At 55.7% G+C, this 69,413-nt stretch overlaps 1 protein-coding gene across 2 annotated transcripts; it reads right to left on the reverse strand.

Annotated features, from left to right (window-relative positions):
• Nucleotides 1-1,461: 1,461 nt before the first annotated feature.
• ITGA11 (integrin subunit alpha 11) lies at nucleotides 1,462-42,811 on the reverse strand. Of its 2 annotated transcripts, XM_035569419.2 has the most exons (30): nucleotides 42,616-42,811; nucleotides 36,813-36,924; nucleotides 25,866-25,975; nucleotides 23,941-24,032; nucleotides 23,536-23,650; nucleotides 22,494-22,621; nucleotides 21,251-21,399; nucleotides 20,401-20,545; nucleotides 19,983-20,148; nucleotides 19,221-19,291; nucleotides 18,442-18,586; nucleotides 16,707-16,855; nucleotides 16,378-16,518; nucleotides 15,436-15,639; nucleotides 14,764-14,894; nucleotides 13,943-14,109; nucleotides 12,667-12,809; nucleotides 11,669-11,779; nucleotides 10,989-11,074; nucleotides 9,805-10,012; nucleotides 8,519-8,617; nucleotides 7,558-7,634; nucleotides 6,622-6,711; nucleotides 5,392-5,482; nucleotides 5,196-5,309; nucleotides 4,169-4,255; nucleotides 3,875-3,985; nucleotides 3,384-3,479; nucleotides 3,030-3,143; nucleotides 1,469-2,669 (listed from the first exon to the last, which is right to left on the reverse strand). In XM_035569419.2, the coding sequence occupies exons 1-30, from the start codon at nucleotides 42,665-42,667 to the stop codon at nucleotides 2,598-2,600; spliced, it is 3,576 nt and encodes a 1,191-aa protein (XP_035425312.1). In that variant the 5' UTR covers nucleotides 42,668-42,811; the 3' UTR covers nucleotides 1,469-2,597. The 2 variants fall into 2 exon arrangements, with proteins under 2 accessions (XP_035425311.1, XP_035425312.1); XM_035569418.2 differs by having other exon boundaries at nucleotides 1,462-2,669; nucleotides 19,983-20,545; nucleotides 42,616-42,802.
• Nucleotides 42,812-69,413: the final 26,602 nt, after the last annotated feature.

Raw genomic sequence — 69,413 nt, forward strand, 5'->3', positions numbered from 1 at the left:
TCCAGCTCTGGGAAGTCTTGTTCACGGGGGAGACTGTGTTCCATATTGAAGATGATGTGGGTGTGGGTGTGTATCTGTGTGTGTGTATCCCACAGCTTTATTTATGTGTGTATATAAATAAATATATATATATATAAGTAAAATACACTCTCATATATATATATATATATAAAAAATACACTCAGACTTCTGCAGATACACGCTCTCTCTCCCCCCCCCCCCCCCCCCCCCCCCCCGCCCTTGGGATGCACAGTCTTTCCTGTGATCACGGCGCCCCACGGCTGGAGGGGTGTCCGTGTATTTATGTACACGTGTGTGCCCCCCAATGTGCACGTACACCCCTGCCCTCCCCAGAGCCCCCACATGCTCACCCTTGCTGCTGGGTGGCCGTGTGCGGGGCAGCAGGGCCGTGGGCAGGGCAAGGGCTGGGCCCTGCTTTTTCTAGCCCTGAGAGGAAATCCCTGCTGCTGCCACGCTTATTTTGTGGCATTGCAGAGCCACCCTGGTGTAAGACATCTTTAAAAACAATCCAGGAATAGCTACTCTGAGCTGAACATGCAGGCCATGTGGATGAAGCTTAACATTATAGTTCAGTGTTGACAAGGTTAACGGAACTATCTGAGCACATTTGCACGCTCTGTGCACAAACACACAGCTTGCACGTCAGCCGCATGCCCTGGACTAACACCCACAACTCACCACCCGTCCCATCACAGGGCACCCATGGGTGCCATGAGCTTGGGTTTCATGTCGTGGGAGCTTTCCTTGCCCATTGCCTGCTGAAAGATACGGCCCTGCCACTGCTGACCTTGAGGTTTTTTTTGTTTTTTGTTTTTTTTTTTTACAACCTGCATTGCGATTAATGTGGCTGCTAGTTTCATAGCACCAAGGCCTGGGATGCTTTTGGGCAAAGCCTTGAAAAGCAGTGAGACTTTTTCCCCAGGAATAAAGCTCTAGACTGATTTCAGTAGCTCCCATGTACCCAATGGATGATGGTGCTTTCTACAGCATTAAGGAAAACTGGATGATCCTAAGAAAGGAGAAAAAAATAAGCTGCAAAATTAAAGCACTTTGGTGAAGGCAACTGGTGCCAGCGCCACACCAGATTTTGGCTCTCCAGGGCAGCCCTGCACCCCCGCCGGTCCCAGGGACAGCCAGCAGCTGTGACATTTAGGATTTCCACCCCAGGTGACGATGCCAGCAATTAAAACCTTATCCCTCCCCATTTTATACTGTCAGTGGGGCTGATTCTGCAACACGCTGGGCCCAGACCCGCAACTCCTGGCCGCTCGTCCCACCTGGCAGCGTCCCTTTAGAAGAAGGCTGCAAACCCCTTGCAGCCCATAATAAATCAGTGGCGAACCTCAGCCCCGTGGTCCTCATCCCAGGGGTAGGAGCAACACCCCGAGTGCGTCGGGGTAGCACAGAATGGGAGCAGAGCTCTTTGTTTTTTTTTTTTTAAAATACCGTATTTTTAATCCTTAAAAAATACTAGGACAGTATTTAACAAACTTCATTACACATCAGGTGGACATATGCTTTCTTTTCCTTCATAAAATTAATATTAGCATAAATAATTCTGTTATGCAAAAAGAAAGATTTTTGTCAAACAGCACTGACCCTCTGGCTTGGCGTGACACCAAATATATACAGTTATAGTACACGTGCGGACCCTTGCTGGACGCAAGCTCTTCGAAACTGCTCAGTTTGTAGAAAACACTTTGAACTGGTTTGTTATTGTTCTTTTTTTTTCCTTTTTTTTTTTGATTTTTTAAAAAGATTTAAAAAAAGATTTCTTGATTTTTTTTTCTCCTTTGCTTAAACAGGCAAATATTTCTAGAATAAGTATGTACAGCTGGATGCTGGAGATATGCATTAAGGTGCTTTAATTTGCTATTATTCGTATTCAGTGCATCAAGAAGGCAAATTAAAACCTCCAGCTGATAGCTCATTTAGCTGGTGCAGAGCAGTCCGAGAGCTGCAGCTTCGCTGCGCCCCGCGGGAGCCCCCCAGACCCTGCAGCCCCTCGGGACGGTTTCAGTATTTCCATCCAAGTTTGCTCTTTTTCCCCCCAACCGAGAGATTCCCCTTCCTTGGGGCAGGTGAGCCCCGGGGTTTGATACAGTCCCACTATGGCAATTTAAAAAAAAAAAAAAAATCATTAAAAAATGGAAATTGCTAAAGATTGTTCCCCTCGGGATGCTGCACCTGGTTCACCCCAGGTTATGGGGTGCGCGCTTGCCCCGTCCCTTCTGCACCACTGCCGGCCCCGGTAGGGCAGGGCTGTCCTAAAAGCAGTTTGAACCCACGGCATAGGGCCACCAAACAGGGGCTGGGTTTGTCTGCTTCTTTTTTTTTTTTTTTTTTTGGTATGTGTTTTTTTTTCGTGTCATTGGTCGTTGTTTTTCTTTTTTTTTGGTGTTTGTCTGTTTTGGACCTGTTTAGGCGATTTCACACAAAGGGGTGCGTTCTCGTCTCGATGCAGCCCGAGCTCAGCACCCAAGTCCCTCGGCATCGAGACGAGCATCTACCGGTGAGCAGCGAGCGCCGAGGAGGGCGGCGAGAGGGGGCCGAGCCCCCCGGCCCCACCGGGAGCATCACTCCAGCACCTTGGCGCTCTGCTCCTCCTCCGCCTCTCTCCTGCGGCTGCCGCTTTTAAAAAATCCGAGCTGTAGGGATCAAAGAGAAGACAAGAGAAAACCCCGCCGTTACTTCAGCTGGCTGCGTGGCGGTGCCTTGCTTTTAGAGGGGTGTTGTCAGGCAGTTCAGGCCCTAGATATAAATACAGGGGAGGTGGAAAGAGGCTGGAGAAGCTTTTGCGATGCCCAATGGAGCATCCCCGGAGCTGGGATTGGAGGGTCCAAAGCTGCGTTTGCTTCCCAGGACCCCCGTGAAAGGAGGACGAGGTGGTGCTGGGGGGCTGTGGGTATGGAGCTGGGGGCCAGGGGTCCCTCCGGCGTGGTACACTGCAGCTGGGGTCGCTGCCAAGCCGCAGCCACCCAAAATACAAGGTCCAAGGGGCTGCTCACCTTCCAGAGCGCGAGCACGAGCAGCGCCAGGAGCAGGAGCCCCCCTAACGTGCTCCCCAGGATGATCCAGATGGGGATCTGCGACTCCTCCGGCTTGGAGATTTCAAATGTTACCTGCAAAGAGCACAGAAACGTGATGGTGGGGATGCTGAGGGTGCCCTAAATTGTGGGGGGGATGCTGAAGGTGCTGGAGCTGCTGGTGCCCGGCTCCAGCCCTTCTGCCATCCACGGGGCTTTGCCCAGCGGGGTCAGGGCACGGTGCTGCAGCCTCCCCAGAGCTGCTGGGTCCGTGTGGCACCGTCCTGCCCCGTGGTTTTTGTGGGTTTCCCAGCCCGGGGGCTGGCCCTGGCTCACCTGGCGGCTGGGGTCCTCCTCGCGGAAGACGAAGGGGCTCCCGAAGCGTCGCTGGAGGGCGGCGTTCGTGGTGAGCTTCAGTGACTTGAACTTCAGCTGCACAAAGAGAGGCTGGAGCTGAGCACCAGGCCTGGCAGAGGGCCCAGCACCCCGGCTGGGTGCCCCCTGCTGCCCCCATGGCTTTGCCCCACAGTTCCCACGCCAGGGATGCTGCGTGGTGGAAGGATCGTGCAGGTCAGTTAGTGAGGGTGGTTAATTGCAGCAAGAAGGATTGCTTGGGATTAAATTCCCTGTGATGAGGTGCTGTGCAGGATGCACGCACCGATGGAATAAATAAGATTTGAAAGCAGAAGTCACCCCACACATACCCAGACTTCCTGGGAGGGAGAGCAATAGCAGGAGAGGAAAAAAAAACCACACACGTTTGCACCAAGTGAGGGCTCCTTTGGGGTATTTCTCAAAAGCCATGCATCTGCTTTTGGAGGACTTACTGCTTTCAGTGACTTCATCCACAGATTGCCACGCAAGTGCAAGTTCATCTCCTCGTTGGGGGCTAATTTCACATTGCAGTCGATGGAAACGACGTCGGAGTTGCTGTGGTTCTGCAAGGGGGGAAGTTGGTGAGGTTGGAGCATCACCCCAGGGGGCTCCATGCAGTCCCCACGCCCCAACTGTGCCACCGAGAAGGGGACAACCCGTGGGGCACCCCTTTCATGGGGTTTCTCTCTGGTTTGGGGAGGCAGGGCTCAGCACGGGGCCAGGATCAGGCCCATGAGGACACGTACCAGGAGCGGGGTGCGGGACAGGTCCTCCTCGGCAGGTGTGCTGCGGTAGTCGGTGGTGTTCCCCCAGACGTTGCAGGTCGCGTTCTCCTGCGGGAGGAGCAGACGGGGATAGGGACGGGGACACGCTGGTGCTACCGCCCCGTGTCCCGCACCCATCCTGGTGGGATGCGGGGACCTGGTCCTCCCGGGGCTTTGCTGATGTTTGGGAGTCTCACCAATGCACCGCGGCCCCGTGGTGGGGACATGGGGGTGACCACGATGTAGGGAAACACACGGGGCTCTCCCAACTGCTCTCATCAGACTGCAGTACTGCTGTCACCGGAGGACGCATTGTCTGGGCTCCTGAGAGCCTCCTCCCAGCGCCACAGGGCACAGACCACCCCTGCTTCTGCATTCACACTGCCTGCTGCAGAGTGCTCATGGGCTGCTTTTGCCTTTTCTCCAGAATACCGCCCCAAAGGTGCCGGCCAGCCTCCTAGTTGAATTAATTCCTGTGTTTTGTGCCTCTCCACAGCACAACTGAGCCTGGCCGACAGCCCTGCCCTGCACCTTGACCAGACGCTGGGGCATTACAGGTGGCACGGGGCCTTTGCCAGGGCTGGGGGCACAAAACACCTCAATGGAGGCTGGGCTGCCCTCGATGCCCGTCCCTTGCACAGCTCTCCTCCTCGGGGTCTGCTCCGAGCTCTGTCGCAGCTTCTGCAGCCGCTCAAGCCTCCGGTGCGCCCCAGGCACAGCCGACTCCTTCAAGACCCTCAAGAATTCATCCCATACCGGAGGGAGGTCCAGCAGGGAGAGCTACTTGGACCAAACCCTTTGGCTGCTGCCATTTTCCACGTCTCCAGCCAAGTGAACGCAGAGTGGAGAAGCACAGGGCACGAGCCAAGATTTTAATACAGGCGTCCACACCGGTGTGAGCACGGGAGGGGAGCTTGCAGCAGAACGGGGCATCTCCATCCCCACCTCCACACCCGCTGCCGAGGGACCCAGCCGGCTTTATGGGGACCAAACCCCCCCCCTTTCCTACCTGGTCCACCATGAATTGGGTCAGGAGCAGGAGGCGGTTGCCCGCCCTGGTGGCCACGGGGACGGTGAGCTTGATGGTCACCCCCTCCACGGGGAAGAAGCCCAGGTTCTGCAGCTGCGAGGACAAAGGACGGGGATGGGGGACAGGGGACGGGCAGGGTGACCACGTCCCACCCCGGGACATCGCCCTGCTTTACCTTGAAGGAGCAGTGGAAAGGGGGGCCGATGCTGTCGTATCTCTCCAGGGAGCTGTTGGACTTGATTTCGTAGTAGTCCAGGCTGGACGCCCTGTCGTGACCGAGGAGGACAAGTCATGATGGGGACTCGGAGCAAGCAGAGAACAAGGCAGCCCCTCTGCACCACCCCACAGCTCCAGCACCTTGATAAGAGCACCAAAACCACCCGGAGCAGGGCCACCCCAGGCCAAAGACCCAAGGAGAGGGCCTTGGGTCCGTCTGGCTGCTTCTGGGATGGAAACCATTGCCTGCCTTTGCCTCACGTAAAAAAGACGGAGGATTTTCACGCTCTTCTGCTTCTGCAGTATTTTCCCCTTCTTTGTAGATTTTTTTTTTTTTTTTATTATAACAGAGACATCCAAGGCCCTGCTCGGTGCTTTGAATCTCACATAAATCTGAGGAGGCAAATCGCATTTATATCTGGAGGCTGGAGAGCCGGGAGAGGAGCCAGGAGCACCCGATGGGCGAGCTGCCCCGGCACAGGGCCCCAAACCTCCTTGAAACAATTCCCCCTTTTCCTCCCCAGGATGCCCAAACTTGAGGCTTTTGTGCTGTTACCCTTCCTCCAAGTTCTCCCTTCTCCCATAAAGGTGATTTTGGCATTTGTTAAATTGAGAATCCCTCCCCCCTGGAAAATTTATGTAGTGAAGTGGCTTTATTTTCTGTGCCCCGCTGCCTCTCGCATTAAAAAAAGAGTGGCTGAAGGTCTCCAAAACCTGCTAAGAATTACAGCGAGCAGTGCCAGGGAATGTGCTGCTTGGGCCCGTATTTTTTCTTGTAATCGGGTTAATAAATTATCATCTGTGCCTGAGCTCCCTTCTTGCTTCGGACAGCAGACAGACACTGCTCTAGTTGATGCCGACGCCCAAACCCCTTCCATGCACACCCTTTCTGTGTCCTTTTGGTGGGATAATTTTAAGTGGCATGGCTACCGGCCCAGACGCAGCTTTACAGCCCCGGCACTGGCTGCTAACACATGTTATGAACATTATTACCTACAAAAAGTAGATTTTCCCCCTTAAAATAAAATTGCACTCGCACCTTATTTAATAACACCCCTGCATTTAAGTGTCGTGAAATGCGCAGCACCTCCCTGCTTCTGGCTGTCGGTTTTTCTTTTTTTTGCCCCCAATTTTGTGCTTCCTTCGCCCCCCCCCCCCCCCCCCCCCCGCGCCCTGTCCCCCCACACACCTGGTGAAGAGCAGGTCAGCTTCGTACTTGAGGTGGAAATTGAGGTGGGCGACGTTGTCCTCCTTGGTGCTCTCCTTCTCCTCGCTGTCACTGAAACACCAGCAGAGCACGGGGTGAGCACCTCCTGGAGGTTTATTTTTTTTGGGGGGTGTGGGAAGCGCACGGGGAAGGGCTCAACTTCTGCTTTATGGCCAAGGCTCAAAGAGAAGCAATTTTACTCCCTAACTTTTATTAGCCCAAGGCCGTAAAAGCAAAGCATTTGGTGGAAGGTTTCACACGCAGCAGCAGCAGCAAAGCGGTCCCGCGCGCACCAGCCCCGGCAGAGAAAACCCTTGGCTGCTCTCTGCCACGGTGATTGATGGAAACGAAAAACAAACCCTAACGAGGTTTCACTTGGCTGTCAGAAAAATTTACCTGTGCAGGGCAAGTGAGCGAGGAGGGTTTGGCAAGACTGCTAGGAGAGGTTTTTTTTTCCTGGGAATATTTGCAGCTGAGCAAGTGGCTGCAGGGAGCAGCGGTGGCCAGAGACCCCTTCTGCTCAGCACAGGACCTGGCAACGACTGCCCGGCCCTCCCATAGAGGGGAAAATGAGGGTTATAATATATAGGTAAATAAAAATAGCCTAAAATAAAAACGCAGGGCTCTGCAATAACCTATAGAAATTGGGTTTCCATGTGGTTACTCCCTGAGGACGGTTTCTGGGTGCCTCCAGCACCACCTACAGCTATGGAAGCAGCAAGCTCAGCACCAAGCAAAGCACCATAGGGTCTGCCCCCCCCCCCCCCGCCAGCAAAACAGCTCCGGCTGCAAATGGAGAGGGGGGGAAGGCAGCAGCGGCTTGGCTGCAGTGGGAAAGGTGGCAGGATCAGGGCAGGTGACGTCCTGCCAGCGTTGCAGACCCGTGCGAAGGCAGCAGAAGGAAGAAGAAGCATTAACCTGTTGGCAGTCAGGTAGATCTCCATGCTCTGCAGGAAAATTGACTTGCTGAATTCAAAATCCAGGCGAAAAGCTACCTGCGGGGGTTGGAAACAGATGGGAGAAAATATTAAGGGGGAAAAACCCCCAGCGCCGGCCGGGGGATGCTGCTGGGCTTTGGGCAGCCTTGCCTCCCCCACGGGAAGTGAGGCCGAACTGGGGATTTGCAGGATTTGCTCTCTGCCTACGACGTGCTGCATTTTTTGCTCTGAGGCTGGAGAACAAAAAAAGCATCCCCTTAAAAGAGGAAAATCTCCGGGGAACCAGCAGCGAGGGGCCGGCACCGCACATCTGCAGCACGGGGTCCGCTGGCGGGGGACGGAGGCCAACAACAATAAAATGTGATAAATGTCACATCTGCGCGAGCCGTGGCAATGACCTCAAACTGTCTGGGACGGCACAGCTGATTATAATATTAACGCTCCTGCTGCTCGCCGGCCAAATTTCCATTTCCAGCTTGTCTTTGTCTTGGCAGGACCTGGCCTACCTGATGCCACGCAGATGCATTCCCAGCCCCCGTAGGTCATGGGGAGTCGGGCTGCTCCCTCCTCGCTTACGGCCACAGGCATCCAAGAGGGCTTTTTTTTTTTTTTTGGGGAGCTTTAAAGCCCAGAGAGGTGCCTGGAGCTCGTCTGTCATTTTTGAGCTCCTGACAGGCGAAGGCTCCGGCCGGACATGGTGGTTGGAAAGATTTCGTCAGGAGCGGCTTCGTCGGATGCCTGCAGGCACGTGGGGCGGGCAGGTGGCGTTTCACGGGGGCGCGCGGTGCCTTTGTGTTTGTTAATTCGAGTCAGGAAAAGGTGCAGTGGAAAGGCAGAGTGGAAAATTTGGATCCCGCTCTCGAAAATGAAGTGGTTCCCCCCCTCACCCTGCACACCTGGGGCTCCCAAAAGCAAGCTGGTTTTGGGGGGAACTGCCTTACCTTGGCTTTAGCTCGGAAGAAGGGGTAGCTCACGTTGCAGACTCTCTTGTTGGGGTGCTTCTCGTCGCTCATGCAGTCGATGTTGATGTCCGTGTCATCCTAAAACAGGATGCGGAGTGTTTGAGACACGGGTCTTGGCCACGGGCACCAGCCCCGCGGTCGCAACTTCATGAATCCAGCAAACGTGCCTCGGGAGAGGGGCAGTAACTTTTGGGGAACACAAACAAGCAAGCAAAAGCCTCCCCGTGCTTGCTGGCAGGGCCATTCCTGGAGAGCAGCACTTCTAACCCGCACCTTCCAGCTTCCCCAGTTAAATCCTCTGTCAAAATTCAGCTACGGAGATGAATGTATAAAACTGATTATTCTTGGCACGGTGGTCAGGAAGACGATTTTTCTGTGATCACGGGTCACAGGGAAGCCTGAGATAACTACAGATATTATTCTGCAGGGCCACCAGCTAAGGAGTAAAAATTAATTAGCTCGTCTCAATAATTGGGTGCCTGCTGCTGGAACGCCCTCCAGCTCGCCAGCGGGGCTGGGAAGCTTTTGCCCATTGCTCCCGGCCGTCTCCCTCTGCTTGGCGAGCTGCTTGTTTGGCAGCACAAGGCTTCTGTAACCAGATGAAAATGTTTTCTGTAACCGCTCCTGCATTGCGCTCTCCGTTACCTAGCATCATAGGTTTTTCTTCCTCTGTTAATTTGGAGGAACCTATCACAAAACGCACTTCTCTCAGTTTGCGGGCGGCGTGCCCCACAATTTTCTGTTGGCACAGGGCTTAAGAAAACAAAACGAGGGCCACGCCATCCGCCGGCGGGTATGAAGTCACTGGGGGGACGAGCGGGGGCTCAGCACCATCAGCAGCATTCCCAGACCGCAATGGGAGAGGCGAGGGTCTGCATAGGGCTGGGAGAGGGGCAGGAGCGGTGCCTGGGCAGGGTGCCTATGGCACGGAGCAGCGCTGGCCATGTGGCTACTGGCCCCTGTATGCAGGAGGTGGACCTCAGCTGCAGCAATGCATCCCTGACGGGAACTTGGCCACGTGCAGTAAGAATTTTTAAACCTTTAGAGTAGGAAAATAAAGAGGGGAAAATCGGTTCATCTGCATCTGACCTTATTTCAGGCTCGGAAGACGAAAACGTTTCTGTGTTTCCAAAATAAAGAGGCCGCGGATGCTTAGGAGCCAAGCCTGTAGGCATGCCAAATTTACGAGGGGCGGAGAGGTTTTGGGCTCTGGTTTTGGGCTCCCCAGCCGAGCAGGGGCTCCCCGCACAGCCCCGGCGCCGCACCTTGGGGATCAGGCTGGCGAACTGGAGGTTCCTGGAGAAGGAGATGTTGAGCACGGTGCTGTAGGCGTTCTCGCCGCGGTTCTCCAGCGTCGCCTCCACGGCCACCCTCCTCCTGGTGCTCTCGATGACGAAGACGGAGGCGTCGAAGGAGAGGCTGAAGGTGGAGCAGGCGGGGGCAGCCCGGCGCAGAGCCCTCCTGCAGTACTCCCTGCGGGAGGAGGGCGGCCGTGAATCCCACGGGACTCGGGCACGGACCCTGCCCCTGCCCTGGGGGGCTTTAGGAATCACAGCTTCCTCATGTAGACCAGAGAGGAACGCTATTTTCCTTCTGATTTTTCGAATAATGGTGTCTAGCTGTCTGGGACCCAGTTATCCACCCTTAACACAGCTGAGGTGTAAAAATAAAATAGATCTGATGCCACTGACAAAGGGTAAGGAGGGCATTTAGCTCCAGCCAGGCTGAGATCGCCGTCCAGCGAAGTTCACCAACACTGCTTGGTTTTGCAGACTTGATGGGTGTTTGGGCCTTAATTTTCTTTATAAAAAATATGGGGAAAGGAAATTATAAAAGGTTTCACATCAGGGCCGCCTGCTCCCTTTAACAGCAGAGCAGCCAGGGTGCCGTTTTGAGGGAACATGTCTATTCCAACAAGTAACCCCAAAAGTGATTTTCTCAGCAGAAATCACCCTTGTATCAGCTCTCAGTTTGGTCCAGAGCCCACTGCCATCAGCGTGAGCAGAGATTTGGGCTCCTGTGCTCCTCAGGGATGACCTTTAAAAGCTCTTTAAGGGATCAGACACAGCGTGTAATTATTTCTGCTGCGTGAGTCAAGCCTGCGACTGCCAGGCGGGTAACGCCAGCCTCGCATTTAGTCCCCTGTTATTTACTGATTTGTCTTTGGGGCCCATCACCATGGCACCAGATATCGGTAGTTTTGCGGGCTCCCTGAACAAACACCAGTTTGTTCCATGTAGGGAGCAGACGAACCCAGAGAGCACAGCAGGATGACTCTGCTCACCACCAGCCCGGTGCCACCAGCAGCAGGAGCAGAGTTGTCCCCGGGGACCAGGTCCCAGCTGCTGGTGGTCACTGGGGCTGTGGGACGAGGGACCCCGAGCAATGCTGGAGCACAGCCCCGGGGTTTGTGAGCCCAAGGGGAGGATGCTCGGTGTAACCCACTCACATGGCACTGGGCACGTCGCTTCGAGCGTCGAGGACCAGGTCAGGGACGCAGTGCTCATCCTCGTTGCACCCGTTCCAGAACGGGACCTGGTGGGCACAATAAGACAACTGGGTGATGCTCTGTGCCCCTGGCTGTGAGCTGCAGGCTGCAGTGGGTCCCGAACATCTTGTGATCACAGGAGGGACGGGGGGTCGCAGCCCCAAGACAAAGCAGCAGATGGCTCCTCCAGAGATAAGCCCAATGGCCAAGCTTAGCACCAAATTGGCTTTTCAGTTCCAGCTACAGTTCCTATCGGTGTCCTCTACAGTCCCTGAGCCCCCCCTAGCTTCCAGCGCCCCTGTGGGACACTAACCATTCCTGATATGCACCCAGCCTTCAGCAGCTAAGCTCCCCTTTTCTCCCTCCACTTAAAGCCACACAAACTGGGCAGGGTCAGACCCTGCTTGCTGCAGCCCCCACATTTCAGCACCCCCACCTGCTGGGCAGCCAGAGCTCTGAAATCCCACAGCAAAACCACCCAGCAGGGAAACAAGAAATGGAGATGCTCAGCCACTGGAAGAGCTTTGCAGGATTGCCCTTGCTGGGTGGATTTTGCTCAGCTCCAGCTGACAGCGAGGGTTCCTCGCCTGCTGCCTTGCCAGGCACCTGGTAGGACCCCCAGGGGAGGGAGCTGCACGTACCGAGACCTTGAGCGAGGTGGGCCAGCCGTCGTCCAGCATGGGGCCGCTCTCGGGGTGCTCCAGCTCGTAGTCGACCGAGAACGTCACCGGCTTCACGTAGTCAGCCGTGTCCTGGGACAGGCAGAGAGCACGGTTGAAGAGGGCAGGACTCCTACAGTCAGGTAGCACTGGAGGCACGTGTGGTTATTTCATGAAATAACTTGACCGGCCGGTGACCGGGCTGTGCCTTCCCTGTACCTCTCCCTGAACCTCTACCAGCTCTCCCCATGCCTTGCCCCTAACGCATGAGGTGCACTGGGCTGCTCTGCACTGAGCTCCTTCTGGAGCTCAATCCCCGGCTCCATCTCTAGAACCGAGTTTCCCAGAAGTTCACGGCAGTTCAGGCTGGGGCTTGGGGCCGGGCCAGTCTGGCAGCTCAGCCCTCGCTGGCTTCCGAAGAATTCTCATCATTCTCTGGGAATGTTTGATTTTGGCCAGGTTTGTGCATCAGCTGTTCCCCACGAGCCATGCCGAGGGTTTTGCTGGCTCCTGCGCCTAGGGAGATGAACCTGATGGTCTGGGCTGCAGAGGATGAGAGCAGCGGGGGCTGGCATGGAGATGCAATGGCTCCCGACGGAAAAGAAAAAAGAATTTTCATTGATTCTGGAGCAGGAGGACCAGTCTGATCCAGGCACTGAGTGCGTGCTGTCCCTGGGGGCATGGTTAGTGGCTTGCAAAGGAGCGCACGGAGGAAGCTGGAGTGTGATGCAGCCAGTGCTGCAGCGTGCTGGCGGCTCCGTGGCCCCGGTCCACCCCTGACCACATCAAACCCGGTGTGAATAAATCCAGGCTCGTGGCCCAGGCTTGTTTCCAGCCATGTGAGGCCATTGACAACCCTGCCATCGCCCTGTTGACACCTCCCACTGCATCACTGCTTTGTGCAAGCAGAATGGCTTTGCTCAGGGGGACGCAGCCCCGCAGCAGAGGCTCCCGTCCCGTCCTGTCCTGTCCCCACTTACCAGCACGTGGAAGTGGAGCCTGTCGCAGTGCTCCTGCCCCGCCAGCAGCACCAGCGCCTGGTGAGCGTGCCGCTCCCCGCTCTCGTCCAGGAGAGCCCGCGGCGTGTACCGCCGCTCGTCGATGGTGGCATTGTAGTGCAGCGCTGCAATGAGAGCAGGGCGGCTCAGCGCTCTACCCGTCCTTACATCTCCTGTACACCGACACCGGGCCAAAAATTGGGCTCTTGTGCACTCCAGTCCTGCCGCCCCGCTGGCAAGGGGGGCTGCGCTGAGATGCCTCTGGGGGTGGACAGCAGGGGCACACCATGGGGAAATGGGGCTGGGCTGCTGTTGCCTTTAACCCGAATTTCTTTGGAATAAGCATCCACTTTCCAGGTCAAACCAGGAACTTCAGCACTGAGTAAAATTAGTGCAGGATATATAAATATTTGGCTCATATATCCACGTGCTGGCCTGTAACCCTTCTGGAGGTACTGCTGTGCTCTCCCCGTGGCTTTGCTGCAGATGTTTGCATCCTGCAGCGCAGGGGCAGCAGCCGAGGGTCCCCAGCCGGTGCTGAGCAGGAGGAATCTGCACTCACCACAGCACCATGACAGAAAACATGCAGGGAAGCAAAGAGCTGGCAGCAGCACTGCCCACAGGGAGGCTTTTCTGGGTAGAAATCATGTGAAAACGAATAAATTTGGCTCTGCTCGTGACCTGCTTTTTCCCGTGCCGGAACGCCCTTCAAGAGCGATTGCTGCCGGGTCCCGGGGGCCGAGCTGCCCTCGTCTCCTCCCGCTGAGCCACGGGCACCCGCCGGGTCATGGTAACATGCGGGGCTTTCAAAGCAGAGCCGGCCAACCCGGCCGTAAAGATCCCCCAAGCCATTTGGCAGGGCGCGCATCTGGTCCGCAGATGTGTCCTGCGGCAGGGGGAGGATGGAGGAGCTCTGCGGGATGGCCACGTCCCCTCCTGCCCTGCCCCGGGGACTGCAAGGTGCTGGGGACAGCGCTGTCACATGCACCGTGGCCAGGCAAGCCTGGGACAGAGGGGAGAGGAGGCTGAGCCCCGCCAAGCGTTTGTCCTTGGGGAGCTCCTCGGCACAGCGCAGCGGCGGAGCGGGGTCCCTGCTATGCTAGCCGGGGGCAAAAAGGGTTTGAGGCTGCTCGTGGTGTGCACACATCAAACACACCAAGCTCCTGGCTGGTTCCCCGAGCTGGGATCTCCCTCGGGGCTGGAGAGCCCTGTAATGAGCAAACTGAGGGTTTGCAGCACCAGCAGCCCTGCTGCTTACCCACGCTGGCCGTCTGGAAGTGGGCCGAGAGGAAGACGGCGGTGAAGCAGATGAAGGCCGACATGCAGGTGGCATCCTTCCCGTTCCGCTTGCAGTCCTTGGTGAAGATGTTGATTTTGGAGGGCTCGAAGCGGATGCTGGCGTTGATCTGGACGACGCTGCGGGACCTGCGGGGTGAACAAGGGCCAGGAGGTCGCTGCGGCACGGGGCACCCACGCACGGCTCAGCAGCCCCCAGGAGGCTCCCACCTCTCCAGGGGAGCCCTTTTCACGCCTTTCCCAAAGGCCACCACAAGGTGCTGACCTGCTCTCAGCTCGGCTGTGTAGCGTTGGAAGAATAAGATCTCCAGCATGCATTGGCCTCCTGCTTATGGCAGTGAAGAGGCTCAGCACTGAGGGCAGGATTTGGCCCCCTGCACGCACATCAGTGTGTTTGAAGCAGCCCCAGGGTGGGTGCAGGTGGCACATCTCTGCTGGGGCAGCTACCTCCGTCCTAACAGCCTCAAGGGACCATCCAAATATTAATCAGTGCTTGAAAATATCGAGTTGCTTTGTTAAATAAGGATAGAGGGAATCTGAGCGAATCATCAGATGAAATCACTGCTTTGAAGCTCTTGGGGAACTAACAAGGAAATTCCACGCAAAACAACCCTGATGTCCTTCTAGGGCTCTGCTACATCTTAAATCCCCTGGCCCTGCTGGAGAGGGGTTGTAATTCTGGAAAGACGGGTCGGATTTTTGGGAGGTTACTTCTCCCCTGGAAACGTGAGCGCATTGCAGCGGACTTGGGGCAGGGGCAGTGCCAAAAGAGACGCAGCTAACCAGAGCAGCACGGCGTTCCCAAGAGAGCCGACGGCTAAGTCCACGAGCCCGTCTTCGTTCATGTCCAGCTGTCCGTGGATGCTGCATCCAAAATACATCAGGCCTGGTCCGAGGTCTGCAGCTGCTATCCGCTGAAAAAGCAAAAAAAGGGGAAAAAAAAAAAATCCAGCCTGGTTTCCGTCAGGAGCACCTCTGCCTGCGAAGCTGGCGCCCAGCCGCAGCCGCACGGAGGAGGCTTCGCACGTGAGCAGGGGCGCACTGAGGTTTGCTGTGCCAGTCCCCGCCACGTTACTGGGTTCCCCTTACCCAGTAATTGCACCAAAATTAATTTGCCAGGGAATGAGAGCAGTTTCCCCTCGGACACACCGTCCAAAGATTTCTGCTGACATTTACTGTTTCTCACAAGTGTTTCTAATATTTTATCCAAGGCAAGTCACTGCACCGAGCACTAAGCATTCCCCTTAATTTCAAGCGTGTTTTCCATACCATACACTTGTTTTGGCTCGGGCCCACCAAAACAGAAGCTATCTAGTGACTGTGCAAGGAGGAAATACTGAGCACGAATTCATGACCCTCTGACTGCACTGGTGCCCATGGACATCGCTGGACATCGACTTCACGCTGGGTTTGGTTAATGCAGGATGGGGCCGACCAAAGCCCCGGGAGCCGTACCTGCTTGTACTTCTTCAGGACGGTCTCCTTGAAGCCGAGGAAGATGTATATCGCTCCTTGGTGGTCGTCCTCCAAAGGCGCCCCGACCACGACGTCGTTGTAGGAGTCCTGGTTGAGGTCGGGCACGGCGGCGATGCAGGAGCCGAAGCGGGAGTTCTGGTAGCTCTGCAGGTCCCCCAGGGCCCCGCTGGAAACAAAGCGGTTCTGTGGGGATAAAAGGAAAAAAAAAATAACCTCAGCAGCAAGCCCGGAGAGCCAGGAAAACCCCCGAAAGCAAACAGACAAGAAGCAACCCCTTGGAGTCCTGTAAAACAAAGAGCCCGACACCTATCCACGGAGCCTTTCACCCACTGGGTTTCTGGCGCGTGGGTGCCGGGATGAACGGAGGTGCTGCGGGGTGGAAGCGTGCCCCTGGCAGTGGGGGCAGCTCGGGGGCTGCTCTGCTGCTCCTTTGCAAAGCCCGGCTCATGCACAAGCTTGGGGAAAGCCAGGAGCCTGCAAAGAGGAGCCCTGGAAGAGGGGTGCTGAGTCGGCATGAGAAGGAAATGGGGTGAGCCTTCAGCTGTGGTGTGGGTGAGTCCCATCCTGATGGCTGCTTTGCCTTCCTTTTAAAGCAACATAAATAATCGCGTGAAAATTTTGCTTTAGATATGGGGATCCCTGCTGTGCTGGGCAGCATGCACAGCCCTGGATTTTGAGCACGATCTTCTTTCTGCTCCTGAATCCCCAGGGCCCGTCAGAATTGGGTCAGAAACTGCATTTTTTTTACCAGGATTTGAGGGTGGCAGGGCAGCAGGCAGGAAAACCAGTATGATATGTCCTACCTGTGCCCCAAAGTGCTGGTGGAGGGGACAACATCGCCCTGTGCATCCCATCCCGGGGGCTGTGGGCGAGGGGACCCCGGGGACCCAGACCCGTGGTTGTGGCCGGTTGTGCCCGTACCTCTCGCAGGGCATAGACGTAGACCTTGCCCCTCTCCCTGCCCTCGCTGAAGTACATGGGGGCTCCCACCAGCAGCACGTCCGTGACACCATCGCCGTTCACGTCCAGGGAGTTGATCTCGCTTCCGTAGTAGGAGCCGATCTGGGGGAGACAGGAGGGGATGGGAGCAGCGCTGCCAGCACGCAGGGACCGCGACGCTTGCTGGCAAGGAGGGCTCAAGCCCCCTCTTATCCCATGCTTTGGAGACGTGAGTGCAGGAGATCCCTGACCACGGGCACGTTGTGCTGCTGAGCCTCTTAAACACCCTTAACACCGTGCCCTGGCGTTACCTGCTCTCCCTTCAGCGCCTGGTGGATGGTGAGGTTGCGGTTGCTGTGCATGGTGAAGATGATCACCTTCCCCGTGTGGTTGAACCGCGGCGCTCCCGCGACGTAGAGCCGCTCGCGTGCGGTGGACACGACGGAGGAGACGGTGTAACCTGCATTTTGGGAGAGGGGGGTGAGCAGGATCCAGCCCCCTGCCCGCCCCCATCCCACAGCCTGCCTGGGGTCACCTCTGTGCTGCCGGCACAGCCCTGGCCAGCTCTGAACCAAGGCTTTGCCAGCGATGCAGTCATGCAGGTAAACCCCTGTCATCATGCATGGAAGGTTTTGCTGATGCTGGTTGTGAAAATTCAGGGCGCAATAAAAGCTGTGCATCCACCCCAACCATTGCTCACAAATACTTATGCCAAGCTAACGACCCCCAGCGATCCCAATTTCTGACCCCGCAGGATTATTTTCTGTGCTGGCATCAGCAACGCTGCATGTCACACACCGCGCTGTTCCACTTGCTCACGGATGCAGGTGGGCTTACACAGGAATAATGCTTACACACTTATAATGCTGGGGTTGCAAAATCCCCTATTTCAGACTTGCAGGCAGCTCCAGGCTTCTGCACATCCGCAGTCGGTTTTAAATGCTAATTAAATTTTTAGACACTCAAAGCACAGCCAACTGTAAAGCTGGATCAGATCCCTCAGGGTCACAGCAAGCTGAGTTTTGAGTAAGAGAGGGGCTGGTGGGGCTTACAGAGCCCTTTCCCTGGGCACTGACCGTACCTTAGTCTCTGCCTTCCCATATATTCCTCTCCTGGGACAATATTTCTAAGCAGAACATCAGCCCTGAAGCACCCAGGTCCCGGAGCTGGGCTGCCGTGCCGCAAGATGCACCGGGGCTTTCTTAATATTCCTGTCTTTACCATTGCTTCCAGTAAGAAAAACAGCACCTGGGGCTGTTCGTGTCCCCATCCACAGAGGGAAGAGCCTCCACGTGCCGGGGGGTGACCCCGCAGCCCCCAGACCCCGCTCTGTGCCCAGGCGGGCACGCACAGCCCGGGCAGAGGCTTTGTTTTGCAACCAGCCTGGGATCCTCACTGCGGGGCTCCCACACATGGAACAGATTAGCACGGCAGGTATTTCCTCCCTGGGCATGAAATTTCATCAGTGTTTCTTAAGCTGTTCCAGTAAGCACTGCGAATGACCCGGGCTGGATGGGGTCTGAGCTGCTTCTGCACTCGAGTCGTGTTTGTACGGCACGAAGCAGGCGCCGCGGGGCTCTCCCTGGGTGCCAGGGGCAGGGCAGGTCCAAATATTAAGCAAATATTAAGCACCCAAATATGAAGAGCCCAAATATTAAGAACCCAAATATAAAGCAAATATTAAGCACCCAAATATTAAGCGTCCAAATATTAAGCGCCCAAATACTAAGTGCCCAAATATTAAACAAATATTAAGCAATCAAATATCAAGCACCCAAATATGAAGCACCCAAATATTAAGCAAATATGAAGCACCCAAATATTAAGCGCCCAAATACTAACCCCCCAAATATTAAGCAAATATTAAGCATCCAAATATTAAGAGCCCAAATATAAAGCAAATATTAACCACCCAAATATTAAGCGCCCAAATATTAAGCATCCAAATATTAAGCGCCTAAATATTAAGCAAATATTAATCACCCAAATATGAAGCACCCAACCACGACCGCATCCCAGCGATTGTGCCCGGCGGGGCTCCCTCACCCAGGTAGGCGCCGTGGTTCTTCAGCTCCTCGGGGAACTCCTGGAGGTAGGACTCGCGCAGCGGGATCACCTTCCCGCTGCTGGTCTCCTTCAGCACGGCCCCGTTCCAGTCGTAGGCGCCCACGGCCCCCAGCAGGATCCCGTCCTGGGGGGGGGGACGGCCACCATCAGCACAGAGCCAGAGCAAAGGCACCGAACATCCCGTGCCAAAGCTCTTCAGGCGGCCTTGGGGATGGGTTTTGGGCCTCTTTTCATGCTATTTTTCTCCTATCGGAAGCAATTCTTGCCCATAGGGGTGAAGGTGATGCATGCTGAGGCTGAAACGGGTGAGGACCCAGTGGGCTGGTTTTGTGGGGGAACGCTCGTGGGGGTCCCTAAAAGCCCGGCTCCTGGGCTGTGTACCTACTGCTGCAGAGTGCGGGGAGGGAAAACAGCAAATGGTCCCTCCCAGAAATCATGGGTTTTGCAGGAAGGGGCAGGAGGAGGGTCCCTTCTCATAAAATAAAATAAAATAAAATAAAATAAAATAAAATAAAATAAAAATAAAATAAAATAAAATAAAATAAAATAAAATAAAATAAAATAAAATAAAACAAAACAAAACAAAACAAAATAGCTGCATTTACTGCCTGCTTGGCGGGCAGGCAGTAATGCAGTTGAACAGCCCAAATTCACAGCCTGAACTCATCCTCTGCACTCCCTCCCCACCCGTTTTCCACCGGTCAGCCGCCCACAGCAAACACGCAGGCGGGAGCAAAGCAAAGAGGTCACTCTCTTACTTCCACGATGTGCGATGAGAAGCCAGTCTGGGACATCTCCAGTCCAAAGGAGATTTCATTCTTGTTGGTTCCTTCAATACAAACAAACAAAGACTCTGTCGTTAAGGGAAGGCTTTCCAGGAGATGATCTGTGGGTCTGGCTGGGCTGGAGAGCCACCTCCACCCTGCTGGAGCACAAAGGTGCCCGTGCCCCCCCTAAAGCCCCCCAGCTACACACACGTGCTGCTAATGAGCCACTGAATAAATGCAGAATTAATAAATAGTGGGAGTGCTGCCTCGTTTCCTAGATACAAACTGCAGGACCACATGAAAGTGTGGATTCAGAGGATCTCACTTAATAATTGCAACTGGCTGAAATTCCTCGCCCAGTGAAATATTCTTCCACAGAAGCGCTGGGCTGGCTGAGATTACTGGTGGGGAGTTTATGGGCTGGTTTGCCCAATACTCCCCCAAACACTGAGACGTTCAGTGAAAACCCTCCATCTTTTGTTTCAAGGATTTTTCCAAATATACCATTTTCTTAGGAAATTTAGATAAATGTAGTTTTGTAAACAAACAAGCGTGGAAGGAAAAAGGAAAAAAAAAAAAGCCTTTTATCGGACAAAACGTGCGTGCTGGGGTGCGTGCATCAAGTGGAGGCTCCATATTCCTGCCCCCCCAGCATGAACCGTTCCAGAAAGGACCCAGCACAGCAAATCTGGCTGGGATGTGTGGTGCTGAGCAGCGTGTCCCTGGGGAGGGCAGGGGAGGAGCCCCGCTCACCTTCCAGGCTAAATATCCTTTCCCCCAGCGCGTCCACGATGTCTTTGAGCGCTGCTTCGTCGGTGACGTTGAAGAAGTGCTTGTCATCCGGGTCGCTCGCTATGAATTTTATCTCATTCAGAAAGGCTTCGGGATTGATCCCTCTTCTGTTATAATAACCCAGTACCTGGGTTTGGGAGAGGAAGGCAGTGTCAGTTGTTTTCACACGATGGATAAAGCCATCCCAAAGCATCCCAGATCTGTTCTTCCCCTTTGTGCCTGGCACCCCACGATGGGAGCAGACTGGGGGGGCTGTAAGGATGGATGCGATCTGGGTGCCTCGCAGGGTCCTGCCCCTCCCCAGCACCTCCTTGGGCAGCCACATCCCGACGTGAGCACCTCTCACCGCCTCCTGCAGCAGCAGGGCCCCGCTACTCACCGCCACCGCGTATCTGGTGACGTTGTCCTTCTCGCTGTCCTCGATCACCTTCTCCAGGTCTGGGCTGTCGTGCGACTCTCCATCTGTGATTACAATCATTACTCTCTTTGCCCCTTTCCGGCCACCTTTCTGAAACGCTTCCGAGCTGCAATTGAAGAGATGCCCTGGGCTGCTCAGCATCGCCGGCGGGGTCGTGGCAGCCCCCGCGCGCTCGCCCGTGTCCCCGAGGTGTCACACAGCGCCCTGCATGCCCTGCTGTGGGGCACGAGCCCCAGTGGCCAGGTCACAAAGCACGGGGGGGAGTCGGGGGGCTGCTGGCACACAGGGAGGTGCAGTGGGGTGCGGGATGCTCAGGGAATGCTTTAGGACTTTGAAAGGGGGCTTTTCCTCTAGCGGAGCTGGCTTTTTGCAGAGAGCATCCTTTAGCTCGGCAGGATGCGCTAAGTCTGGAATATGGGTCAGGCTGTGGTAAAAATATGCAGGGACAGAGCTAGCCCTGGATAAATGAGGAGACAGAGCTGTGGGTCGGGGCCATGCTGGGCATCCCAGAACCCACTGGGTGTGCAGAAGAGCTGGGCCAGCTGCAGGGCAGTGCTGGGGCTGACGTCTGAGCTTTGGGTGCTTTCAGAAAGAGGAGACATGTTCGGGATCTGCTCCTGTGCCCACCCCTGGCCCCTCTGCAGCTCAGGGTTCAGCCCTTGCAGAGCATCAGATGAGGACTGGGCATTGTTGGAAAAGCACGCTGCGCCCCTGCCTTGCAAACATCAAGGCGGGATGAAGCGTGGTGGGGGGAGAAGGGAATTAAAATAGTCACTGCAAACTTCTTGGGGTGAACGTGAGAAATTTTTACCGAGCAAACTCTATCCCATAGGCAGTCCTGGTTTCTGTGCCTCCTCTTTGCTCTATGTGACTGGCAGCTGCCACCACGTCTTTTACAGACCTGTAGTCATTTAAGTGAAACTCGTGGACCACGTCTTCTCCGTACTGAACCACGCCGACCTAGGGATTACAGACAGGTCACACCAACAGCCTGCTGTGTGGCAGGGCACAGCAGCACAGAGGGCACGCGCTCCCCCTCACAGGGAGCAGCACCAGGTCTGCATTTTGGGCACGCCGGTGCTGCGCGCTGACTGGGAACCATGGGCGGCCTGGTGCCTGCTCTGCAACCCAAAAACTGCACTATGACATTGCATGATTGAGTATCCATTTGCACGTGCAAGCAGAAAACACACGCTGCTTGCTTGCACACAATCTGCTGCAGGGGCATTTGCCACAAATGCCTCCTAAAATTGGGCCAGGCAAAAGGGTAAAATAAAAGCGGTAAAAGTGCAGCAGGAACCGGATGATATTTTGCCAGCGTTTGGGGCTAGCAGTGACAACAAATATCAGGGCCCAACAGTGTTTGCAGCTGTGTTCACCAACCGAAGAGGAAGCCACTGGGAACAGGGATTCAGCAGGAGCCAGCAGCTGAGCATCCCTAACTGTGTTCCTGCTGGTACTGGGACCTGACCTCCCTGGCTGTCCATGGCCACCAGTAAAATCTCGATTTGCTCCAGTTTTCCCTCTATGGGACCACTGATTGGGACCAATCTATGGGACCCCCTATGGGACCAATGCTCAATTCTGTTTCCATTTTCTGCCTGCTGTTGCCCCCTGGTACACAGGTGCAGGACGATGCGGCCGTGCTGTGCTATGTTGTGGCCCCACAGCAGCCCCGGGGTTATTTGTGCCAAGTGCTGAGGACTCAGGAGCAGCCAAAACACATCTTTCCTCCCTTTCTTTGCTTGTCATGGAGCTGAGCACAGTCCCTGCGCAAATAAGCGGACGATTGCAGGGCAATACTTCGATATTTCCATATGATTTCATCCTCCCCATGCCTGACCGGGGTGTGGGTTGCTGTTCTCCCCCTAGCTCATCTAAGGACATTAATGTGAGCATTATTTCCATGGGCTCAGCTTTAGAATGCATACGTTGGAAGTTTATTTTGAAAAAGCACAGGGCTAAGTTACGGTACTTTTGGCAGAAAAGAGACTTTGAGAAAAGCCGGAGGAATCTACGTGAGACGGGAACGCACGAGCCGTGCACGGGCTTACTTGTATCTGGCCGGGGCCAATGTAAAATTTTTTCAAGATGTTTATCAGGAAGTGCTGAACTTCAACCCAAGGATATATGCTGTTTGATCCGTCCAGAACTATGATTATGTCCATGTACGTCTGGCATCCTGTGAAAAATACACGGTGTGTTATTGAAAGGCCTTGGCAGCACTTGTGAAGGGGGGATTTATGGCTTCATTCCTCGCAGTCAGGTACTTGCTCTTGTGATTTGTTCGAAAAAAGAAATCTTACTTCAATCGCTCATAAAGCCCTTCACTCCAATATTCACTGCAGTAGGGTAGAAAGAAGCCACGTGCATCCTCTCTGCCAAGAGAAGTCTGAATAACTTTCTAAGAATAACGCCCTGCGGTATCTTCTCTGATTCAGATTTGGACCTCTATCCGGTCTCATAAGCTACGTACATCAAAGGGCATCCCCCCGCGGGCAGGATCCGGCCCCTGCTCCCCCTGCGGTGCCGTGCTGCGCTGCCGAGCCTTTTCTGCCTCTGCCACCCAAAAGTCCCGTTTCTCTCCCAAGCCAGGATGGGGAGAAGGAGCGCTTGCAGAGGCTGGTACAGGGCAGCCCTCTGTAGTTTCCTACCACCCATGGGAAAGCCAGGAAGCTCATTTTATTACCTCAAAATCAAATCGTGTCCCCAAATCTACAAATTTGGGCCAGAATATTTAGCATCCCGTCAATGAGCTCTTTGTTTTGTGCGGCCAAGCTCTGAATTCTTCCCCTATTTTTCCTTCCGAGCTGCGCTGATAAAATATTCTGGATGTTTTTCGTTCTGTTTTTGGGAGAATAAGGTATTTTTTGTCTTCCCCGAGTGTCAGTCGGAAAGAAAATGTTTACCAGATGTCTGCGTTTGTGACCCCCTTTGAATCACTTCCCTGCAATAATTTCCTCCGCTATCTCGCCTTCTGGCAAGCACCGACGGAGCTTTGTTTGCTCAACGGTACCGAAGTGCTCAGGGCACGGAAATTTGTGCTAGCTTTGAGCTCGGGGTGAGGGTTAGAGGCTACACGAGAGTTTCTCCTACTCTGCAGAGCCGGGGCCACGGTCTTGGCGAATCTGAAGTTGGCGTTGACGCGGGAGCACATCCCCGTGGTGTAGTAGGAGCTGCCGCACTCATGGGACCAGAGCGGGCTGCAGGCCTGGTGAAAAATAAAAAGAAAGCATCAGGGATGGGCCTGAAAACGCCACTTTTTCGCTGCCTGGATGCCGAGAGGCCGTGCAGGACGAGGTGGGGAGAGCAGGGTCTCAGAGCATCACCGCCAGGCACGGCTAAACCCCGAAAGAGCAGAGAGGGGTGGCAAAGACCTGGAAAAAGACTTGCCCGCATGCAGATACCCAAACATGCACAAAAAGACGCACTATCTGCGTGCACTTCTACACGCGCATACCGCAGAGGGTCCCCGGGCTGTGCCGGACCCTCGGCCCTCACCAGGAAGCTGCTGTCCTTGGGGTTGGTGGCCAGGCTGAGCCCCAGGCGCATGTTGTCCTTCCGCTCAGACACGTTGGACAGCGTGACTCTTCCTTCGGAGAGAGGACCTGGTTAGCGGGGGCGCGGGTGGCGGGGCACACAGCACGCCTCAGTGCCGTGGGGTTTTTGCTTTCCCTTTTGTTTTTGCAGCAGTCGTCAAGATAAGACTTTTTTTTTTTTTTCCTTTTTTTTTTTTTTTCTTGCCACAGCCAACAAAGAGAAATTTCTTCTGGAAATTAGACTGTGAGTCACAGACTCTTACGTAGTAGATCCTTAGGAAAGAAACCCTTCTGAGCAGCTCTAGCATCTCATCCTTTATTGTCAGGCCAGCACGCACTTAGTGGCTGATTTATGCTTGTGCCTTTCTCTCATTTCCCATGTCACAGTCCAGAAACCAGAAATAGCCCATGGGGCCATCCTTTATTTAGGTTAACAGGAATAGCATTTAGCCCTGACAAAACCACTGTCTAACCCATCCGTTCCCCCAGCGCAGCTTCGTGAGGGCACCCAAGCTTCATCTGCCCCGGCTGGCGATACTTAACCCTCGCTGACGGCAAGGTGGTGACCGCGGGGGTGACAGGGATGATGGGGACGATGGGGACAATGGGGATGAGGCTCCTGCCAGCCTTGCTGGCTCCCAGGACTGCTCTGCATGAGCAGCACAGGACAGAGCCACAACGGTCACCTCGGCCACACATGCACCTGGCATCCCTGCGCCTGCTTTTACTCAAGTGGCCTCAAGGGATTGTGCCAACAAGACAAGTTAATCGAAAATAAAATAAAATAGAGTGTGCTCACGGAACTGATCTTTTCATTTAAAACTGGTTTCCAATGGGAGAAGATTGCTTTTTAGCAAGACTCGAATTTGCACACGAAAGAGATTTATTCCCTGGAAAAATTTTGGTGTTCTCATAGAAAAAGCCAACCAATCAAACAAAAACCCCCAAACAACAACAACAACAGCAGAAAACACCGCCACAAAACAAAACAAAACAAAAGCCAAAGCAAAACAAAAAAAAAAGCCCAACAAACACACAATGCTTTCAAACAAAGACATATTTGGTTCCAATCAATCAAATGCTGCAGATGAGCCAAAGTTCCTCCTCTCTTATCAGCTCTGGTAGAAACCCAAAACAGTTCAGATTAATGATGATGACAAATAAAGTGGGAACTGCTGCTCCAGCAGGAAACCACCCCAGACTTTGCCCCCGAGCCCCACCAGTGCTCCTCAAGACCCTGGGAAAGTCCCCAGCTCCCACGTCCCCCACTGCCACGGGGATGTGGGGCTTTGTCCCCTTTGGCCTCGCTGGCAGACAGAGACAGAGGAACCCTGATAAAGAGCTGGGTATTTCCCCCTCCTCAGGGCTGGCTGGGGATGTGTGAGACCCCCCCGGATCTCTCCTCCTGCCATGGCAGGGCCCTAGGGGTGGTGGAGCTGAGCACCAATTCCCGCAGTAACTGAGCAGGATGGGTGCTGGAGGCAAAACTTGCCTCCTGCTGGGGTGCCTGCACCCCCTGAGCATCCCCTAGTGGGACCACAGACTCCATGATACATCATAAGATGTCTGATAGTGGGGTTGTTACCCGCTGCTAACTCTGTCCTGATCGAATAAACCGAAGACTTTAAGCTCCGTTAAATAAATCACTTTTTCACTCTCGCCTGACTTGCTTCATTTTGCCCTGCCGATGCTTAAAGCCCAGCACCGGGAGCCATATGAACACCTGAGCTAATGACCTCATTTAAAAATCCCCCTCAAATGTGGTCCTCCTGCCTTTGGGAGCAATCCGGGCAAAGCACCAGGGTGAATTTTAAAGAATAAAGCTGTGACAACGAGCACACGGTGTGTTAGAAGCGCCCAGCTCCCCTCACGCCCCGCGCACCGTACCTAGGTTGAGCTTGGTGCAGTTGCTGGGGCTGTCGCTGGTCACCGGGCACTTGTAGACATCTCCCGTCTTCTGCTGCCCGTTGGTCTCGTAGGGGGCCCCCACCACCAGCCTGCAGGAAAGAGGTGCCTGTCAGTACCCCTGGGCTGGACGGGGTGGCCTTCAGAAAATGGAACACGTTCCTGCAAGGATGGGGTCCCAACGCTCTCGTCTGTTGCCTCTTGCAGGATGAGACCCGGTCCCCACCAGCCCCAGGGAACCCTCCAAGCTGGCCAGATGAATCATAGAGTCATAGAATGGCTTGGGTTGGAAGGGACCTTAAAGATCATCCAGTTCCAACCCCCAACCCCAGATGACTCACTTGGAAGCAATGCCCATCAGGTCATGGGGTTACGAGGTCTGCAAACCCATCTGCAGCACGGGGAGGAGCAGAGGACCCCCTTGCCTCCTCAGATTGATGCATTTTCACGGCTGGCACAGGCAGCACGACCGGCACCGATGCCCTCAGCATCCACCTGAGGTCCCCAAGGTGGCACTTCCCACTGCTGGGATCACCTTCAGGACACGGGTGTATGCGAAGGAGTCCTGGCTCCCGCAGAGACACCCAAAGCAACAGGCAGTTACAGCTCGCACTGGGGTCCGTGGGGAATTTTCCCCACTGAAAAGCTAAAAATGTGAATTTCCAGGAGTTTTGCTCCAAGCTGGGGTTGCTCGCTAACAAACAGCCTGGCGCTGGTGGTGGGGTCACCAGCCAGTGCAGGCGAGGACGCTGGCACCCATCTGCACTTTAAAATAAGCAGAGGTTTATCAGCTGATAAAAGCACAAAGAGCCAGCAAGGGTGTGGGATGTATCTGGGACATTGCAAGCATTTTTCTCACTTTTTCCTGTGGACTTGACCAGACCAGTCGAAAGCAGCAAACCGAAGGAGGAGGAGAGCAGGACCTGAGGAATTTGGCTGTCCCTTCCAGGCTAGTTCAAAAATACCCCGAACCGCGGGTTCCTGGCATCTCCTGCTCCCAACGTGTTAGCCCAAAATAAACCTAGTCCACTGCATTTTGATTTTACAGCCCGATTGGTGGATGCAGCCATCCCTGTCCGGATTGCTGAATAAACAGGACCTCTTTTGTTCTGGGTTGCCCTACACAACAGCTGGCGAAGCGACCACTCCCAGCACAGATGTTCCCTGTTAGACCAGAAATGGCCTTTTTTCTTTTTTTTCTTTTTTTTTTCTTTTTTTTTTTTTTGGTTTTTGTTTTTAAGCACTGCTTCTACAAAGACACTAAACACTCATTCTTTTATTCCTTCACTATAAAATGGGATTGCTCGCCAACTGAAAACCTCCAAAATCTAAGAAGCATTTAAGGATTCTCATGGAAATACTTCCTGTCTTACAGCTTCGCTGCTAACGAGGAGACTAATTAGGGTAAAATAACAGCCATCTGGAACCGTACCCAGTAGCACCCAGAGGCTCAGGCAGATCCGGTGCCTGCCCCTGAACCTGGACAAGGAGGTTGCTCGCGTCTCCCTGCCGTTGCCACACGATTGATGCTCACGGTCAGAAAGGGAGATGGCAGTAGATGTGGAAAGATATTGGGGGCGAGGAGGGAAAAAAACGTTGAAGATGGGAAGGCAAAAAGGTTGAGGCACCTCAAAGGATGGTGTCCTCTTGTTTTCCACTCTTCGTTCCCCGAGGATTTAATACAAACAGGAGATTGTGACTGTTGGAGCATCTCCAGCTGGCTGGCTCCCACAGCTTTCCCACCGCCATGCCCAGGTATCCACAGGAGTTGCGCTCCCCTGCGCCCGAATTACCCCACCATAAGAAAGGCCAAGCCGGGAATCTCCCAGTAATTCTCCCTCCCTTATTAACAGTATCACACCACCCATTAATTCGCTCAGCAGCACCGAACTGCAGCATTTATTGGGACGAAGCAACTTGGTAAAACACGAGACGATGACGACTGCACAGCAGCCCATTCCACCCATTCCCCGGCCCTACGTCAGGCCTCGAGGCTCAAAGAAAGCCCAAATATTTACAGCCGCTGCCATAAACGCAGCAGAAATGCATGAAGGGGTCACGAAGCTCGCAGAAACAGAATTTTTTGTCTTCCCAAGACAATGGCATTGTTTTCCCTTTTGGGTTAAATTGAAATGATTAATTAGCTGAAGCTGTCGAATTCCCATGGAAAGCTGGCAGCTCAGGAGAAGACTTCTCCAGCTGTTGGGAAGGTGACGGTGCTGGCGGCAGGGCTGGGAAAAGGTTCCCCAAAGCCGACTGGCAGTGATGCTGCTGCTTGCACCAGCTCACAGGTTACAGACCCCCTCCTTTATTTTGTGGTTTAGAAACTTGTGGTCTAAATAGTTTGTCTTTTTTTTTTTTTTTTTGCTAGTTTGTTTTGCTTTTTTTGTGTTTGGTTGGTTGGTTGGTCCCATCCCAAATGACCCAAATCTAATGAGAGCATCCTGAGCATCCGCAGGGAGCCGGCCCCCTCCCCATACGCACCCCAAATCTCCCCCCTTGCCCTCCCTCAAGGGTTGCAGCCCCTGCTCCTGAGCAAGCAAAGCCCTCCGCAGAGACCCGAGCGACAGGCCTTGAGTCACGCTTTGGCTAATAAAGGAAGATTTAAAAGAAAATAAGAACCAAACAAGCCCTCCCTCGCCTTCCTTTTTCATGCGCTCCTTATGGGGAAAACAAAAGCAAAAAAAAAAAAAAAAAAAAAAAAGGAATTAAATGTGAAGCGCGCAGACTGCTCAGAGCAACATGTCTGAGGACATATTTTTAACTTTTATGCTGGGAAAAAAACGGAAAACCAAGATGTCAGTGGAAATGCCTGAGGAGCATCTGCTCCACCAGTGCAGGAAGGGGAGCAGGGGCTGAACTCCTGCTCCTGCTGGTCCTGCAGGGGCTGCGCGCTGGGGCGGCTGGGGCTGGGGCTGCAGGCTGCGTGAGTCCCACCTCAAGCACCAAAATGAAGCATCAAAGCCAAATTGGGAATTTGCAGGGGGTTTTTCTGCACCTTTTTAAATGGTTTTGTCTCACGTGAATGTCAGTGGCATGCACAGTGCCCTGCTTCTAGCCCAGCGGAGCAGCACAGACCCTGAGAGGCTGCAGCACTTCGGTGTCTAGAAAACCTGGTACTGAGTCATTGCTCTTTTTTTTTTTCCCCTTAGCCCAATTATCTGGTGAAATTTCCTGTGCCACAGGCGTTAATTCATGCCTACTGTCTTGGTAGTGAACCCAGCAAAGGATGCTTGGCTGGAGAATATCTCCCTGAAAACCATCCATCCGTGCTTTGAAGGCATCGAGCGCTGGAGAATCCATCCTTTCCCTGGGGAATTTGTAGAAGAGCTTCAGCCTCAGCCTTCAGCCTCATCCCTTCAGCCTCATCCCTTCAGCCCCAGGCTCCAGCACTGAGCTGAAGGCACCGCGTGCAGCCACATCTCCTAGCGAGGGGGCACCACGCCACCAAATCGCCCTGTGATGCCCCCAAATCTCACCCCTGTGGTTCTGCTTCAGCTGCATGGTCTCTATTTCTCTTCATTTATCAGTCTCTATTTCTTTTTTTTTTTTTTTAAATTTCTGCCTGTTGCCCATAATGTGCTACTGGTCCTTGCCTATCCTGCCCTCCTGCTCATACTGCGGGCCATCCTGCACAGAGCTGTGCCCCCCAGCAGCTTCTCCCAGGCTCAGATCACCTCCAGGCAGCAGAGAGGTGCAGTCACCACTGGTGCTGTGCACCCCGAATTTGGGATGCCTGAGAGCCCCCCGAGACTTTCTGCAGCCAGCCAGTTCCTGGCTTCTTCAGGCGGCGATCCCCCAGCACACCGGGCTCTCTGCGTGCACGGCGGAGAGGTTGCAAAGCTCATTTGGAAACCCAAAATGTTTTGATTAAATGGAAAGGAGTCAGGAAAAGAAGGTATGTCTAGCTGGTGATCCGGGAATGCAGGGATTAGGGAGGAATGGAGAAGAAACTATGCTTTTCACAGGATTTTTCAATCAATGGAACACTTAATCTCCTGCAAGGCAAATTCGCTTGTAGTTAATTTATTCAAGATGGGCCTGGATGAAGAAGTGATTAAGGAGGTTCAGGAAAAGGAGAGTTCAGCTGTGGAAAACTTTAAATTGCTTTGTGGCTCCTTGGACAGGACGTGGCAGGGGAATGGACTTTGAGATGTTTTTCTCTACATTGGCAAGGGTGGAAAAAAAAAAGACCTGGTGGGAGTCCAGGGGGAGGCAGAGCTGGCAGAGGGATCACGGCATGGGAGGACGCGGGGCCTGGAACCAAGTCCTAGACCTGGCTCTAGCAAAGCCTGCTGCCAGCCCGTGGCCACAGCCTTGACTTTGGGACGCCAGCAATGCCATCCAGCCCCTCGCACGGTGACCGTCCCATCGCACGGTGTGGGCAGGGCAGGGGGCTCCCAGATGCTTCTGCTCACCTCGAGCAGCCAAAGCCTGTATGTCAGTGACCAAGTGCTTCTACAAAAACACATCTGGGACAAACGGCTGTGGCCGAGCTCCACCACACTCTGATAGAGGGGGCTGGAGTCAGTGGCTGGTTTGTTTTCCGACCCAGAGCCATCCCCTAGCATGCTCTGAGGCACTGCCAATGCCTGGAGAGGAGCAGCAGGGCCAGGAGATGACCGAGTGAATTTCTGTGTCCAAGTTAATTGGTTAATTTTGGAAAGCAGGTTTGAAAAAGGACGGTGCACAAGGCCAGGAGCGAGGCAGGCCTTTGCTTTCCTGCGTGATGGCAGCGAGAGGGCTCATCCAGCCTCCATCCAAGGCAGGGTGTGTGGCGGGGAGGTGGAGGATGAGGATGGCCACCACCAGCTCAGGGCTGAGCTAGCAGTGGCCGCAGGGGAATGTCACACCCTTTGCAAGACTCTTCTGTCCATTGAATACCTGCTAACTCATCCCTCAGCAGAAGTATTCCTGGCTTCAGAGCTCCCAGTTCACTCCCAGTTAACAGACAGCAGAGCAGTTGCAGAGCTCTGTCCCCACGGTTTGAGGGTTTCAAGGGGTTTCTCTCCCAAGACAAGGTGCTTCCTTGCTCTGAGGTTTGGGGTTTGGGACACACCAGCCCCACGGGGATCAGACCCAGACCTGCTCCTGGGCATGAGGCTTGTCCCTGTCCCCTCCTGGCCACCTCCTGCATGGGAACAGCCTGCGGGAAGCCGTCCTGCCACCGACGGGCACAGACACCCTCGGCGGTTGTTTTCCTAAGGGCCGATCGGTGTTTTCCCTGCTGTACAACAAACCCTCTCATTGCAAAACAAAACATAAACACGGCTGTAATTTAACCAGCTGCTCAGGCCGAGCCGGGATGCTCCGAATTGCAGAGCCCGATCCCGCGGCTCCAAACGCACCCCACGGTCGTGCCGGACCCGGAGGGCTGCCTCCATCCATCCAGTACCCACGTAACGGGAAGGGGACACCACCAGGACACGGGACCAAGGGACCAGAGCCCAAGGCAGGCAGTGGCCGAGGTGAGGGAGCCGCCACTTCTGCCGTAGGAACCCCACAGCCGTCGCAGCAAGCGCAGCTCCCGGAGCTCTCCTTAAAATAGCACATGACGGGTGTGCTGCAGAACACGGCCGAGGAGCTCGCAGAATAGCGTGGTTAGAAATAATGATACTTTCTTATTTTTCTTGGTGTCATTTTTTCCCTTTTACTTAGGGATATTGTAACCCAGAGGTGTTTACAGGCGAGGCCCCTCAGTGGTTCTTGCCCGGGCTGTGGGTTTCCAGCACTGGTTGATGCTTTTTGTCGGCATCAGGCACCCTTTTCATCTGGACCCACGTGATTTCCGACTTTCTGCTGGAGGTTTCCAAAGCAAACCCCAATCTCCAACTCCAGTTCTTGCCGGATGCCTCTCGCTTTCCCAAAGTGCCCGTTATCACCAGCTCACGGTGTTCGTGGGGGTTCCCACACCCCCGATAGGTCACCGGCTCCATCCTGCTAACCTGCGGTGCTCCGAGACCACCCAACCCTAAACAACAAAGATGTGACCGCAGAAGCCTTTTCTCGGTCGAGCAATATGAGATGGGAAGGAGGAACACCCCTCTCATTCGTAAAGATCTGCTGCAAAATATCTCTAGCCTCACTTTTCCTCCGTCCTGATTCCTGGAGGGCTGTGAGAGCGTGCGGAGCGCTGCAGCTGCGGAGTGGGAGATCACAGCTATTTTCTTGCTTAGGCCAAAATCTTTCTAAAAAGAAATTAAATAAAAGCTGAAGAGCCTAACCTTATAGCTGATGCACACCAGCCCTGGAGCTGGTGACAACCGTGCTGCTTCGTGGCAAGGAAGATGTGCCCCGAGGATGTCAGATGTCCCCTGTCCTCCTTGGTGCCCCAGGGGAGGTGCCAGGCAGTGGGGAACGGCCCCCAAAAGCCCCCTGATGCTGGTAACAGAGCCCCTGCGATTCCCAGCTAAATCCCCCAGAATTACACCCACAATAACACCAAAGCGGGGATGACCCCGGAGCATGGGAGATGGGAAAAGGGAAGAGCGGGGCCGCGGCGCGTCCCGCAGCCCTGGCACGGTGGGAGGGAGAGCCGGGAGCAGACATGGTCCCCGCGCCGAAGGAATGCTCTGCAGCTATGTACCCTTTCACCAAAATAATCCCAGCCCTCGGGTACCGGCCAAACCACAGGAGAATTGCAGCCAAGAAAGCCTCGCAGTAGTAGGGAAATAGCAAACCCTTTAACTGTTTTTCCAGATCAGCACAATTACAGCTCAAAGTCCACCGAGCAGACTTTTCTCTCCTCTCCCTCCTCCTTCTCCCTTCGGTTGTGCTCAGACTGGAAACGTCACGTCTGTGCCTGGAGCTGCCGGGCACCCAGGGGGGTTTAACCACGGGGGTTCCCACTTTGGTTGAGGGGCCAAATCCTGCACCCAGGCTTCACAGCACCCCACCTGGTGCTGCTGCACGGCGGGGCTAGGGCAGCACGAGCTCCAGCAGCCAGGGATGCGCGCCCGGGCAATGCCATCTTGCCAGCAGCATCAGCGAAGCCCTGGCCCCAGCCAGCTCGGCAATGCTATATTTATTATTTTTACGGCTTCTGAAGGCTAATGGCTGTTTATTCCCAGGGCTTTCCTTCCACAGCCAGTTTTCCTCAAGCATTATTTTTTTTTTGCATAGCTGGAAATGTGCAGCCCGCAGACACGAGCCAGTGCAGGGCCCTGGTGATGCTCCGGCGCAGCCCGGCCCCTGCCTCCTATTCCCAAATTTTTGATTTAGAGGGGAAAGGTGGGGATGGAAAGCCGGGGGCGACAGCTGGGCTTTCTGCCTGGCAATGGACTCGCTGCCTACAGGGACGGCGATCCATCTCAGGTGGTGAAGTGCACCATTGCTGCTTGGGCTGCACCCCAAAAAATCTGTGCCCGCCACAGCCCCCGTCCTGCCAGCATGGGGACCCGTCCCCACTCCAGCTGGGGCACAGAAACAGCGGGGGGCTAATTTGAGATACCTGGTGGCACAGCCTGCAAGAAAAGTGCTGGAAAAGCTTCCAGGGCAGCACGAGAGCCAGCACGTGAGCAGAGCAGGGAGTGGGGTTCTCCTTCCCTGGGGAGTGACACTAAGGCCGGGATGGCGGGGAGTTGAAAGAAGCCAACAGGAGAGGGGAGGTGAAAGAGGGAGAGAAACTTTACCCCCTTTTCCCTCTTATCCCCCTGATCTTGGACCTCTGAGAACTTTTCACCCCGAACTCCAGGTGATTCTGGTCTGTTTGACCCTCCTGACCCCCCAAACCTGCACAGACCAGGGTGGGGCAGAGGAGCAGCTCCAGGCCCTTTGGGACACTGCCACCGTCACCTCTGCCCTTAAAACTCCTCCATCTCCTTCAACCCGAGCTTCTGCCAGGCCACTTCACCCTGCCTGCATCAGCCTGGGGGAGCACTGATCGCCCCGGCTTCACAGCACCACGGTGCTGGGATGCTCAAACCCCTTCACTCCAGGCAGAATTTGGCCCCAGCTGCAGCAGGAGCGCTGGGTTGTTGCCACCGTGTTGCACGTCTGGGTGAGTTTCGGTAGCCAGCTGCCCTTTTTTTCCATTCACATACTTGGAAAAAGTACACATTGCACCTCCTGCTCGATGAAAAAGGGAGAGAAAGCGGCGAGAGGGAGGTCTGAAAGTCAGCCGCTGACTGCCAGCAGGAGAAGCGACCCCCCGAAGCGGCGAGCTGTTAGAGCAGTATATTTCCAAGAGCTTTTTTCCCCTGGAGTTTAATAATCCGAATTCTTTCCTCCCAGGTTTTCCACTATCAGGGCTGCAGTTATAGCCCCCACGTGCAAGCTATCTGGCTCCCTCCTGAAAGGCTGGAGAAAGAGAAATAGCCACAAGGAAAAATAACGCCTGCAGAATATTTTATGTGTGTGTGTACGTCTATACACAAAAATATGCCTATACGCTCACACACACACATATAGAAGCTGCTTTGAAATCCTTCTGAAGCCCTCCACGCTGGCCAAAAGCAGCATTAAACGGTTCAGACCGGAGCAGAGGTGCCAAAGTCCTTGGATTCCACATTTGGTATTTGGCAGCCGGCTCCCTGCGTGTTGTTAGAGCAATCCCTCCTGCAGGAGCCACGTTTCTGAGATGGCCATTCAGCTCCTCCGAGCTCTGCTGTATTTTGGGGGATTTTGCTGAAATCCTCAGGGCCAACATTTGATGATGCTTGCCTGGCTTCTGCCTTACTAGCAGCCGGGATTTCGTCTTATCATCCCCTTTTCTTCTGTTTTCTGGCAGCTCCTGAGCCTGGCTGAGGCTCTGCACAATTATCATCATGTGGCGGAGCTGCTCCTTCTCTACGTCCTCGGTTTATACTACAGACGTTTTGTTTGTTCAGTCATTTATCCTTTAACCAGAGTGAGTCATGTTGGCTGCAGTTTTTAACTATGTACACATTTAATAGGCATTCTATACTATGTAATTGCATACTATAATGCACACTGTATTTATGTATATACCTACGCTTACTCATTGCAGCAAGCATCCATTTTTGCATGCAGAGCAACTGGCAGTGGAGAAAAGCTCCAGCTCTGCCCTGGCCAACGTTGGCTGGGGAGATGCAGGAGATGCCAAAGCCAGATCTCATCACCCTCTGCTGCTCACAGCAGTGACGGTGGCACCTGACCATGGCAGAGCCCTTCTGTCTTCCTCTGTGACCCTGATGTCCCGCGCAGACGGATGTTGGTTTATTGCTCGAGGAACACCAAACAGTAGCACGCCCATGTGCTGTCCTCGTTGGGTTACGCTGCCCTCCACCAAGGTATTTGGTACTTGATGGATGAAATATGGAAGTGATATGGAAGTGATGTTTTCTAGCAGCAGAGGGGGTAGGAATGTGACGGCAGGAACACACAGCTCCTGCTCCTTATCTCCTTTGGAGAACTGCGGGCTCCGATCTGCATTTCCCAGGCTGAGCCTAACCTGGGTAGTGCAGGGCCAGAGCCTCCTGTGGGGGCAGCTCAAAACCCACCGATGTGGGGTTTTGGCTCCGCTCCTGGGAGGAGATATTTCACAGCAGAACCTGGTGCAAACAAGAGGCTTGAATACACTGGAGCTGCCATGGAGAGGCAGTCCCCATCCTGCCAACGTGCTGGCCTACATGGGCAGGAGGATGGAGGCTGTGCTGATGTGCCCTGAGAAGCCACCCTGCGACTTTTGGCAAGGTTCTGCCTCCTTTGCTGGCCCTACCGGCATGCTGACGGCCATCTGCTGCACCTCTGCACACCACCACAGCTTGCATTTGGGTTGTGGCCCTAGTGTAGAAAGACCATGAGGGTTTGGGGCCAGAAAATGGGCTAAGAAATGATTCTTTTGGGCTCAAAGCAGCTGTGCCTGCAGGGGCACCTGCTCCAGCATCACATGGAATGAGACCACAATTGAAAACTTCCCTGAGTGAAGCAGCTTCGCCCGTGGACGTGAGCAGCCCCAGCCTGGCCTCGTGCAGGAATTTGATGTATTTACTGGAACCGCTCGGTGGCCGTGCTTGCTCCCTGCTCTGGTGGCTTTGGCCATGAACAGTCATGCTGTCAGGCTGCCCAAAATTCCTTACCCCTCCAAAAAATCCCATCGCTTAGGTTCACGGGCAACGGGGATGGAAAGGATGGCAAGACCGCCGCGATCAGGGGCAGCTCTAAGAAAAAGCTCCCTGGTGCCACGTGCAGACCTGTTCACGGACCATGAGCACTCCATGAGGATGCTTCAGTGCCCGGCATGGCAGCACTTTACACCCACCCCCGGGTGCTACAGTACCTGCTCAGGACCTGGCTGCAATGGGACTGAGGTGGCCTCACGGGCTGCACCCTCCCTTTCTGCCCCATCCCCAAGCACTAGCTCCTGCTGGATAGCTGAACATTATCCCATCACTCAGAGCTTTTTGGTATTGATCAGCATTAATGACGTTCTTGCTCGCTGCCCTAAGCCTGGCTGTAGAGCACCCATAGGGTGGTACCTGGCTGTGCCCTTGGAGAGCACCCAGTGTCTCCCCAGCCTCGCTGGATGGCCACATCATCCCCCCAGCAACTTAGCGAGCAGCACAATGCCGCAGAAATCCAAAATCCGAGCAAAACCCCGAGCAAAACCCATCCCAGCTTCACCCCGCACCCCCGACAGCTGCAGGCGGCTCTGATCACTTCTGCAGACCTGCCTTCTTGGAAACTCTATAAAAAGGGATGGCCTTGGCCCAAAACCCCGATGGGTTTCCAGCAAGTGCTGGAGCCTGAGCAGCGCCAGGGAGCCGTGAACCTGCCCGGGGCAGCTCCTCGCAGCACCTGTGAGCCCTGATCTGCGCACACCAGCTTGGCCCCAGCACCATCAGCACCAAATCTCGCTTTCCTGCCAGGCCTGGGCACTGCCGACCCCAGAAAGGTGGTTGGGAAGAGCAGGAGACATTCAGCATTCCTGTAGGTTGCTGTAACCCCCCCTCTTTGGGGCTCACTCACCATTTCTTGCCCCCGATGTCATGCTGCTGCACCGTGTAGCCGAAATAGGCGTCCTTAGAGCCGGCTATGATTTTGGGCCTCTTGGTGTCGATGTTGAAGGTGTCACTGAACCCTGGAGAGAGAGGATAAGGATCCCGTCAGGCAGGGTGCTGAGGTGCTAGGGGAAAGCACTTTTATGGTGCAGGGGGGCCAGGCCCCAAAGGGGTCATCCTGATGGATGCAGAGCCTCCATCCGTGGAGCCGTCCATGTTGGCCTGCCAGAGCAGGGTTGGGCCCAAAAGTCTCCAGAGGAGCCTCCACCCCAACCATCCCCTGAATTCTGCTCCCCTCAGTGCCTATCATGTCCCAGGAAGGCCCTAAAAGACACAGGGGTGGTTTGACCCCATCACAGCACCTCTGGGGCACCTCGCCAGCTGTGACGGAGGGAGGCTGGGACCCAAAACCCACTGCCGGCCTCTGAGGGGCTGGAATCCAGCACCCGGCCATCCCCAGCACCCACCTCCTGCCTTCCCGAGGGGCTTTGCAGCACCAAAGGGCAAAGTGTGGATTCACTTCTCCCATTCAAGCAAAAGCTGGTGTCATGGGGGGGTTTGCTAAGGGGAAGGAGTCTGGGGGGTCTCCTGGGGACGGATGCTCAGACCCAGATGGGGCAGATTTGGGTTTGCCTCAGGGATGCTCTCAAACCCTCCATGGGTACAGATGCTGCACATCTTCTAAGAAGAGGTTTTTTTTCTATACAATATTATTTTCCCTGCTGGTCTGTGGAAGTGCAGGGGGGCACAGATCAGGGCCCAGCGTGGCTCTGCTGTGGGGAGGAACACGGGATGGCCCGCATGTCCCAGCTCTTTGCTCGCCCTCGGGCAGCAAGCAGGTGCTGGATGGCTCGTCCCTCTGCAAATAACAGGTCCTGGCATCACGGCAAGGATGGCTTTAAAGGTAGCAGAAGGCTCACGTTTGGTATTTGTATGGGTATAAATGGGATGTCAACAGGAGAGGCCGGGAACGCCGCTTCCCAGGCAGAAAGTTCAGGATGAAAAGTGCTTTTATAGGTAGGAATGTTAGGAATAAACCTGAGTTTTTTTGCAGTCATAGAAACAAATTGGCGACGTTGGCTTGGTAAACAGAGAAGAGTAGAGTCTCGCCAAGGAGAGCTGAGGTAAGAAGCTTTAAAGTCCTACAAAAAGAAATTCTAGAAAGCAAGGGAAAAAGAAGGAGACGGGGGAGATCAGAGCCAGCACATTTTGTGGTAGATTGACCTTATTTAACATTGCAAAACAAATTAAAACGTCCTCTGAGTCAACCATTACCCAGTGGCAACATCGCGAAATTGCGTTCTGGCCATGGAGAGAGGCGATGGGCAAAGAGGGTACGGGGGGGGACAGGGCAGATGGGGCATCACAGGGGGCACGGGGGGGCACGGGGGGCACGGGGGTCTGGCTGGAAGAGGGGGCTTGGGGGCATTTCAAGCACCAACCAACAAGGCTCAATTCCAGGTGATGCAGAAGCATCTGCAGTGAGTGAGCAGAGCAAGTGTCACATAGAATACCACAGATTTTCCTCCAATTTTTGCAGAGTTTATCTGAATTTGCCCCAGAAAGACATTTTCCTAGGTAAGCCTAGCTGACAGGAAAAGAGATGTCTTTGGCAAGTTGGGGATGCCCATCCCACGGCTCCTTGCTTTAGGACTTCGCTGCAGCTCTGGCCTCCTGGAGCAGTAAAATGCAACCAATTTGTTTGCAAAAGGCATCTTAGAGGGGCAAAAAATCATGAAAAAAAAAAAGATAACTAGTGGCTTACTAAATGCAAATGTCTCTAAATCAGGAGAAACAGGGGTAAGTGTGAGATGAGCAAATTAATGCAGGTGGAAAATGTGAAGAAAAAAGCAATTTCCCACCCCTTTTGGTTGGCTACCTCCCCAAAGGACAGCACAATGCAAAATGAGGGGCCAGGCTGGGAGTCAGGGTGGCCTGGTTATGCTGCACTAGGGCTGGAAAAGAGAAAAAAAGGAGAGGAAGGGAAAAAACAAAAGAAAACCCTTGATAGCTGATCCTCTGGAAAGCTTCAGGAGAGTAGGGAGCTGCTGCCCAAGGTGCCCAAATCCCCATCCTGGAGCACAGCGTGGGCTCCAGACTGCTGGTCCTTCTCTTTAAAAGTACCCAAATGCTCATTTTTAACCAGAAATAAAGCCCATGTGGACATGAGGGCCTGCAGCCACCCTTGGCCCAGTCCCATAGCACAAACCCGTCGGATCCCAAAATTGCAGAGAGGGGGCTCTGAGCGCTGCAATACCCGGTGCTGGTGGCAGGTAGCAGGCGGCGAAGTGAAGTGGTCGGGAGCAAAGTTTGCAGACAGCGGATGGCAAAGCCCCCGGTAGGGTGGCACGGGAGGGAAGGAACTGACGTGGGTGCATTCGAGGCAGAAAGACAAAAAACCTGACAGAATTTAAACTGTCTTAAATTAATGGGATCTTTTTGAAAGGCTGTCAAGGAGACGTAGCAACCCGGAGAACTCAGTCTCGTTTTCTTGTCAGGAGTGACATCACTGTCATAAATAAGTGACCAAAACCCACATGTTTTGCTTGCGATTGCGCCAAGGCAGGAAGCCTCAAATACCTCCTCTCCGAAGTGGAACTTCGGCTGAGGCCAAACCTTTGATTCTTGTCAGGTCAAATATTGAAAAGGAAAAACAAAAAAAAAGCCAGCACAATTGGGAAACAATACTGGGAGTAAAAGGCACCTTTCCTGCCAAAAAGAATAAAAACAAGTCCTCCCTGTGCCTTGAGGTTGATCCTGCTGCCGTAAGAGGTTGGTGGCTTTAGCTGGTTGCTTTGCTCCAACCCTTGGCGATTTGAGGAGACCTGAGCAGGGCAGCGGAGCTGCCGGCAGAATTTCATTTTAATTTAATTTAATTTTATATTTGACTGCAGGCATAACAGCACAGTGCAACCCTAAACCCCAAACTGGTGTTTTCATGGCTCTAGACGGAGGCATCGCGGGGTGAGGGCTGTGGCTCTGGTGCCCAAGAGCTGTGCTTGCAACCCTCCCTTCCTCACCACTCACACCCACATGGGAGATGCAACCTCCGTGGTGGGACAGTGTGTCCAAAGACCCCGCCATCGCCATCAAGAGCCACCATGCAGTGGTGACCCATGCCACCCCAACGTCCCCAGGGCTGCTGGCCATGTTCAGCCAGGCTCCTGTGATGGGTCCCCACTGCCATGTGGGCTTTGGCAGCTTGGGACGCTCCTCTGCAACCCATCTGTCGCACACATTGTTTGTTTTTATATTTAGGATTGCCTTAGAAAAGCCTTTGAGCTTGATATGGGGTATTTGGGCAAAAGCTAGCAGGCCCCGAGATGGAGCAGGGCAGGCCAGATGTTCCCAGGCATCCCTCTAGCCTCAGCCCCTATCGCGCTCTCTTTGCAGACTGAAATGCTGAAAGCACCAAATTCCTCCCCAGGTCACTATCTCGAAGCCAGCATTTGTCATCAGCTATTAGGAAACAAATGGGGTTTGGTGGCTGCCGAGGCTGCAGATGGAGAGCCAGGGAATAGTGAAGATGACCAGGAGATCAGTCATCGCGGGTGCGTGTGCTGTAACATTCCTGGTTACCCACAGTCTCGAACAAACAGCCCTGGGGCAGCAGCTACAGAAGTACCTTGTGCTTCCACCGTGCCAGCTCTCTGGCCCCCCAAAAAACGGGGAGGAGCTGTCTGGCTGCTTTAATAGCAGCAGCCCATGTTTAACAGCATCAAGGAACGTGCTGAGTATTCGTTTGCAGCATGTCCTACAGCCAAAGGCACCACGGCGCTCGGGGTTTTGAATACCATGGACCCTCCCTGGCCAAACCTCAGCTAGCGGATGGAGGACGTTAGGTGTGGGATGTCCCAGCACTGCTCTTTGGGCCGTGCAGCCACCCAGGATTTAGTTCCCATCACCAAATCCCCAGGTAGAACTGGCAGGTCTCTTGTGAACCCACCTGGGCCAGCCCAAGCACACCCCATGGAGCAAGCACAGCGGTTTTACTGCTTGGTGACCCTCCCGTGAGGGACCAGCAGACCCCCCCTTGTCTGGACAAAGCATCTGATGAAGGAAAACAACTGCGTGGTGTGGGACAAGGGAAGTCATCCCAGGGCAGACACCCGGTCCCCATGGCCGTGGGTCACATCTTCCCTGCGATCTGACCCCTGACGGCTGCTGCTGGGAGGTGTTTGTTTCAGCAAGTCCTTGGCTGGGCTCTCCTAATTCAGAGCTGCACCCCGCTTGCCCCAAAACCCTGGGGGAGAGGAACTGGCCTGGACCTTAGGGACAGCTCGGTTTGTCCCCTGGTTGTGCCCAGACATCGCAGTGCCTCCGGGGACTCCCAGCCTGGGAAAATGGCTTGCAGACCATGGACCCCCACTCCAGGACATGCGGGGGCTGCCTGCGCAGCAAAGGGACAGTTCCCGAGGCCACACGTCCCATCCCGGTGCCAGGGGCCTCCCACGTGTGTCCCAAACTTGCTTTGAGTTCAGCTGATGAAACACCAGCATTAGTCCTCCGCGAAATATATCACCCCATGGCCACAAAGTGTCCCAGACCATGGGGACCACCACGTCGCACTGGAAGCTGTGCCTTAAGCCTCCCACCGGCACGGGGCTCATGGAGCAGCACCATCGCCCGCGGGCACGGCAAAACCGCGTGGGCAAAAACATTCTCCTGGAGGATTTTTGTTCAGCCCGAAGCCGTGGATTTACCACGTCTACTGCAGCAGCCCTGCAAGCAGCAGCTCTTGAAGGGGAGCTCGCTTGAGGGACTGCTGCCCACGTAAGCACGGCCCCGGCAGCCCCGCAGCCCCCCGCGGGCAGCCCCGCGCCCCGCTCGCCCGCCGCCATGCGAGGCACGCACACATGTTCCCCATTAGGCAAAGAAAGGCAGCTCCGCCGCGGCTGGCTTCAGACGATCGAGCAACAGTGCAATTAGTAAGGGGAAAAAAAAAAAGAAAAGAAAAAAAAAAAAAAAGAAAAAGAAAATTCTGGCGTGCTTTTCCACCAGGATGTTTAGAAATGTTTACAGTGGCATTAGTGCTCGGCGCTGCTGGCTGCCGGGGGTGCGTTAGCGGGCGGCGGCGCTCCTGGTAGCGGTAACCAGCTCTTTTTTTTTTTCACTTCAAAGCTAAGAGAGGTCCCAGCCTTGCTGCTGCCAGCCTGGGAGGATGCCAGACGTGGTCAGAGCCCAAACGGAGCCTCCTGCTCCCAGCACCCGGCCAGCGAGGGGCCAGCGAGACGCCGAGCTCTGCTCCCACCCCTGGTCGCGCTCGTCCCACCGCGCACCGAGCCGAGCAGGGGGAGGCTGCGAGAGCACATCCTTAAGCCAAACATTGACCCAAAGCCCCTCGTGGCTTGTTTAAACCCAAGCACTTCTCTTTTGTGCTGACCCCTCACGTGCAGCAGGACAAACTACCTGAGGGATGCAAAAATTAACCCTGCTTAAGAGGATCGGGACGTCTGGGGGACTTTTTTCCCCTCCGTCCGATGCTCCAGAAGAACACTTCTAACTAATCTGCTCGTGCCTGCAGCCCAGCGCTGGGAGGAAGGCAGCGCTCCCCGCTCCGTCCCAGGAGCCCATCAAAGCCCTTCATCCCTTTCAACTCCTCTTCGCCTGCCTTGAAGACGCCCGGCTCGCTCCCTCCCTCCTGCTCCCGACTTTTCCAGCAGCCTCATTAAGCCTGGGCATTCCCAGGCACCTTTCCCTCCTCGCCTAAATAAGCAGAAAGTGTTTCCCCGTTGCTGGCAGCAGCCGTGGGGAAGGGAGCGGGTGCTTACCGGGCAGGAGGCAGAGGGAGCAGGCGAGGAGCAGCCCGCTGGGAAGGTCCATGGGAGCACGGGGGGCCCCGCTCCCCGGCCCCGAGCATCCGCCGGAGGCACCCAGCCAGACTGGTAGCCCCGCTCGGAAAACCCTTTCCTTATCCCCAGCCTTCCCCGGCTCCCTGACAGAAGGCGAGCATTGGGAGGGAGTGGGAGGGACGAGCGGGACTTGTAGGAGGTACAGCAGGAGAGGACGGCAGAGGGGACAGCCCGCGTGCAGCTGTGGCACCCTTTAGGGATCATCTCCGTGCTGGGGCTCTGCTGGCTCGGACCCGTGGCCCTGTGGCCGTGCCGGCCCCACAGCACCCACTGGGGCCCCTTGGGTGCCCTCGCCCTGATGGGAGGGTGGTGGTGGAAAGCCTGCATGGTGCCACCGGTGGTGGCGGGTGCCACTGCTGTGTGGGTGCCACCTCTGCCCCAGTGCCACCTAAAATCAGCTGCCACATCCCCTCGTACGCAGACGGCGACGTAGCAGGGTGCTAACAAGTGCTTTCTTCCCCGCTGCCAGGGCTGGCCCCAGGCACAATGGGGTGCTCCAAATACCCACAGCCCTTGGGCCAGATTCCTAATGCCCCCCCGACAGCCATGAGTTGTCATTTAGGGCCCCGTCACCTCCAGCCCAAAAACCTCTAATGCACAACAGCATCCCCAGGGCAGGATTTTCTCCCTCCTTCCTATTCCTCCCTGATATAGGGACACCCTTTGGAGGAGGCACCCCAGGGCAGCTCCAGCAGGAGCTCAGCTGCCACCACGGCAGGGCTTTGGGGCTGGGACACAGCCTCGAGCACCCGTGGACCAGACCCCAGAGCTCCAGGACGCCCACACCTTGCTCCTAGTTGGGGTGGGAACAGCCTGGGGGGCTCCACTGGGGAGGCAGGACCTGCCAACACCTTGCTACGTGCCCTCCCTTTTCCCAGTGGGAAAGATAAATAGGGTTTTTGGTTTATTTTCAGAGCAGACATGATCCCAGAGGTTCTTTCTAACTTTTTCTCCAAGCCCTCTGTGCTAAAGGAACACCCTGAGCGTGCCGGTGCCACCTGCACGGACCAAGCCCCGAGCCCAACATCACCGCTGGGAGAGAAGAAAAAGTCTGGGAGCTGCAGCTGCGCTGTGCCAGCTCTCCATCCGGCCAAGCAGAGGAGCCAGCAAAGGTCTCAGATAGATTTCTGTCCCTCCTACCCCAAACTTGAGAGGGAAGACCTTTAGATATGGGTCCAAACGTTAACATTTCTGCCTATGGAGTCTGTCAGACAGCTTGGGGCTGCAGGAGGAAGATCAGCTCTGCTCGAGGCACTCTCCTGGATGAGAGGGAGTGCCTGGGAGACCCAGCTCCTTCCCATTCCCCCCCTTCCCTCCTGAGTCGATACGTTTTGGGTCTCCAGGCGGGAGAGGACACATGTCTGGAACAGAGATCAAAGCAGCAGTAGGATCCAAAACGTCTCGGAGATGCGGATGCTCAGTCGCTTGTTTGTATAGCACCCCTTCCCCCAGCAAAACGTTTTGACAAAATCAGACATTTGCAGTCCTAACTATGTTTTCCAGCTGTTTCACCCATACCTTACTCTGGAACTAAAATCAGAATTTCGGGGGGTAGCAGAAGCTGAAGGGCTTTTGTTGTCGTTATTTTTGGTTTTGGTGAAAGTTAAAAGGGTTTTTAGGGACTAGAAGGGAATATTAAAAAGCTCCAGCAGTAAACACAGAGGAGATTTACAGCACGGTGTAACCAGAGCACAGGGGGAGCGACTGCTGCCTCTCCTGAGCACAAACAATCCTTCAGGATGAAGGAAGCATCCCAGGGCCTTTCCCTGCTCCTGAGCCTTGCTGTTCCCGCAGCACCCGGGGTGCCAGCGGGACCCCTGCCCTTGCGGCTTCACTCGGGGCACGTGAGCACTTCCGAGCAGCTGGAGAAATGTCCCGCTGGGAACTAACGTCTTCCATTCCACTGAAAGAAAAACCATTTTTTTTCCCCACGGGGAAAAATAAAAAATACAAAATGCCCATGCGATCTGGGGATTTGCATCTTGGGGCAGTTTTCGGAGCGGTGGCTTGGAGGCAGACCCCTGGGAGCAGCCAGCTCGAGGGCGGCAGAGGTAGGGCAGGAAAAGGAAGGGCAGAGAAAGGGACGGGGGCCTTACACCGCCCACCCCTCCCCGTGCAGACCCGAGAGGTCTCAAGCATAATACTTCAGAAGTCAAAAAGCTCCGTGGAGAGCAGAGCTCCTGCCTTGAACTCCCCGACCTAGAAACAAGCTCCAGGTGGGATTTACAGGGCTCTGAGCCTCCCCTTGTACCAGGGGCCTGGTACCTGGAGCAGGCAGCACTCAAGGACACGCCAGCACCTCTGCCCGTCCCCAAAACGGGACCACCACCAAACGCTGATCCCAAGCTTGGCAAAAGCAGAGAGGTTTTTGCCCTTTTTTGTCTCCTATCATTATCTGATAGAGTTCCACTTTGCTTTGCCAGCTGTCCCCCAGCAGCTTGCAAACCGGCCAGGGTCTCTCATTACCCTGGACACATTTGGGTGGCGGGAGGCCAGGGTCCTGTTGGCCCGATCTTTTACTGAACTGGCAGAAACTGCAGCCACTGACAGGGCTGTGATGCTGAGAGGAGGGGGGGATATCAGCATCCCCCTCCCCTGCCACCAGCGCATCAGCGCGGCCACGCTGCTTCGCTCGGGGAGAGACGCCACGGGGCGAGGGGAGAGGAGCTGTGCTGCAATACCATTGATGTAATGCTTCCAAAATGCAAACAGCTGTCACTGGAAGTGATATAGGGGAAAACAAGGAAATAATAGTATTTCACCCCCTTGCAAAAAAAAAAAAAAAACAAAAAACAGTTATTTGAGGAAAGCCAAGTTGTTACAGGACGTCCCATGATATTCCAGCAGAAAATGCAGCAGTGGGGCTCTTTAACATCCAAAAAGCCTACAGAAGATAATTCTCATGTATTCATCATATGATATTAATCCTGCAAAAGGGAAAAAGCTGGGCTCGCATTAAAAGCCTCCTTCCCATTTCATTTTGGATCCCGCTGCGATTCGAGCGCTGTTTCGGCCAGCCCAGGCAGCGCCTTCCAAAAAGCCTCGCCTGCAGCAGCGCGGGTACAGGGGGGACACAAACCCTCCCCTGGCAAGATGCACAGCACCATGGAAGCTTTTGGGGGCAATCTGGTGACTTTCTGGAGTTTTATTTGGTTTTTACCCTTCCCCACGTCCCAGCTGCTGGCAGCGCAGCAGCCAGCTCCAGCAGAGAGCGGCGGGGCTGGAAACAAACAGCCGGCCCCAGCCCCTCACAGCCGCTTGGAAGAGAGCTAGGAAAAGATGTGCTGCGATCTCTGCCTGGCTCTCAGTGAGCCCTTGTGACGGGTTTCTTTAGTTTGGGGTTTGCTGGGGGTGAAGAAGGGGCAGGGGGTCCTCGGGGCAGGGATGTTTGCTTCGCAGGTGCGTGCAGGATCAGTCCTGCTGGAGACTCGGGCATCCCGCTGGGCTGCAAAACCAACCCGGTGAGACACATGGAGCACTCAGCAGCCAGGAATAATCTGGTGGAGAAAGCAAGAGGAGGAACTTTCCCTTGAAAACGGAGGAAAGCGACAGCTCTCGGTGGTGACAGCAGCCCCTGGTTTCAGCCCCCCCAAAACTCCGTCTCAGGTGCCAGAAGTTTGTGACCAAAACCCTCATATCGTCTCTGTAAGGCAGGCACCTGCCAAGAAAAGTGCCAAAGAACAAAAAAAAGACCCACGCACGCTGGCACAGTCAGTGCTCCGTGGCCGGACACCGCTGGGATTAAGCCACCCCCTCCCCTTAGCAGGTGAAGCAAAACCCCCGAGCTGAGCCCTGCACCTGAGCCCCAGGCAGGGTTTCGCATCGGGACCTTCGGCGTTTCCTGCCAGGTTCCACTGCCTCTCCAAGAGCTTCTGAGAGCTGGTAAAAAGCAAGGGGAGAGCAGGCAGGGACAGCTTCGACCCAGGCAGCAAGTTCATCTGGCTGCGGGGCTGCTCAGAGAATTACACAAGCTGTTTCTCAGCCATTCCCGAAGGGAAGGTCTCGTGTCTTCCCCAAACGAAGATCTTTGGATGGGCTTCTTAAAAAAGCTGGAGAGGAGGAAAGTGCGCTGACCGTGCCCTTGCTCGGAGCCAGGAGGCAGCACCAGATGACCCCGAGTCCTCTCCTGAATCAAGCAAAGCTTTGTACACCTCTTATAAAGAAAATCCTACACGTACCAGACTTCAGCATCCATCCCCGCATCCCAGCCGAGCCCCAGCTCAAGCTTTTTTCTTGCCCCAGCGACTCCAGTGCCAAAAGCAAAGCCCAGCTGACCCACTGGTGATCTGACCTTACTTCCCCTGTGTTTTGAAGTCAACCTACACATTGCTGGTGTGTTTTCCCCACACGTGGTCATCTTTTCCTAAATTCAGCCTTTCCCTGCAGCAGATGCCTCCTTGAGCCTGACCTTTGGGAGGGTGTCATGCGCTGGACGCTACCGCTCTGTGAGTTTCAGAAGAATTAGGCTAGGATACAAGGAATGTAAACAGAGTCCAGGAATGAAAACAAAATCCCCAATTCCCTAAAATAAGTGGAGGAAGGGCTGACGGTGTTGTATGGGGTATTTCATAGCAAGCTGCCCCAGCCCCGACGCGACGGCGCTGCGGTAGCGGGTGCTGCCAGGGCTGCTTCTCCCAAAATCCGGGGGCAGGATTGGTGCGGGGGGGGTGCTCAGCACAAAGCCGAACCGGCAGCAGCCCCCTGGGGTCTGGACACACTCGGAGCCCCGAGTGGGCAGGCGATTGCCACCTTTGGGTGACGGGGAGCAGCCCGAAGCTGCCTGCCGAGGGGGCGCGTGGTGCCGCCCCGCCTGGCCGTCACATGGCCCCGGTGAGCTAAGAGCTCTGGAGACTTGGTTGTCCAAAACAAAAGCTGATGTAAACAGAAAGCCACGCTCTTCCAAGATTACCAGCTCCACGCGACGCCAGGAAACGTTACGTCTTGCAAGATCACAAGGCTGGAAGTGAAAGCATTAAACCCAAGCAGGAAGGTTGCAAGCAAAGGGGCTGAAGATCCCCAGAGTGCAATCAAAAAATGTCCCAGCGCAGGAGCTCAGCCCCTTCCCCGTCTCCTTTGCTGCCCGCAGCACAGTGTGAGAGCCACCTCGAGCATCCCCACGTGGGGATGCTGCAGGGCTCCGCGTGCCCTGGGGTCTCCCCACAGCTTGTGCTACCCCAGGGCACGACTAAAGGCACGGCTGGGTGAGGTTTGGGGAGGGAAAAGGGACCCCAGGGTGGCGAAGGGGGGAACCCCCCAAGCTCTCAGTGTACAAAGCAAGAGCAGAGCGGTGCAGGGACATAGTTTCACCTCCGGAAAGCAGAGCCTTGGAACGGGCGCAGTGTTTGCAGGAACTTTGGCCCCGAGCTCCCAGCACTCAGTTAGCACGGGCTGTGTTTGTGAGCCCTCGCCAAAAGGCTTCTCTCTTCCTCCTCCGTGCCACCAGACCGGCACGCACCAGGGCTCTCACCAGCCTACACGATCTTTTACCCGCGGGTTTAGGAGGGTGCCAGGCTGATTTACGCAGCAAAGCCCCCCCAGGTGACATTTTTGCAAGAAACCACACAGAATCCCAGTAGCCCAGACGTTTGCTGTCGGGTGTTCCCTAGCTGGCTTGGCAGTCGGGACCCGGCTATAAACATCCACCTCCCGACAGATCACTTCGCACTCAAAAAGCCACTTCCCGAGCAGGTTAAGCCCCGCCGGAGGAGCTGGAGCCCGGCTCCATCCCTCCCCAGGTGCCTGCTGCTGCTCGGTGACTTCACCCTTCAAGCAGCTTCCCCAGCATCACCCTTACAGAGCGCTAACCTTAAAAGTAGCGTTTGTTACTGAGGAATTTCTTTGTTTGCTTAGCTAGCATTATTTTTCCTATTTATTTAGTCTCTCCCTGTTTATTTCTTACTTCTGATGAACTTCAAGCTCCCAAGAATCCCAAGCACTTAATCTGCTGCAAACCAAGTCAGACGTGAAGCTTTGGGCTTTTGCACTAACCTGGATGAGGCTCAGGGCACCCACGTGGGAAGCGTGGGGCACGTGGAGCCAGGACAGAGCAGAGCATCGCACGGCCCTGCTGCCGAGGGGCTCATCACGGTCCGCCACCCCCTCGTCTACTTTTAATTAAAAAAAGAAATTAAATACCTCGCCAATAAAACCAGAATATTTCCCCTGGGAAGCTTTCCACGGTAGGAAAAAAAACCCTCTTGTGTATCTCTCCCGAACTATTATTAATATTCTTTTACCTCCTGCTCCACAGAAGCACTATTTACAGCCGCGCGTTTCTGCCGTCTCCGTTTGCCCACATACAGAGATTCCTCTCCGTCTGGAGAGAATTGCAGTGCAATACGAGTCCTGGATATTTTTTTCCAGGTTAATTCTACTGAAGTGACACACGCAGCTAAGCCCCACATACAAATGGTAAAGCCATTCGAACCGTGATTTGTTAGAGAGGATGCCAAACTGGCTGTGTGCAGTTGGCAGCCCGTAAAAAATCACAACATCAGAGGAGAACTTGATTAATACACTGCTGAACATAATGGAGGGGAAAATATGCAACAGTAGAAGTAACTCTGGGCACACTCGTTTGCAAAGAAGAAGAGAAAAAAGTCTTTCAAACTCAATTTTTCCTTTCTGCTGTGTGAAATGGGGAGGCAGGGCAGGGAGCAGGGTGCTGTGTACATCTCCCATGCACCCGTATTTTCCCAGGGATCGGACAAGGGGCGTTGTTTGTACCCACACAGCTCTGTGCCTTCCCACCCCAGCCCTGCCAACACGGGGACGATGCTCGTGACGGGGCCAGGAGCATCATCACATCTCAGCCACCCCAGATTCTCCCCCTCTGCTCACTGTCAAGCACGTCCAAACCACGGCCGGTGAGGCGGGGACCCAGCCCTCTCCTCGCTTTTATGGGATTTATTGCTTCTCCCGATTCAGGTTGGGGACTGAAGAGCTTCAGTCACCTCTGAGAGCAGTCTGTGGCAGGAAATAAGCACGTTGCCCGCTCCAGGGCACAGCCTGGCTGCTACAAGCAGCCCTCTGCGATCACAATTCTTCCTCCGAGTTCCTCCTTCCAAAGCAGGAGCGAGCGGGCCAACACCAGATCCACAGCTCCCCGTTCACCTGACCCCAAGGGCACCCGGTGCTGGCCTTCCTTACCCATTCCTCTATAAAAAGAGGAGGATGAGCCGTTTTTAGACCCTGGAGATGGAGGTGACACATTCCAGGCGTCTGGAGAGCGCTGGGCTCCGCCAGCCGTGCTCTGCTAAGGCCATTACTGGCCCGGTGCTCCGGGGAGGGAGAGCACCGCGGTCCCTGCCGAGCAGACACCGATGGCCAGGAGCCGGGGCCGCATCCTGTGCCCAGGTGGCACTGGGGACATTGCAAAGCCGCAGTGGACCTCGGTCATGCCGTGGTTTGTCACCTGCATCGGGGCAAAAGCCCCGGACGGAGCGGTCGGTGCAGGCAGGGAGCCCAGCTCGCAGCCAAGTGAGCCGTGAGAGCATCCTGCTGGCCTTCGTGTCCCCACCGTGCTCCTGAAGAAGGCACTCGCCTCTTCCAAGTGCCCCTGCACGCACTGCCGTGGGGCTTCCAAAGCTTCCCCCTCCGGTTCGTTTCACCTGCTTGCAGGTGGCTTTGCAGCTTCGCACCCCTTTGGGGATGTCAAGGCATCCGAAGCCTTTCTGCTGCAGGAAGTTTAAAGCACAGACAAGCCACTTACGCTGCATTTGCTGGCCCTTTGACCGCCGACTTTGAAACCAATAGGCTTTGATCCCTCCAAAATTGTGGTTCCCAAATCACAATACAAACTGTGCCCGGTATCGGAAATGCAGCAGTCTAGCAGCAGGAGTGCTAAAAACAAGAGAGGCACCCCCAGACCCATGTCCTGTGAGAGCACAGGGGTGGCACCGCCACACGGGGAGGTGCTGGGGATGGCAGAGACACAAGGGGACAAACATGGTCGTCGTGGCACCCCCAGCCCCACAGCTATAACCAGGGACCGAGTTAGTGCAAAGCTCCCTGCTCCTGCCAAAGAGGAATTTGCAAGCTGGATTTTTAAGTAAGGAGCAGCCAAGGGAAGGTGCTTTCTTTGTTAATGAAATCTGAGGTTTTATTACAAAGCTAAACGCCAGCACATTCTCAGCTTTTTTTTTTTTTTTTTAATGTATATTTTATTTTGGAAAAAAAGGTTGAAGGCATTAAAAAGAAAGGGAGATCTTTTTAGGGAATGCTGACCCCACTTTTCCCCCCTCCCCGAGATGCTGAGCTGTCTCCTGGCTGCCTGCTCTGGCCACAGCAGCCGCTCTGCCATGCAGCGTTGTCTGCAGACCAGGAAATACCAGCCCAAGGCATCCAATTAAAGGAACCAAGAAGGACGGAAAAAGGAAAATGTGAGAGCGTTTAGCACTGCAGCCATCAAACCAGTTCTCCCAAAAACAGCCTCCGTATCTAAACAAATGACTCGCGGATTCTGGAGATACACACCAGGAATATCTAAGAACTCGCTGCCTTGCCAAGCAGGTGGCTTCCCCTCATCCAGTCCCTAAAGCCAGCCCCGAGCTGTCCCAGTACAAGACTGCTCTGAAACCACCCAGCATCCTTCCACACCAGAGCTGCTCGCTCTGCCCAGGAATTCACTGGAAGTTTGACTCTGCCACTTGCCCAAAGTCATGTAACGGCCTTGCTAAGTTTTTTTCCCTTGTCATTTGCTTGGATTTTGGCTTTCTCCTTGGCATTTACCACAACATGCGGTGGGAGGAAAGGGTCACCCCTTTGCCAGTGGCTGCAGGGTAGAGATTCCCCAGCCGTGGGGTCCGTGCTCACACTCCCTTTCTGCCTACCAGCAGAAGCTCCCAAACTACATTTTCCTCTGGCTTCCCCCACCTCTTCCCACGTATTATTTTAGCTCTGTTATTTTCCACAGTGCTCCCTGATCGCTGGGCATGTGCAGGAGGAGCACGGGGGCCGGGCGGGCGGCGTGGAAGCGACTGCCTGTCAGGAGCGGGATGACTCAGTGGCACGGAAATGCCGGCTCACCGGGGAGGATGCAGCATCAGCAAGAAACCTGCCCTGGCTTGTAACGAGAAAAAGATGTTGTGCTGCCCGACCCAGCCCACGGGCTGGCAGCGGGTGAGGAGCAGAGGAAGCTCCTGGCCGGAGCACACCAGGGATTGCCGGCGGCTGCAGTGGGCTGGTGCTGGCTCGTGTTGGCCGGGGCGCACAGAGCAGGGATTAGCTCATTCTTGCTCTTTTAACCCAGACTCCAGCCTCTCCTCCAGCAGACGGAGCTGCACATCACCCGCCGGACCTCTCCACATCTCCCTGCAGCTGTGCCATGTTTCTGCTTCGCAAGCCTTTCCCAAAGCAGGGGACACCCCCGTGCCCCCACCTGGGGATGGTGCAGAGCAGCACACACAAACATCCCCGGCGCTTGTAACACTGCACGCCACCGATAAAGTCATTGATTCGTGCACCCAAATGAAATAAGAGTACAGAAGGCAGGGTGTCCGCCCCATCTTCCAAGTTATGACACGAAAAACAACTCCATTCACGAGACAGATTTATACCAAACGCAGTGCTGCAAGAAACGAGCACCTTCCCAAACGAAATCTGTCCGGAAGCAGGTTTTAAGATCTTCCTTTCAGCAGACAAGCAGATTTTTACGTGCCATCTGCGGGCCACATTTGAGGTGGAGCTGAGCACAGCGCGTGCGGAGGCCCCGCTCGCTGCACCGGGAGCCGCTGGGGGCTCCGGAGCCAGCCCGCAGCGCAGCCGAGCCACGCGCAGCCTGGCCGGGTACACGGAAGAAAATTCCTCTAACAGAGGAAGATGGCTTGGGTTTCAGATCAGAAAAGGGTGTTGCAATTGAATGGCAACTCCGGCAGAGCTCGTTTTGCACTGCTCTCCAAGCAGGAGTCAGGACCCACACCCATGCAGAGCCGTGCTTGGGGCAAAGCGGCGCTGACGGCTTGCGGCACGTCCCCACCTTCTCTGCCTTTGCTTTCAGCTCCTTGTTAGTAAAAAGCTCTATTTTCTGTTTTTAGGCACTCAACACCTTTTGGTGGTTACAGATTTAAAAGGCTTGAAACCGTCTTGTAAACCTGGGGGTTTAATTGCTTCCACTTTTCGTTTAGAGCCAGCCTTCTCCAGCATGCCAGGGGACTGCAGAGCTGACCCTCGCTCAGTGTGGGGGTTCATGAGCACCTCACTTGCTTCCTTTTTAATTAAGCAGATAAGGAAGGGCAGCATCCACCCTCTGCAAACACTCCCCATATTAAAGCAGATTTCAGCCTTTTTTCTCGCTCCTGCCCAACGTGCAGCACATCCACCCACTGCTCCCATGGGGCGCGCGCTTTTCTCCTTACCCCTGTGTGGGCAGAAGCCATCCCACTCTTGACTCAAAAAAAAAAAAAAAAAAACAACTATATTTAGCACTTCGAGGAAAAAAAAAATACAGTTTTGCAAACTGTAACTAGAAGAGCATGTCATTCTGCAGACGTTTTCCTCCAGGCCAGACTGCTGGGAAAACATGTGCTCCATTAGCTGCGGCAGCTCGCGCAGGTGGTCAGCTCGGGGGGAGCCAGCCCCCTGGCAGGCAGCCTTGCTTGTTGTTTGGGGAGGGGAGCAGCCGCAAATGATGTCAGGAAACCTCTGGACATCACGCTCGCAGTTCTCAAGAAGTGAAGTGGGACTTGCCAAACCCTTTAAATGTGATTTTTTTTCCCCCCCCCCAGCACCACCAGAATTTTGCAGGAAGGAGACCGCAGGAATTCAGCGCGCCCAGGTGCAGGCACCACCTGGCTCTGTAAATCCCTGCTCACCGGGGACAGTGCAGCCCCAAGGGAGCAGATCCTCGCGGATCAGCTCTGTATTAGATGTGCAGCAAGAGCAAGGACAAGCAGGGAGGGGAAGGGGCTGGATACCACAGCGAGAGGCCAAGCACCAGGGCACGGCGATGGGGACCAGGCACAGCACCGCCCTTTGCCCAAAGCGCATCCTCCCCAGCAGGTCAGTAAGAGCTTCACCCCAAGCCCACCGCGGTCCTGCAGTGTCATCCAGCCCTTGGCGTGATCCCACAGCCGCCACAGAGCCAGCTGGGGACAGCCAGGGACCTTCCTGCAGCAGATGCCTTCAGTGGGACCATCCTCACTTCAGCTCAGGCACCAGGAGCCAGCTCCAGGCTCAGCCGGAGATCCCCTGCTATATCCATCACTGCAGGGCCTCTCGAGTGTAAAATTGCTTCTACTTTTTTTTCCGTACTCCTATCATGTAAAAAAGTATCTCGTTTTATGTATCCAGGTCTCTATTACTCGTGATTATTAAGCGTGATGTATTGGTAGTACAGCTATGGAAGCAGAGCCGTGCCTTTCATTTAGTATTACAGCCCCTGTTACGCTACCGAGTCACACCTGAAAGCCATTTAGGGGAGCTCTAAATTATCGTGCTGCTGTGTTAGCCAGGGTCTGTTAGAAAAATCAGACCAGAGCAAGCAGAGTGGTTTCTCCTCTGCAGCACTTGGCAGTCCGTCCCAGGCCCTGTTTCAGCTGGGTGAAGCTGCAGAGGAATCTTTTACAGCATTTTGCACTGAGGCACGCAGCCTCTTTTAATCGCCCTTCCAAGTGGTAAGTGGGTCTGTACCGAATGTGAGCACCTTTGATCCCAGGGCAAGGGGAGTTTCCAAAGCCCCTGCAAAGGGAAAATTTAAAGCAAAGCAGGAAACACCCTGAGAAGAAGCTTTGCAGCTATTTCTGGTGTTTTGGAGGCTGTGCTGACCTCCCCAGCACCACGGCTGGACCTGCAGCAGGGCTGCCCCGTGCCCGAGGGGCTTTTCTTTTGCTGGCAGAGCCTACAGCTGAGGACAGCAGCAGTAAACGTCTGCATGAACCAGACTTTGCATCACCTCTTCTCCAAGGCTGGGACAGGAGGGGGATTAAAGCTCCATTTTTTGCTTGCTGGGCAGGGTGGGACGGGCTGTGCTCCTATTTGCTGCCCTGCTGGGGAGGACGGAGGGGCAGGTTCACATCCCCACACCAGCACCCTCCTCAGCAGCGACCTACGAGGAGGACAACCCAGTTATCAGCACAACTGGCCCCAAAGCACTTGGGGGGGACCAGAGATCCCCACCTTTGTTTGGTCATTTCCACTCCCTCCGCTCTCCTCCGATGTCTGCACATCCACAGACTTGTGTGAACAATTTTGCTGTTAGAACTCCCAAGTTTATTCACAGGAAAGTACATAATACCTAAAATATGACAGTGCTGGCTCCCCTGCTGCCTGCAGGCAGCTCTCTCCAGCTCGCTCTTGCTCACAGGAAGGGAAATCGCTCGGAGCCACCCTCTGAGCAGCAGCTGGCCCGGAGCAGGCAGCCTCTCCTACCACAAAGCCCTTCAGGGATGATCAAGCTGGAGGAAGAGGGGTGCTGGCCCCAGGGTACCCTCAGCCACGGTTTATGTTAGCTCAGAGCAAAAACGGGGACTGAGACATCTCACTCTACAGAGATGTCATATTTGAGAGGGGAAAGGGAATCTCCAGCAGGTGGCTGAGAAGAAAATGCACCCAGGGTGAGCAGCAGCAGCTTCCTGCCTTCTCCTCCCCTACGCAGACCAGTAAGGCCACAAAGCATCGCCCAGAGGAGAAGCCACCTCTGCAGCACCCAGACAGGTAACCAGCACCAGGATGAGCCCCCAGGGCTCCAGCAGCACAGTGCTCAGAGCTGCCAGGCACCCATGGGTGCTGCAGCACCCAGTGGGGCCCAGCAGGCTTTACTGAACAGCCCCAGAGCAACCAGGATGAATCCAGAGAGCACTACTCAGCACCTCCCGCACTCAAGCAGCCCCAGACCCCAATACTCACCCCCAAAACACCACAGATCCAACCCTTTTAAGCAAAGGCCACCAATTAGCACTTTCAGCCTAACGAGCCCATTTGCCTTTGAGCTCGCAGCTGGCAGCACACTCCTGTTACACCCTGAAGTGGAGCATCAAGGTGCAGCCCTGGGGACAAGGGGACATAGGGAGGTGAAACAGCCCGAGGTCCCCAGGCCAGATGGGACAGACAGCAAAAGCAAGAGCGCTTGGGCGAAGATGCCCCCAAACTCCCTGTTTGAGCTCTTAGATGGGCTCCTTCCTACATCAATGGCAATAAAAGGTGATGAAAATAAGCAAGAAGGGGGAATCATAGGAAAAAAAAAAAAAAAAAAAAAACGGTACAGAGCAGCAGCAGTGAGACTTTTCTCAGCAGTACTTGGCAGAGCTGTGAGCTGCACACGGATGTGCTTCCAGTGTGAATCACCCCACGGAAGCGGGCTCTGCGTCGCCGGCCCCCAAACCACGTTTCCAGCAGGACCCTGCTGACTTTTTCCAGAAAATTAAGCCAGGGGCTGCACAAAACATGTGCGGCATGTGTGGGTGGGCTGGGAGCACTTCTGGTGGAGGAGCGGGGTCAAAGAGCCTTAAAGCTGCTGGGAGAGGCAAGAGCTGGTGCGCTTTCTCCACGTGTTAGGCACCAAACGTCTGCCCTCGCTGCCTGGCTTGGCCTGGAGACTGCAGACAGTAGGAACAAAACTCGCCCCTCCTGGGCAGCAAAAGCGTGTGTTTAAATAAATCATTTAGCAAATAAACACATCTGCTAGCAATGATGCTCAGAACTTTGTGTGTGTGAAGGATTCTCCAGCCAACATGTCCCAGGCACTGCAGAAACCCTGCACCTGCCCAGTCAGTGCCTGAAGGCTGCGGCTCCTGGGGGCTGTCGGGGTAAACTGAGGCATGGGAGGGCTCGCAGCACCACTGGGTCAGCAGTTACCATGTGTGAAGCACATCTGAGCTCTGGCAGGGCTGGCAGAGCTGCTGGAAACACACCTCAGCATCACAGCACCTTGCTCCCGCTTTGTGGCTTTCCTGGGAGGAGCCTTGTTTGCTTTTATTTTGCTCGAAAGTATTGGCAAAAACCTTTGGAAATGCAAATGGCCGTATAGCAATGGGGTCAGGTGTGGTGGGAATGCGGTGAATGGTATTTAACATCAGGTTGTGGCATTGCCAGGACTCTCCTGGAGTGTCTTGTACCATCCCATCCCATCTTGTCCCGTCCCATCCCGTCTCGTCCCGTCCCATGCTATCCCAGTCCATCCTACCCCATCCGTCCTGTCCCGTCCCATCCCCATCCCCATCCCCATCCCATCCCCATCCCCATCCCCATCCCCATCCCCATCCCCATCCCCATCCCATCCCCATCCCATCCCCATCCCCATCCCCATCCCATCCCCATCCCATCCCCATCCCATCCCCATCCCCATCCCCATCCCCATCCCATCCCCATCCCATCCCCATCCCATCCCCATCCCCATCCCCATCCCATCCTTCCCCATCCCATCCCCATCCCATCCCCATCCCCACCCCACCCCATACCAGCCCCATACCCGTGCCTGCCCCTGCAGGGGCTCTGCCCCGTGCCATCACCCCACACACAATTAGCCCGGCTGCCTCAAGCCCTCCCCTCCCTGGCTTAAAATACCTGCCGGCGGGGGAAGAGCGATGCATTTTATCCTAGAACCATAGAGTTTCCTTAAAAATACCCACCCCTTTCGTAGCCTCGGTGGGCACTGCGGTGGCTGGAGCACACGCCCCAGCGAGCCCCCCCCGGGCGGTCCGGGTGCGGCGCTGCGCAGGGCGGCTGCGGGCGCTAGAGGGCAAACGCGGCCGCCGATGCTGCGGAGCCCGGGCTCGGGGCCTCGTACGCTGCCGTGCCTTGGGCTCGGTCCCCCCGAAACGCTGCTGAGCCCCACGATCGGCCCCGTAAGCACGGTGCTGCGCGCCCCGGAGCAGCCCCCTGGGACCCAGAGGTGCCGCAGCGCGTGTAGGCGCAGCACCCGAGGCGCTGCATCAGCCCCAAGGGCTGCTCTGCCCCACCGAGGGGGCGGCAGGCGAAAGCCGCTGGGAAAAGGGCTCGGTTTGGGGCTGTGCTCAGCACCCAAGGGGCTGGGGCAGCCGGGATTCCCCAGGCAGGGCCGGGCAGTGCCGGGACCCCAGCCCTGAGCACCCTTCACCGGGAGGTGCCCTCCCGGTGCCATCCCCGTCTCCATCCCACTGCACGTCATGGGGAGTCGTGGGGACGCTGCAGAGGTTGGGGGAGCTGGGGGGGGACGAGGGGCTTCAGTGGGGTGGTTCCTGAGTGCTGGATGTGGCTCTGTGACGGCCCCAGGGATCCTTGGTGGGCAGCCCGCGGGCACCAGCAGGAGCGATGGAGTGGGCCTGGCCGTTTCGCCCCCCCCCAGGGGCTGACAGGGACGTGGTGGACAATTGTCAGCGGTGCCACCACTCCCTGCTGCCCCCGAGCCCGGGGAGTTTGGGGCTGCTCGTGCTGTGAGGGGAAAAAGAGCAAGTGGGCCAGGCGTTTCGTGTTTCCCTTTAAAATGCGCGTTGGATGCGAGTGCCAAACGCGCTCACCAAACAACAGACACGAGCTATGGAAAACCCTTCTTAAATTGCCCGGGCTGGCTTCCCACAGCCCAGGACTCCTGCCAGGGCTCTCTGCTTAAAATGGAGTCCTATTTCCACGTCCTCCTCCCTGCAGGGAGAGCTCCCGAGTCCTGCCACTTTCCGATCTGCCACTGGATCCTCCATGTTTCCAAATCCAACCCGTGCCTCTCCCCAGCAGGAGATGCGGCTCAGAGCAGCCTTGAATCTGGCCTCTGCTTAAATATAAATCACCGTCAGGCATGCGACTGTCTGAGCCATCACAGCTCAGCCAGGGGGACGCAGAATGATGAGGGGCAGAAAATTTGCTCACGGGGACTCAGCCTGTGTCCCGCTGGGAGACTTTGCCTTGCACCTGCCTGTCACTTCTGCGTGTTCTTCCCAGACAATATTAAGACCCCGGGAACCTTTTGGGATGCATCCACAGCCCATGGGTCCCACGTCACCCAAATGCTGCTGGGCAGGGCACAGCCCCTGTAAGAGCTGAGAGGCTGAGGCTGGAGCCCGGAGCATGGTTTTAACCTGATATTTTCCCCCTGTTCTCCTGTGCTTCAGCCATGGGCACTAGAAGAAGAGGAGAAATGCAAGGGAAACGCTGGGGATACCACCAAGCACAGCCACCAGTGCGAGGAGGGCTGCCCACCTCGGGCAGGCTGGGGAAAAGCTATTTCCAAATGATCTTTTTAAATGCCTTGGGTTTTCCCACTCGGTATTCATTTACTCCTTTGTCTGTGCTCCCGGGGAGCTCATCCATCCCGGCTGGTGGCCGGGAGCATCTCCAGCAGGAGAGCACAGGAGCAGGAAGGGCATTGCTGCACCTCAGGCAGAAAGGAGGAGGGGGGCTCTGCTTTCACACCTCCATGGGCAGCAGCGTCTGACCCAGGCTTGGGATCCAGCACCCATTGACCCGCACCCAGACGTGAGATCTGATTCCAGCTCTCAGCATTGCACGCGTTGGGTTTTCCGAACCAGAAAAGCTCTTCCCACCAAACGCCCAGCAGCCCTCTCCTTGCTGAAGGGCAGCAAACCTCCCCAAAACACAGCGAGGGTGGGTGGCACAGGGGGATGCTGCCTGGTCCTTTGTCTGTGACCAGAGCTGCCGACATCGACAGCAATTGTGCACGGGAGGAGCCGTAAATCCATCCCTGGGCGGCGTGTCGGGGAGGTCACCGGGAACACAGCGTGCTTCCTTGTTGGGACATGAGCCGCAAAACCCACAACACGCCCAGCACATCAAAAGAGAGCGAGCACTGTCAGAGGGCTCCTTTTGGGAAATAATTGTGAGGTCTTGTGTGCCGCCAGCCACAAAGCCCCGGTTCAGCAGGCAGAGCCCAGCCTCCTCCTGAAAACCCGTGGAAAACACGCCGACCTCAGGGGGGTTTCCACCCCGCTTAGCCCAGAGCCCACAGATCACAGCAGCCAGGGCTGTTCTGAGATGCAGGGAAAGGAATGTCTGAGAGCAGAGGGATGCTCCATGTGGCACCTGGAGACTGTGACAAGCCACCACCAGGGCCACCCATGGGTGCTGCTGCAAACCAGCGGCTCTGCTGAACAGGGGAATGCGGGTGGGGACATCTTGTGACCACGGGGACAGGGTGAAACAGGTTCAAAGCTGAAGACCAGCTTGTCTTGCTGGAGAAATCGCTCTCCCCAAGATATTTGTCAAAAGTCACTGCCAACAGGACAAGTTTCCTTTGCTAATTGGCACCTGATGAAGCTGAGCTCAGAGCGCTTTGCCTGCTGCAAACAACACCCAAACACCCGCAATTGGCTTTGGGTAGAGTGGAAAACTAAAAGCACAACGGCTGCCCTGCAGGTAACGCGCGCCGTGGCTGTTCTGCAGAGAGCTGGGGCCATTTCAGACCCACGTCCAGGCAGCAACCCGAGGCAGGACACAGACTCCAAGCAGGTCGCTATTTCTGCCGTGTTCAGGAGCGCTGGCACATGTTGAATTGCTCCCCTGGGGATCGAGGACTTCAGCTCTTCACTTACAGCAAGTGACCGTCCTTCCCTTCCCGTGCTGCTGCTCAGGTGCAGGAGGTGGCACTGCTCTGCAGGCTCTTTGCTTTACATGTATGACGCTCGCGCACTGCTACGACCGCCGACTTACGCATATGGGCCAAGCTGCGCACCCATAATGGGGATATATGTATAAATACAGTATTTATTAGCCCTCCATCTCCCCCAAATCCACGCATTTCTTTTCACCCTCTCTCGTTGTGCTCCATTCCGTGACGCGGTGGCGGTTTCCCCTCTTTCTGCACAGCCTTTCCCATTCATCACATGCTATCAAATTAGCAGCTATGGCAAGAGCCGGCTCGGAGCAGGCGCTATGTAAACAACAAGCCACAAGAAGCTGCCGGAGCTGTTCGGAGGCTCCCTCTCCCTTGGCTTCTCTTGGGAGCAGCGTTTCCCCGAGGCTCTGCCCCCAGGCAGCCACAGAGGTGGGTGAGGAGGGGGCTGTGGGGCTGCTCCTGGACCCTGCCCGAGAGAACAGCAGCTTGCCATGAGCCTTATGGGGCCAGGAGGTGATGGGAGCCAGGGGTGCTGGTTGGGAGCCTCCCAGGGTAGAGCAGGGAACCCCCAAACCTGCACCTCGCCTGCAGCATCCCCTTGCCAAGGATCATTTCTACCGGTCCTGGCGGTTTTCTGTCATCTGGGGCTGCTCCGAGGTGGACGAGCTCCCACCATCCACCTCCAGTGCTGCTGGAAGGGGTCTTCCACCGGGAGGAGCTGCGACGTCTCTTTGATTCCCCTCGCCTGTCGGAGCTCATTTTGTCTGCGTTTGGGCGCCACGTTCAGCTCACATTGGCGATGAGCAGAACAGGCTCCAAGTTCCCCTCCTCGTTCCTTGAGCAGAGCGGGACCTTATCCAGTCCTAATCCAAACCAGATGACTGCAGCGGAGAAGAGCAGCGAGAGGCAGCAATAGGGAGATGTTTGTTCTTGCTAACAGTGTTTTTAAATGGAAACATCTTGCTTTCAGGCACAAGGGCCTGGGTTTGCAGCGCGATCCAAGCACTAGGTTCTAGCAAGTATTGTTATTCCAGATGAACTTTCATCAAAGCAGATAAAAGCCCGTCCCCGGACTTCGCTATAAATTATCTGGTATGAAACCCAAACATTAACCTCCATATCACTCACAGCTGCACTAACTCTGGGGATAATCCGGGATAATTTGCCATGCACAGGCTGCATGTAGTCTCTACACTGTATTTATTTCAATGCAATTTTAGCCAGTGCGAACAACGCGCTTGGTTTTGGCCACCCCACCAGGCTGGTGGTGGGAGCATCGCTGGGCGCTGCACTTCATTTCCAGCAGGGCAAGGACCCAACACCGAGGATTTCTCCTTGAGAATCACTGATGGAGGAGCAGACTTTCCTCATTTAAGGGGGATTGGTGCTGCTGAGACCCAGCACGGACCTGGGAAGTCGAGGACTTGCTTCCCCGCAGCCAGGAGCTCGGCACACCTGGCACAGGGACGAGGACCTGGCCGGTGTCACCGCAGCAGAGCCATTGAGGGCTGGCAGCGAGCGACTCGCCCCGTGCCATTCGTGAATCATCTCATGACCAGGGCTCTCTGGGGGCACAGGAATTACATGCTGCCTCCCCGTTAGCCTCAGACATCCGCGAGCACAGACCCATGCAAAGGAGTTGTGTCTTTCCAAGGGTTTCATCAAACGAAGAGCCAAACTGGTCCCTGGGGTAACCGGGTCAGCCTTGGAGCTCACCCCGGAGCTGAGCCCAGCTCAGGCTTGCCAAATATTGAGTAACGGGCTGGTGGAGTCTGCAGACTTACGATTCGGGATGGGCTCAGCAATATTTCTCTCCGGAGCTTCTCTTGAGCAAGGTGATGCATTGTGCTGGGGATGGATGTGAATGGATCGGCCACGGGCACTGGGGCCGTGCTCCTTGCACCACCGTGCCCACGCCGTGCGGCCAGCCAGGCGGGCTCCAACCTTCCCAATTCTCGCTTTAATTGCTCGCATCCAGCCAGGCAGCATCTCCTTTCTGCCGCTCAGCAGCAGCAGTGACTTAAAGGCACAGATAAATAAAGGGGTGGGATGAGCGGTGCGGCAGGAAGGGTGGAAACGCAGCAGAGCTCGGCGCTTGGGCGCCAGATGCAGCGAGATGGGAGGGGGGGCACACGCGCACACCCCCCCCCCCCCCCAGCCGGGTTTCCAAAAATCTTTTGTTAATTAGCCCAGCTCAGGCCCCTGAGCACCGTCTGCCTGGGGTGGGTGTGCTTTGCTAGAGCAATGCCTAGGGACTTGGCTCACCCTGAGGGATGTGCCTCCTCCCACAATGTCCCCAGGGTCCCCTGATATCCAGCTGCACAAAGACCACCCCCCCTTCCCACTCTTTTCCACCCCTGCACCATCCATTGCAGCAGCTGTGTGCTCGTGGGCTTGCAAGGCCATTGCCCAGCACCCTGCCCCCGGGGCAGGATGGCCCCATCACGGGGCTGTGGGACCCCAACCCGCATCCTGCTCCAAATTTCACCTGCAGATAACACCAGGGCGGAGCCCCTCAGAGGGGCTCGAGGACTTCGTGGCACCGCAGGCTTCTGCACCAGCTCCTCTCTGAGCATCACCCACGGGATGTGCTGTGCATGGGTGATCCAGGCTGCCTCCCAGCAAGGGCTCTGCTGGGCAGCAGAGGTAGGGTTTGGGTTGCGTGGTCCAGCCCAGCCCCACGCGAGCCTCCCCGGTGGCCATCCCAGACACCTCCTAGACACATTCCCATGAGCCGTGCATGCAGCACAGGGCCTCGATTTTTTTTTCCTGGGGGCTCCCCAGAGGAGGCCAGGAGGGGACCCACACCACGCCAGCCGGAGGTGTTAATTCTGCAGGCGCTGAGCACCTCCTGGCCCAGGGGCTGTGCCAGGATTGCCGGCAGCGCCCATGCGTGGTGTGGGAGGGGAGCAAGCACCGTGAAAAAAAGCAACAAAAAAGCAGTAGCAAAGCCCATGCAGTCTATTACCACCTAGATTTGAGTCCAAAAATATAATAAAATCCTTTCCAGCCTGCCAAAAGCCCGATGATTTGGGCTTGGAGCTGCTATTTTCCTGGCCGGGGGGCAGAGCCCAGGGCCCGTTTGCTGTCAGCAGTGCCCCACGCACCCATCGATGCCATTCCTGCTGGGAATCACACAGAGACCCCAAAATGGGTGCCCATGGGGCTGCAGCCCCAGCTCATGGCCCCCCAGCCATGCACCCTTCCCTCTTGCCCTACCTTTATCAGCTGTCCCGGTTCATGGGTTGCTTCCATCAGCTAATTGGTGCTAATTAATCCCAGCAGCTCCAGCTGAGCGCAAGAGGCGCTGCTACTTCCACAGCAGGCGCGGGGCCGCTCTCAAAGCGGTGGATTTTGATGTGCCTGGGATAGCAGCGAGTTTTCCCTGCAGCATTTCCAGGGCTTTGCAGGAACCTCTTTCCTGTTCCCTCCCCGCTTGGCTTTACGTGGGCCTCGGTGTCAATTCCCAGGTGCTGCTTGGTTTTAAGCATCGTCCATCTGCACCGAGCCTCCTGCTCCGGCCTCCGTTTGGGGAAAAATGGGGTTTTTGTTGGGAGAGGTCACTGCTAGGTGGCTCGGGAATTAGAGGTGGCTTGTTCTGCTGGCCAACGTCATGAGCTCCACGTTAACTGCATTAGCCTTTCCCACAGTTCCCAGTCCAGCACATGGTTTATCTTTGCACACAGAGTTGCTTTTCAGAAGAAGACCGGAGGATGGGCATTTGTTATTCGGTATTCGCTCGTTATCAGACCCGCTGGTATCTTATGGGGGAGCTCAGCACAAGAATGAAACTCAATAATCTTTCATCAGACTCTTGGCCGTATAATCTCCTTATGAAAAGGAAATCCTTTGTTTATTGGCGGAGTACTTCTCTGTAAGGGGAATTGGAAATGCATTTGTTTTTGGTCTCGAGTATTTTGAATTCAGCAACAACAAAATAAGTGGGTGCAATGTCTAATCTACTGCCCGGATAATTCCCTGCCTAGCTTGTAGCCTGCTGCTTTCCTTCCCACCTCGCCTGGAGACGAGGAGCTAAAGTGGCTAAAACGCTACTTTTTCTGAACATTGCCTCTCATCTCCAGCGGTGGGGAACCTTAGAAAAGTGACCAAATGCCCGTGTCTCACCGCTGGTACAAACCCTGTGTTAGCAAGGGGGTGCAAGGGTGGGCAAGGGTGTGCAAGGGTGCAAGGCCCAGCCTTTGGGCAGCGTGGCCGAGTTGCTTTGCTCCATGCTGGGAAGAGGAAATGGGATCAGACTACCCACGTTTCTTCCTGCACCAGTGACCTCTTGGCGGTTGTTTGTCCCCAGCCTGTTGGGGTCCTCGGGCACCCAGCCCCATGGGATTTAGGGGACAGCCGCCTCCCCAGTCGCCCTGTGCATCCGAGTGCCCTTCACCTGGGAAATAGGACCGAGAGCTCCGGGACAGAGTGGAGGGCGCTGGCAGTGACTGGTGGTCAGGATTTCTTTGGTTTGACCCCAGGCCACAGTTCATGTGCAGGCGCTCCCCTGGGTTTGAGGGTTACACGGAGCCTCGGCAACGCAGCACGACGACCGGGCAGGTTTCGCACCCGAGGTTAGGGATGCTGTAGGACCATCCCCCCCCCCCCCCCCCGAATTCCCTGACCCTCCAAAGCAGCCTCAGTGCATGGGGATGCCCCAAGGTGCAGCCCTGCTTTGCAGAGAAAACCCCCTTGGCTGTGGCTGCTTCACCCCGGCACACCGAGCAGCGCCGCATGGCCACGGGAACGATTTCCCCTGCAGGAGCTGCAAACGCTCATTTTGGGGGGGGGGGGGCCAGCAGGCAGCAAGGTGCAAACCCCACAGCCCAGCCCTCACTACAGACAGCACCTTGGGGGGGGGGGTGGGGAACAGCCGTGGCCCCCCCATCCCTCGGGGGGGCTGCTCTGCGCTGTCCCACGCGCGGTTGGGGGGGTGGAGGGATGGTGCGGGGGGGGGCGTAGCAGGTGCTCACCTCCCCCCCCCCTCAAATCAAGGGGAAGTTTGGCTGTCAAGGAGTTAACCCCCGGGGGCCTTCCCCTCCTCGCCCGCTCCCCCCCCCCCTCCCGCGGCCCCCCCCCCGCTGCCAGCCGGGCCCCGCCAGCGCCGTCAGCCCGGGGGCGGGGGCTGGCCCCGGCCGCTGCCTGCAGCCGAGCTCCGCGGGGAGAAAGCGGCGGCGGCTCGGGGCGGGGGAAACGAGGGGAAAAAAAAAAAAAAAAACGAAAAAAAAAAAAAAAAAAGAAAAAGAAAACCGCCACCTTCCTGTATTTTTTTTTCCATTTTTTTTTCTTTTTTTTTTTCCCTTTTTTTTCCCCCCTTTTTTTTTTTTTTTTTTTTCTTTTGGTTCCCTCCCCCCCCCCCCCCCCCCCGACAGCTTGCTCGCCCTGCTCGCCTCCCTGCATGACTGTCACCGAGGTAAGGAGCTGTGTGTCCGTCCGTCCGTCCTTCCCCCCCCTCAACCCCCCGGGGGATGCTGCGCCCGTTCCCACGCCCCGCCGGCCGCCAGGTGCCGGCACCGGGGATCGCGGCCCGGGGCCCGGGGGGTGCTCCCGGAGGCTCCCGGCTCTCGGCCCCGGGCGGCTCTGCTGCATTTTTAACCCTTGGAGCAGCGCCCGTGGGGGGGGGGGGGGGGGACACGGCCGAGGGGGGGGAGCTGCGGGCACCCCGCAACGCTCGGAGCCCTACAGGTGGCTGCGGGGCCGGGGGGGGGGGCAGGGAGGGGATGGGGATGGGGGGGAACCCGGGCTGGAAGGGGATGGGGGAGATGGGGGAGAGTCCCCCCATCTGAGCATCCCAGCCCTGGGAGCGAGGCGGGGGGGTCCCGGTCCCCAAACTGCCCCGAGAGCAGCCCCTGCACCAGCCCGGGGGCTCGGACTCCACCCCCCCCCCCCCCAGCCCTGCCGAGGGGAAGGGTCGGGGTGCCCGGGGGCTGCCCCCCGGTTCTGGCCCTGCTCACGGTGCTGGGGAGCTGCAAGTGTCCCACCCCCCCCGGCCTGCTGCAGGCTTAGGGGGCTGGGGCAGTGCTGGGGGGTGGTGGTGCTGGGGGGCACAGAGCACCCAGAGGCATTTCCGGGGGGGCACAGAGTATCCTGGGCATTGCTTGGGGGGGGGGCACAGAGCATCCCCAGCATTGCTGGGGTGCGGTGGTGCTGGGGGGCACACAGCACCCCGTGTCGTTTCTGTGGCTGCTGGGGCAGCGCCTGGGGAGAGCGGCTGGCCCAGCGGGGAGCGGAGTGGTCCAAGCTGGACCCTCGTGGCCCAAGCCCCACCAGCAGGAGGTGGCCGTGCGATGAGGCTGGGAGCTCACAGGCTCAAGGGGATGCCCCGAGCGAGGAACCCCCTGGGTCCGCAGCACTGGTCGGGGCTCTGGTGTGGCCCAAAGGGGCCTGGCACGGGCAGTGCTGGGCCAGGGCAACGCCACCAGCCCCGGGCAGCCCTCGCCGGGCACCGAGGATGGAGTCGCTTTCTGCAGCACGCTCTGTTCAGGGCCCAGACAAAGCCTCTGCCTGCTGCAATAGATGTTGGCAATGTGCGGTGCTGAGCTCACTGCCCTGGTGCGTGCTCCCGGGGGGAGCAGCAGCCGAGACCCACTTGCCGCCTGTCACCCCCCCGTGCCACCCTCCCCGCCAGGAGGGGACACGGTGGGGACACGCGTGTTGGCACCAGCGTGCCCAGGACATGGCAGCTCCCTGCCGAGGAGCCTGAAGCAGCTCCAGGGCCGGCGCTGGTGCGTGCCCAGGTGAAGAGAGGAGGAATTACTCCCCTGCTTCTCGCTCCTTAGCAGACAACTTGCATTTTGCCTGCTCCGCTCTTGCTGGGCGGTCACCAGTGTTTTGGTCCGTTGTTGGCTATTTCCATGCGCGCCGTGCTGCGTCGTGCTGCCCCGAGGTCCCCGCCGGCCGGACAAACCCAGCAGCACTTGTGGAAGGAAAAACACTTCCAGCCCTTCTGGGTGCTGAGAGGGGGATTGATGGGCTGGCCCAAAAGGTCACTCGGGTTAAAAGAACTGCGAACCTGCTGATATTAAAGTGTCACGGACCTAAGCCAGGCTGATTAATTTGTAGCGCTTCTTAACAGTTGTGATTTTTTTTTTTTTCTTTCTCCTGAGTGTAAACAGATTTATTCGGAGCTACACTGAGAAAAGGCCAGGCTGTGAGGAGAGCGTGTTCAGGAGTATGGGGGAGGATGCTGGTGTGGTTTTCAGGGACCAGAGGTGTATACTGGGATGATCTGTACTGCGTGCGCCAAGTACACTTCTGCTAAGGCCCTGTAAAGCCCTAACACACCCCGTGGGTTTTATTCCTTGCAATATGGACTGTCTTTGGAAGGTATTAGCAGGGCCCTGAAGGTGCCATGGCATCGGTGCAGGTTGGGATCCAGGCCCCAGCTCTGCAGTGACAAAAGTGTCCTGAGCCCATGGCACCCTCCTGGGCACGGAGACGTGGAAGGGGAATAAAGCAGCACGGGCACCTGTGGGACAGGAGATGCCTTTTCGGTGTGGTTTTGGCTGCTCGCAGGGAGCTGGCAGCCAAGGTGCTCTGGGGGATGGCTCAGGAGTGTTTCGGAACTGGGAATTGTGCCTGTGCCCATGGGAGGAGAGCCTCAGGGCTCCCCACAGCTGCCCAGGAGCAGGTGTCTGAGTCCCAGCGCCGCCCGCAGCCCCCAGCGCGGCAGGGACAGTCCCACGCCGTGTTCCTACAACAACTCCCAAGCTGGGGCCACTTCCCAGCAGCTGCTGCAAACAGTGGCAGTGGGAACGGTTTTACAACCTTGGCAAACATTCCTGAGCAATTCGCATCTAGAGGAAAACAGATAGGATAGCCAGGCCCAGGTGCCCAGCGCCAGGTAGAGCTAGCTCAGCGCACGCCCGAGGCGTGGGGACACAGAAAGCTTTTCTTGGAGCGTGGGGGCCGGGGGAAGGCGAGGAGGGGGCCGAGAAGTGCTGTCAGGATGCGAAGCGAGCTGGTTTTGTTCGCATCCTGAGCCGCCCCCTCCCCTCCCACAGCGAGGAATGCAAGCGAGCGCGGCGCATCCCCAGACCTCGCTCTGCCGTGGGAGTTTCCTACCCAGGAGAGTTGAGTCGGGTTATAAATAGGATGGAGAAGGGCAGATTGCGAGGCGAAAAGAGCCCACTCCTCCCGCTCGGGGATCTGCCTGAATGCTGTGAGGCCTCCTGTGCATCACTGAGTTATTGCATCGTGCTCCGTGCTGTGCCGTGCCGTGCCATGCTCCCCAGCACCACCTCTGCTTTCTCCAGGCCCTGCAGTCAGATCCAGCAAAGCAATGGATGGCCTTCAGCTGAGACTTGCTCTAGGAGTCAGGGCCAAATTCATCCCTGCTGCAGCTCAGCTGGCTTAGGGGGGGTCTGGGGCACAGGTTTGGGATCCGTTGCGTGCAAGCAGGAAAACAGGCCAAACCCATTATGTATAAAGAGAAGGGCCCATGCCACAAAGCCAAACAAATCTGCTAGCAGCAGCAACACACGGAGAGCGCCTCTCCCCCAGACGCAGCCCGACATCTGTCTCCACTTCAGGGACCTGCTGTGCCCTCGGGACGCAGCTGTGCTCCGCCGGGGTGCGAGGGACAACGGCACCCACCAGGCTGCTGGGACCAGACCCCTGGCAGAAAACTGAAGGAGAGGAATACTTGGGAAGCAGATTTTCCCAAACTCGCCTGGTATTTTGCCCGGAGCTGCGTGTTCTCTTGATAAAGCTGCTAGCAGGGATGCGTGACACTGACCTCCATGTTCATTAAGGGGCAAAGCTCACATAAAAGCAAGCGAGAAGTTAGCTGTGGGAGCAGCAAAACGCTGTCTGCCGGGCATGGGTTTTGCAGCAAGTGGAGCGTTGCTGGAGGGCTGGGCTTTGCTGGGGCTGGGTGAACAATTCTGCACCCCAGATGACTGGGACTGGCTTGGTGTGGTGCTTCCAGCTCCTGCCCATTGCCAGAGGCTGTTCCCAAAGAATAATTAACCATGAACACAAATTAACAGGGGCCCAAGGGAGTCTTAATTTGGGAAATATAGTTTTAAAATGACTGGAGGCTTTTCTAAAGGGCACGGTTTAGAAAGGATGCAGTTTGGGAGGTCCTGTGGCATGCACTAGACAGAATTATCCGATGGGCTCCTCTGGTTTATTATCTATTAATTGGTATTAGTCATCAAGCTACGCTGCTTAGATAACAGCTCATCCTCTTAGTTCACTGAGTAGATGAAGCCAAAACCAAAAACCCAGAGAGGAAATT

This window comes from Cygnus atratus, chromosome 11 (genome assembly GCF_013377495.2).
Source record: "Cygnus atratus isolate AKBS03 ecotype Queensland, Australia chromosome 11, CAtr_DNAZoo_HiC_assembly, whole genome shotgun sequence".
Lineage (NCBI taxonomy): Eukaryota > Metazoa > Chordata > Aves > Anseriformes > Anatidae > Cygnus > Cygnus atratus.

Excerpts from the sequence above, each read along its gene's own strand:
- ITGA11 (XM_035569418.2), bottom strand. The coding sequence starts at position 42,667 with ATGGACCTTCCCAGCGGGCTGCTCCTCGCCTGCTCCCTCTGCCTCCTG. Across the intron at positions 14,110-14,763 it reads GGGAACGCCGTGCTGCTCTG|GTCCCGCAGCGTCGTCCAGA; the intron begins GTTAGCTGCGTC and ends TTCACCCCGCAG. Across the intron at positions 6,712-7,557 it reads ATCTACCTGACTGCCAACAG|TGACAGCGAGGAGAAGGAGA; the intron begins GTTAATGCTTCT and ends CTGGTGTTTCAG.